Below are 61031 nucleotides of genomic sequence, written 5' to 3' on the forward strand. Positions count from 1 at the left end.
ATGCGCAGTAATCATGAGTAGAGTGCAGTACAACAGATGATTTGATCTCTTGGGTGGAGAGAGAGAGTGAGAAAGAAAGAGAAAAAGAAATACAGATAGAAATAGATATCAATGAAGATAGAGAGCCAGAAAGATTAATTATCCCATGTGTGTGTTCATGTATTTATATTTTTATTTCTAATTTTTTTAGGAGAGATAGAATAAAAAAGCAGAAGACTGTTGAAAAGGTGCAAGCATAAATTAAAAAAAAAAAAAAAAATATATATATATATATATATATATGTATGTATACATATATATACAGACATAGAGAGAGAGAGAGAGAGAGAGAGAGTAAGAAAATACAAGAGAAAGCAAAACATTCTGTAATTCATTCATTTTTTCCATCTTCAAGAGAACTTGTAAATACCCTTTTTTTTGCATTAGATATAAGTGCATATATATGTCAACATTACAAAATATGATATATGAAATTTATGGCTATACCATTGATAAGGTAAGAAAGAAAAACCACAAAAAACATTTTGAATTTTTGAAAGTGCAGAAAATGGGGAGGAATGCTAAAACAAAATGCTGATATGGTACATTTTCCCCAGACATAGAAACTGGAATTATAAGATGAATTACACAAACTAAGAATTAAAACCTAACCAACCCTAGACATACACCCAGACAAATCCCACTACTAAGTCGCTGTCATGTAGAAAATGGAATAGGAAAAAAAAAATGTCAATAGCGAAGATAAAAAGAAGTGGGTGAACGGAGCCGCAGTTTGAACATTGAAAAAAAAAATCATATTTAATGATGAAGTTCAAATGATTTTGTGTAAATCATCTTTAAAGTTCTTTAGATCTATTTGGTACATAAAGCCATAGAAGATAAAGCCATAGTAGCCATTAGTCTGGAAGACATCATCCCAATTTCTACAGGGTATGGGGAGATAATGAGTCTTGCAGTATTCAGGGCACACTGCAGATGGGGTGCGTACACATGAGGTGTGATGGTAAGGTAGGTAGACCCCAATTCACACTTTGAAAACGAGAAAGCATTTTGTCGAACACACTCTGCACACTTCAGTGCATGACTTCCCTCCTAAGTGATGCCAAATGGGTTTGTAAGATAAAACTCCTCTCACATTCGCAAAATAAGACTGCATTTGTTTAAAGGACATATGTGACCGTGCACCTCAAAACGAACATAAAGTCGCACACACTGATTTTGCGTGAGGACTGAAAATAAGTGAAATGGGTCAACCTAGCCGAACTTGACTTTTTCATATTTTCTGAAAAAGCGGGTCTTCTTTTACATTATGCTAAAATTTGGTATCATAAAACGGGCAGGAAAGTGTGTTTTTTAGCAGTTTATCTGGAACATTTTTGGTAGAATAGTGTGATTAGGTGTGTCTTTAGAATCCCTTTTTCATTTCTGAAAAACCTTGTCCACACTCTTCACTTTCAACTCTAATAACTTTTGAAAGGATAGTGCTACTGCTTTGAAAGTTGGCATTAATTATGGACAGAATATGTTAATGAGGCATGCTTAATTTCAGTTTAATTTGATAATCCCTTCATTGTTGTTACTCGGGTGGTTTACTTCCTGTTTTTTGTCCCATTCATCGCACAGCCAGCACGGTTTGGTAAAGATTAAGCGCTTGAATAGACACTGTACTTCAGAGCCTCTTTTCTCTGCTCACACTTTTCCTGAGTTTGTGCTTTCTTTCCAATATTTAGCTAGGTTAGGAGAGTCCATTTGATTTGAGTAATACATCATTATAAAGCTTAAAGTCTGCTCTTTCAGAATCTGGTCTTACCTAAAAATTCATGTCTGGCGACTTTTTGTTTGTTTTGAGGTGCAGGGTCACATATAGTAAATTTGTTCCACGTGCAAAAGAAACTACAGGGATTGTTGCCTGGCCAGCATTGGTTAAACTTTGAGTTTGAGTTAAGTGTCTGAACATTTCTATCTGATTGGTTCTTGATTTTAGAGTGGTCCTTAAAGTTCCCCAAGCTCCCAGACCACTTTTGTGGGCTAGGGACTGGGGATACCCTGGAGAGGTTGCCTCATGATGTGGCCTTGTCTTCAAACTTTATACGAGATCACTCGCCACAATGAGGGAGACTCGGCGCCCTGCCCTCCTTTCATATTTCGAGTGTGAATCGGGTCGTTGTCTGGCTGGGATAGATGATTAGACATGTCTGATGTGCCAGAGGCATGGTCACACTTGACTGCTCACGCCTCTCACCAACAATACCAGATGATGTTCGCGAGAGCTGAGGATGATGCCAATGTTCCGTCCATATCAGCTATTCAAGCACACATTAACACATAGTATACAGCCTATTTCCAAGTATCATGAGTGATTCAATCAGGATTTTTCATGTAGATAAGTGCCCGTGTTATTTCTTTTATCGTCGATTGCTCCTCATTCTTCCATGGTTTTATTTCATTAGAGTTTGCTTGTTCCATGTCATTGGTTTTCCCATCAGCATTAGCACTGTTATATATATATTGCAAATATCATTTTTGCAGCCAAAAGACTTGATTCATTTATTTGTTTTTTATTAACTATTCCATAAGCATGAAGTACATTAGATGTAAAAACATCAGATTAACATACACAACTCAATGAAAATATCTGTAAGTTTCAAACTTGACTTAATTTAAAATAGAATAAAATATTATATTGTACAAAATTCTGCAATTCAGCCATCTCCATGGCTGCAAATGAATTTTTAGATAAACCATTACCAGTACCATTATCAATTAATGACTTGGTATCAAACTCAACATGATTTGTGACTTGTAAAATGAATTTGGTGCATAGATCAAAACAGTGGGCTGCTCTCAAAATCTACTTGAAGGGAATGTGTATGGAAAAAGTATTTATGAAAGAATTTGTCTACTTTTGAGCCAAAATGTCCCTATTTTTCAGTCAAAAAGGTTAGCAGGTCCGCAAATACTTTTGATGACAATTTACTTTCTATACTCTGATGTGAAATAGAGATTCTCTTTACATGTTAGGCAGAAAGTGTGCATTGGGTCACCTATAGTACAGAGGCCTTGGGTCAAGGTCGTGCACCCCCTCAAATGTGCAAATTTGCGTACGACGTTGCACGCATTGCGAGGGTCGCGCCAGACTCGAGAGATCAAGCCTAATTACCAGGTTTGCGGAGATTCTGCCACCTCCAATGTGCTATGCGATAGCTGCAAAAAGGTCAGGACATGGTAAACATGTGTGCAGTTTTTAATTGAGTTGCTCGTCTCTCAGGGAGAGCCATGTGACATGTTTTGCTGCACTGTTCATTTGGAATGGTGATAAATATTGCTATAGAATGGATTTCATGCTCAAAGTTTTTTTATTCTGCTTTCTTCTTCTTCTTGGCTATGTTATTATCATCGTTAATAATAATATTATTATTGTTATCATTAGAAATAGTAGTAGTAGTAGTAGTAGTAGTAGTAGTAGTAGTAGTAGTAATAGTAGTAGTAATATGATTATGATTATCATTATGATTATCATTATTATTGGTATTAATATTATTATTTTTATCATTATCATTATTATTATTATTACCGTATGACTACTACCACTACTACTTTTACTGCTTCTACTACTATTATTATCATCAACATCATCATTATGATTATTATCCTTCCAACAACAGAAAAAGTATCCTTGATCCAGATGGTTATGCAGATCACCGTCAAAATTTAATCATCTGTTTCTTGTGTAATGATTAACTTTTCCTGTAAGTCTCACCCAAATCTGTGCACAACTTTTTGCGGTATTTTGCAAACAGACAGACAGACAGACAGACAAACAAACCAATGCCAACAAAAAAGCATAACCTCCTTGGTGGAGGTGAGAGCTTGCTAAAGGTAAGCAGAGTCTTGATGGGGCACATAAACAGTTCTGACAGCAGCAGGCTTTTAATCTCTCACGTTCAAATGATTGGCCATTTTGCTTCACTGAGATCATGTGTTAAAGGGGAAGGCTAGTAACTGATCAGTGGGAATCAGTGGAAATGCTGGGAGATGATTGTTCCACTCCTTATGGGATTCATTCAAGAGTTCATTGTATATCTATTGTTGTGTGAAAATGATTTGCTTCAGAATGGTCTCATATTCAAGTAATGTGCAGTTTAATGCTTCCAGGTTAGCGTCCCTGGTCAGTGACGGAGCATTAATCTGCACATTACTTGAATATGAGGCCATTCTGAAGCAAATCATTTTCACACAAGAATAGATATACAATGAACTCTTGAATGAATCCCATAAGGATTGGAACAATCATCTCCCAGCATTTCCACTGATTCCCACTGATCAGATACTAGCCTTCCCCTTTAAAACTCTTTGGGCAGACAAGTGCAACAGTCATAGGGTTAAACTCTTGGCACCTACATGTAGTAGAAGGGAAGAAGGGTTTGGGGACTTTGTGATTCTCAGTGATACTCATTTGCATCAATTATGGTGAAATCTACACCACACTATGCTGGCTTGCATTTTGATGACCTGTAGTCGGCGGAAGAAGGGCTCTAATTCCCAGTGTGTGTTAACAACTGTTCAGCTGTACGGTCGCACAACTTGTGACTGCGAAATTACACTGCATGTAAATTTTGCACCATTCCACACACATTCGACTTTCTGTATTTGAAATTGGAACCCCAACAGACATTATTCCGTTTTCATTTATGCAGATTGGCAAAAGGAAGAAAATGCTTATTTTGGGTTTTGCATTAAAAGCAGTGACATGTGAATTGTGGGCTAGGCAGCATAATTCTTCATAAATTCATATCATTGTGACTCACGAGGGTCCAGTCTGAATTGTTATCAGAATTTGTCACTGTGAATTTTCTGGCAAATTGTTCCCCAAATAGATCCCCTGTCGAAGGAATTGCATGTCTAACACTAATTATCTTGTGTATGGAACCTACATGTAGCTATTCTGAACTATAAAGAAGAGGGTTTTTTTTGTGTGTGTTTTTTGTTGCTATTGTGGTGCACAGTGAAATACAAGTGCTGCCCCTGAAAACTCATTATTCTGCAATAAAGGGGACTTGGGAATTCCCCTTTCCCTCTTGTTCAGTGGTCAAGTTAGATTTAGAGTAGAAATTTCTGAAATGCAACCTGCCATTTGGAATTGCCAAGGGACTGGCCCGATTGCTGTTTCTTGACAGGCCAAGAGTGACAGGAAAGGTTGGTTCAAGAGCATCATGGGAATGTTCAAGGGGACAGTGGTCACAACCGCTGGAGTAAGAAGCCCCCCCCCCCCCTTAATGCGGCAGAGATGTCAGCCTTGGGGTCAATTACTCCGGTCATCTATGCGTCGGAGACAGACTCTCCGCAGTTTGTTTTTGCGACACTAGAGCCGAAGCGGTGCTTAAGTTTCGAGCATCAATTTTGAGTGTGTGTCTCTTCCCCCCCCCCCCCCCCCATGTGCTGTTCCCAAATGTCATTGATTTGCGAGGAAACCTCCAGATGGATTCTGGGGGTTTCATTATTGTTTGCGTGTCTAGATCCATGGTAATGAAACCTCAGCCAGTTTTTCTTGTCAGCTCTGTGTGGAAAAAAAAAATGCTGCCTCGGTCCTTCAATTCTTGTTACTGTTTTTCCCCTATGAGGTAGAATCATATTGATGTTTAAGTGAATTGATATTCGTTTCTATAATTTTTCCTCCTGTCATTTGTCAGCAAGATTGACAACTTCAAAGACAAGGGAAAAAAGGTATTATGATACTTCTCAAAGCATTAGTTTCACTGTGCAAATTGATACGTCAGTATCTGTGGAAGAAGGACATGTGTCTATCGAGTCCACCTGCGCACTATGGCTTTTTGCAGTGCTGTCTGGTAACACGGGGTATCAGCAGTCAGTCCTGAATGTCACATTGCCACGATGAGCGACTTAATTTGAGACAAATCGAGGAATGGGGACAGACGGATGCTGACCCAACTAACAAACCAGAGGACAATCAATATTGGTAGTGCTACCATACTGACCCCCTTCCCTCCCCCCCACCCCCGACTCAAAGAAGGTTAGCAGGCAAGAAAGGAAATGAGCTATCCAGTACTATCCTGTACTGCGAGATAGGTTGTCGTATGGCAATGACCGCCTTTCTCACAGCACAGGATATTGCAGAATGGTCAGAGACTTCTCAGGGAGCGTGTTCATGATGGGAGAACTGCTGATAATAAATGGAGAGTTAATCACCATCCATTTATAGCCCATTGGCTATGATGATATGATGAGGTTGCGAAGGCAACTATAAATGCTATGAACGTGCATTTGGTAACACACTGTCTATTACGTTGTCACGTTTCGTTAATCTGCTAACTATAAATCGTTCACTTTTCATTTCCATTGCAGTTAGAGGAAATAGAGGTAGAAACATTATATCTATATGTGTGCATTGTGTGTATATGTAGATACACAGGCTTTATCACATCATCATTATTATACAGAAGATGAGAAATTCTGGTCATATCCAGTAAGGGCAAGGCTTGTCCAATGTTACAGTGATGATTAAGACATTTTTATCAGATCTATACATTAGTCCTCTTGTATTGTAATATTTACCCCCTTATGACGCTCCATAGGCTGTATTATACTGTATGAAAAAAAAAACCAGAAAACAAAACAGAGATTAATATTCACACCCAAGCGTGCGCACACACACACACACACACACATGTACACAGAGTCTTCCATGGGTATACACAATACTTGCAAATGCACCTATCCAAAATTTATATTTGTAGCAAGTAAACCCATTTAGGAAATTAACTGCGCTTGCTTGCACTTTTATGGAAGTAATCAGTGCTGGTTATTTATTTACGTGGATGGGGAGATCAATTTTTAGGATTTTGTGGTTTATCTTGGTGCCGTAATCTATTCTTGTGTTCAGTGATCGTGCTTTTTATATCAGGGTCTGAGTGTATTTTAACAATTGTATCTTATTTAAAATTTACCATACATGTTCTTTTAATATGGGCTTCGATGATAAGTTCTTATGCATTTCATTTTAGCATTGATGTTGTTTTTTTTTTTTTTTTCTTTTCTGAGCACTGTGTCAAATTATTTCATTACGCTTTCATTTTCTTTGAATTTCAAAGACATCTTCGAATTGGATGAATGTAAAAAGAGTCTTTGAAAAGTTCTGCTCTACCAGAAAACTAAATTTTGCAAGTCTTGGTTTCTCTGCCGTACATAGTGCCAGTCTTAACCACACACTGCGTTATTTTAAAGCTACAGTGAGCTGAATTCTGTTCGGTACTCCACCACTGCTGTTCTGCAGATAGAAATTAGCTCTGATGAGAGTAATACACACCGGAAGCCCTTTAATCTCATTTATGAGAGCGTACATGCTGACATTCAAGGTCACTTTTTTCAAAATAAGGAACTCACTCTTACATGCTGAACAACGTGTAGTCTAAATATCCCCCTTTTTTTGGGGGGGGGGGAGGGCTTAATTATTACATGCGTATAATTTGCTGCACAGTTCAAAACAGGGCCACAATGTTCCAGTCTCACTCCCTTTTATGTCATGATTCTCATTGCATTGGTAGGATGATATTAGCTTGCTTCATTATGCCGAAAGTTAATTGTTCAAATTCCATTCCAGCACAATGAGTCACACAGACCTTTGTTATGGATTAATTCAATTTGTTGATAGACTGTCAAGGGCAGTGGAATTTGTCTCATTACACCCAGCCTACAATTTCAGGTGGACTAGCTGTATACGCAAAACCAGCTAAGTTACCTGTAACATTTTGTTTTTGTTTTTATTTTTTGTTTTTGCTGTTTATCTATGCCGTTTGGTTTATTTGGTACAGGAAGGGGTAAATTTGTAAAATATGATGCGCATGATTCATGCGTTAGAAGTTGTATCTTTATTTACTTATAAGCCTCTACCATGTAGCACCTGTAGGGTCTCTTTTATTTGTCTGTCTGTCTGTCTGTCTGTCCATTTATCTGTTAAAATATGCCTGACTGTCACATTTCACATTGAATATATGTACATGTATAAATAATTGTTTTTACAGATACTTTTTGAAAATGAATATTTGTATATATGTACAGTATGTATTTTTGTATATATGTATATATATATATATATATATATATATATATATATATATATATATATATATAAATAATTACACTTAATATTTATATAATTATAATATATATATATATACATATATATAATTACACTTAATATTTATATAATCATATATATGTGTATATATATATATGTATATATAGTTATACTTATGTATATTTTTGCATTTACAGATACTTTTTAAAAATGAATATTTGTGTATATGTACAGTTTGTATTCATATATATATATATATATATATATACATTAAAAAAATTTTGGTTACCTTCAAGGCAATCTGAAGTAGATCTGAAAACAGTGTTTAAAACACACACATATCTATGTATGCACACGCATAAGGGAATAAATATGCACACACACAGACACACAGACACACACTCACACACATACTCCTTATAAAAGGTGTGTGCTTATGGCGTCCTTGTGGTTTATCAGAAAGGATATGAAGAGCAATACTTGACCGCAAACTTGAGCAAACCGTGGCTTTTGAAACAAGAGATGTGATGCCATGGCACGCTGTATGTGTCCTCGCTCGAATGATAATCTTCCTCCTCAAAAAATGTCGGGGGGGGGGGGATGGGGGATGGAGAGGGGGGCAATCAATACTTTGCTTAAGTTCCTTGATTGGGGAAACAAAATATCAGGCAACCACCTGCTCTTCTATCTTTGATGGCTCTCTAGAGTATACCCCCTTGGCTTGCCTTGCCTTCTTTCCCCCCGTGGGCCATTTGGAAGGTTATCAGAGTTTGGGTCCACCTCGAGTAGCGGGGTGGTTGGCGTTATCACAGCATTTTCTCGTCTGTGTGGGTTTCTCCTTTCTTATCGCGACACTTTGCTGTCTTCCGATTTTATATCCTGATTGGGTGCCTGCCCGCTGACACACAATCTGCCTGAAAGTGCTCAATGATTTATAAGCTCGGGAGCAGGACATGATGTGAATATTTCTGTCAAGCTCCAGCCCAAGGGAAGATTGGGGGGGGGGGGGGGGGGGTGGATGGGGATGTGGGGGGGGGGGGCTGTTCCTGTATCATACTGAGCCCCAGAAAAAGAGGAGTAAATGAAACTGCCATTTGCACCTTCATGACTCTGTGTTACTCTGTCCTTCTCTAGGGAATCATCAACTTTTTTGGCTTTTTTGTTCCAATTTGCATCACATAAGAAGACAGTTGGATCTTATTAGACTGCATGCATGCATTATCTTTACTCTTCACTTTGAATATGTGGAATTCCTCTTAACCTACCCTCTGAATGAAGATTCGATTGTCGCTTCCATTTAAATGTAAAGATTGATGGTGATAATGATAGATAGAAATGATGATGATTGTGATTAGAAAAAGAAGAGGACAAATGATATTAGTAGTAATGATAGTGAAAACGATAGCTGTGGTACTTATAATTTTGATTATCATTGTGATATGAATACCGTGGTAAGTACTGATACTAACACTTAAGATTATGATGATAGCAATAATTGTTTTCATCATTACAATTTTATCATTATGACAATGACAGAAATTATCATAACTATACCAGCTCTTGTGATGCAAGTACTGCTATTCTCACACCAATGTGTGTTGGGTAGATAATTTAGGATAGAGAGGAATTAAGAATTAAAAACATACATGTTAGAGATACATTTCGCATAGTTTTTCTGCAGTAGTGTGTTAGTCCGTGATGATAATGAAATTCACTGAGATGATTCAATATAGATATGGTGATGCCTCATTGGATGCCACATTGGTAGTTTTTGATGGATGTACTCCACATTCAAGTTTGTTATCAACTACAGACATGTTGATTTTTTTTTTCTACTGCAACACTGTATTCAGTCTGTAATACAGAATGTAATTGCAGATACACATGTGTGGTCTATTTTGAGCATGTGTCATTCCTGGTGGAAAAATTCTGATCCAAACTTTTCATATTTGTTTTTAGTTCATAGTAATAGCAGTCCATATGATTTGTAAGGCTCCAAATTCACTTGAAATCACAAGGCGCAACTAGTGCAAAAGATGAAATCACATACCATACTGGAAATAGACAAAATGCAATATTATACAAATATGCCAGGCCTGAGAGGTTCTGGTTGACACTATATGCACAAGGTGACTTCAATAGCACTATTTTCTAAGGGGCCCAGCCCCTAAGAAAGTGGTGCTTTTGAAGTCACCGAAGGCACATAGTTTAACCGGTGCCTCGAATAGTGCCCTGGTATACAGACTGACAGCAAATTAAGTGGGATTTAATCACTGTAAAGTTCATTTCTTCTATGCACTGAATTACACAGTCCAAGTGTATGCTTGGTCTGTGATGTGTGATACCATTCATTTGTGTGTGGAAACCTAAGCTGTCTTCTCTCGAAGTGAAGACCCTGCTATACCCATTCATTTGTATGTGAGATCTCTCTACTTACCCCAGCCCAGGAATGGCAATAAACATATTACTGTAAAAGTGGTTTCTTTTGGCGTGGTTTTATTTTCGCGCTTTGAGGTTGGACCGCAAATTTAACATCACGCGAAAATGTTTTGAACTCACCGCTTGTTACAACGCACATGGACACACGAACATTCCGCGCATTGAGTGTATTGATGGTCAACATACACAAAGCGATACCACGCAATGTAGGTACAAGCATATCATAACGTACTCGAGAGACGGAATTTCAGATAAGCCCGCATTTAATTTTGATTTCTATTGAATAAATAAAAGAATAATTGGATTGTAGTTTGGGTTTTCATGTGCAAAATAAAGTAGTTTGTGCCGACTGTGAATTCGCAGATTTTGCCGACCGTGAATTTAAACACATGCGAAAAAGTCAGCACTGATGGAAACCGCAAAAGTATCTGTGCGCCAAAGAAACCACTTTTACAGAAACCCGTTGAAGACAAGTCCCGAGTATACTCGTGCAGGTGTCTATGGGAAATGCGTGTTGTAGAAAAATCAGTCTGTCCTCAATGGCTTAATAATGCTGCCAGAGCTCTGTCACTGAGGATCCTAAGATCTTGATGAGCACAATGAAGTGAACGAACAATATAAATCATTCTTTCTGATGCAGAAAATGGAGATCAGTGTAATTTTAAAGTTTTGAGCCATTACCATTCTATCTGCCAATTAATATATCCATACCTAAGAATAAGGTGTTAACAATTTAGTTATCTTGTGGTCTTGTGTTCCAGTTGCATCAATCCATTGTACATGCCATCAAATGAATGCATTAGAAGTCTGAAGCTTTGCTCCGTGTTGATAAATATATATATATATATATGAATACATTCATATATATTTATATCCCCGATGATATATATATATATATATATGAATACATTCATATATATTTATATCCCCGATGAAGGAATGCCAAACACCTGCTTTGTTTGTTGTTGTTATTCATCACTCACTCCCCTTTATGTAATCAGTTTAGGAGATGAGGGGATGTGTTTTATGGACCAAAGAAGCACCGCCGAAGCATCTTAATTCATCTCTGCTCTTCACCGTGCCACGACTCAACATTCCTCCAAACAAAGTGTCCCCTTGCTAATGTAATTAACGTTGGAAGACAAACTCAGTGATGGATGGCAGCGATGATAGCATTGGAGGGTAGATCAGAGCTGTGATAGTCTGTTAGTCAGGACCTCAGTGTTTATTTTGGGTTTTCCTCCCCTCCTCTCCCCCCTTTTCCTTTGCAGAAAATAGTCTTTATTTTAGTTTAAGATGGATGAACTGAACTGGCCAACTGGTATACTGTAAAACCATAAAAGTTCATGTGCATTTTAATTTTTGCAAAGTTTGCGAGAGCCAAGATTTGCAAAATTAAAATGCATGCAAAAATTCTTTTCTACACTATATGCATTGAATGCCAATGGCAATTCACAAAAAAATTCATGCCGCAAATAAGGCTGTTGGCTCCAATTCACAAAAATATCATGCCACAAAAATATCTTGCTGTACAGTGTCTTGCAGCTAAAGGGACACATAAACAAAGTTGCATTTGTTTGACAACACAATGCAGTTTCCACCTCTCAAAGAAATGATAGCACAACATTTGATTCATAAGCCCACCAAGACCATGGAAAATTTTGCAAATTGAATTGGTACATGTGAATGTATTTGTATATCTTTCACCGAAGTTTTTTCCTTTTTTGAATTTAAGTTCATTAATTCTTTGCAGAATCTAAAAGAAAATACAGCTATTCACAAATCTGAGAAGAGAAAGAGGAATTTATCTTCTGAAATGTGCTTCCTGCTGATTTTATAGTCATTTATATATTTCACAATTGACAAGCCTGTTTAAAATGTTGTGACACATGAAACCAGTTTTTAGCAACAGCTAACTTATGTAATGGAGTTTTTGATGCTACCTTATGAAATGCTAGCAATGAATAGTAAAACTCACTGAAAGAAAGAAAAAAAAAAAGCACCGAATCATAGATGTATGGCTTCTGAGACCTGATTGTAAATGCATTATTTTCTGTTTACAGCAGAACAGCTTTTGGCATTATAGAAATCATACTCTTTGCGCTAAAAAACAAATGAATAAAAAGCAGACTATGTAGCAAAATATTCAACGTTTTGTTTTGCTGCCAGATCTTTTGATGCTTGCCACTGCCGCTGATATTTATAGCTGTGAGCTGGTGAAATCTGTCAGAAATTGTATGGCTCAGAGAAGTGGCTCTACTTTGATAGATGGCATGTTTTGTTTGCTTGTGTGTGGATTTCAGCCAACTCTTTAAGTGGTCACTTCCGTACTAGCTGCGGTGAAGTGGTCACAGTACAAATAGTCAAGCGTAAATTTATATTCTAAAATTATGATTTGAAGCATTCCTCCAAGCACTTAGCAATGGGATATCCTTGTAAAATGTTGGTCATATATTTATTTTCACCATTTCTCTTTCATATTTTTATACTTATAGCTTTAGGGAATTAGAGATGGCTATTAGATTTTAAAAGATAACAAATATTCTTTTGACTAATCCTTAATTCAGCAATGAACATCTGGCCCATTGTGGTGTTTTGAAAGCTGCATCATTGGACTAAATCTGCCTGAGATAAATGCACCTGTCTTGATGCACTGCATGTGATCTTTCGTTTGTACCATGATTGCGTGCAGTCTGGTACTTTCAAGGTTGCAGACATCTCAAGGTTACTGTAATCATTCACTTTGCTAGGCAGTTCAATTCAGTTTGTTTCTGCAACCTTTTCATAATACAAAAATCAAAAGAAGTCTTTATAAAGAACAAATGTACCTACACCTGTAAATGCATAATATATAAACAGAATATGCAATTATGGTTTCAGAGATGTACACAAAAAATTTATAGCATGTAGTAGATAATAGCTGATCATTTTTTGTCCCCGCCGAGTTCGAGCAGGGGACTATGAAACGGGCTCCGTACGTGTGTGTGTCTGTGTGTCCGTCTGTCCGTCCGTCTGTGCGTCCGTGTGTGATCAAAATGTTCAATTTGCTACTTCTCTGTCATTTATGAGCCAATTTTGATTCTGTTTGCTTTATATGATACCACTACATGGGAGCTTTGAAACTTCTACACAGAATTTCAGTTGTGACCTTTGACCTTGACCTTTGACCTATATTGTACATTTTGCTTCAAAATGCTACTCCTTCGCCATTTCTAACCCGATTTTGATTCTGTTTGCTTTATATGATAGCACTACATGGGAGCTTTGAAAGTTCTACACAGAATTTCAGTTGTGACCTTTGACCTTGACCTTTGACCTATATTGTACATTTTGCTTCAAAATGCTACTCCTTCGCCATTTCCAACCCGATTTTGATTCCGGTTGCTTTATGTGATAGCACTAGGTGAGTGCTTCAAAATTTTTACACAGAATTTTGACCTTTGACTTCTTTGACCTTTGACCTTGATTTTTGACCTATATTGTACATTTTGCTACAAAATGCTACTCCTTCGCCATTTGTAACCTGATTTCAATTCCGTTTGCTTTAAGTGATGGCACTAGGTGAGGGCTGCAAAACTGCTTCACAGAATTTTGACCTTTGACTTCTTTGACCTCTGACCTTGATTTTTGACCTGTATTGTACATTTTGCTACCAAATGTTACTCCTTCGCCATTTCTAACCCGATTTCGATTCCATTTGCTTTATGTGATGGCACTAGGTGAGGGCTTCAAAACTTCTACACAGAATTTTGACCTTTGACTTCTTTGACCTTTGACCTTGATTTTTGACCTATATTGTACATTGGCTACAAAATGCTACTCCTTCACCATTTCTAACCCGATTTCGATTCTGTTTGCTTTATGTGATGGCATTAGGTGAGGGCTTCAAAACTTCCACACAGAATTTTGACCTTTGACTTCTTTGACCTTTGACCTTGATTTTTGACCTATATTGTACATTTTGCTACAAAATGCTACTCCTTCGCCATTTGTAACCCGATTTCAATTCCATTTGCTTTAAGTGATGGCACTAGGTGAGGGCTTCGAAATTTCTACACAGAATTTTGACCTTTGACTTTTTTGACCTCTGACCTTGATTTTTGACCTGTATTGTACATTTTGCTACCAAATGCTACTCCGCCATTTCTAACCCGATTTCGATTCCGTTTGCTTTATGTGATGGCACTAGGTGAGGGCTTCAAAACTTCTACACAGAATTTTGACCTTTGACTTCTTTGACCTATGACCTTTGACCTTGATTTTTTACCTATATTGTACATTGGCTACAAAATGCTACTCCTTCGCCATTTCTAACCCGATTTCGATTCCGTTTGCTTTATGTGATGGCACTAGGTGAGGGCTTCAAAACTTCTACATAGAATTTTGACCTTTGACTTCTTTGACCTTTGACCTTGATTTTTGACCTATATTGTACATTTTGCTACAAAATGCTACTCCTTCGCCATTTGTAACCCGATTTCAATTCCATTTGCTTTAAGTGATGGCACTAGGTGAGGGCTTCGAAATTTCTACACAGAATTTTGACCTTTGACTTTTTTGACCTCTGACCTTGATTTTTGACCTGTATTGTACATTTTGCTACCAAATGCTACTCCGCCATTTCTAACCCGATTTCGATTCCGTTTGCTTTATGTGATGGCACTAGGTGAGGGCTTCAAAACTTCTACACAGAATTTTGACCTTTGACTTCTTTGACCTATGACCTTTGACCTTGATTTTTTACCTATATTGTACATTGGCTACAAAATGCTACTCCTTCGCCATTTCTAACCCGATTTCGATTCCGTTTGCTTTATGTGATGGCACTAGGTGAGGGCTTCAAAACTTCTACATAGAATTTTGACCTTTGACTTCTTTGACCTTTGACCTTGATCTTTTTACCTATATTGTACATTTTGCTACTAAATGCTACTTCCGGCGGGGACATATATTACGCACCGCGTAATTTCTACTTTTCCTTGTTTAATCTAAGAAAGGATACAAAAGATCAATTTAGTTTGCTATACCGACAGTTTGTTAATCTGAAAATCAAGTAACGTTTGTTATTTGAAGGTTCGTTAATTCGAAAATGACTTGAAGGCATAATTTACCATGTGCAGAATGAACATAAACCCAGCATTAGTGCTTTGAAATAGTTCTAAAATGTGAGTTTGTGATAGAAACAACCACTGTAAAGATTTGAATCCATATAATTGATGTTAAGTATTGTTAAATATACAGAATGTGAACAAAAGTTATAATAAACATGTTTCCAGGCTAAACCATCTACAGTTACAGATTAATGAGAAAAATACTGGTATCTCCTTATATTTTAGGCTTTATTGCACAAATTTTATATGGTAGGATGTTTTGTGATTCAACAGATCTACACATATGCATCGAATGTGATATCTTGAACATTTTTTGAATCACTGCTCCCAAAGGTAAACAGGACTTTTAAGGTTCGTCATTCTAAAGGTGTGTTAGTACACTTTTAGTACATTTTCAGATTTTTCTCTCCCTTTCTTTGTGTCACTTTTTATATAAAATGAAAGGGCTTGTGATTGGTCACCTGTAATCTGGGGTAGACATGAAAACTTCCACAAGCACATACTGCACAAGGGGGAATTTTTGCTGTATGGAAATGTTCATGCATTTTGCACGACATGACATCAGGGCAAATATGAAATCAAGTAAATTTGTTGCTTGTATACTGTATAAGCCGGATATTTCACGAGGTTTTCATTTTTTTTGTGAATTTCGCGAGTCAGCTGCTATTCGCAAAATCAAAAACACGAAAATGTTGACTCTAATGCCAATATGAAAGTGACGTACGCGTATACAATTCTCCGTTCATAGTGCAGGACTCCACGATCGCGAATTTAACCACTCGCGAAATTGTCGGGATGTCCCGATTCGCAAACATTTAGACTCGCGAAATATATGCCGTATACAGTACGTAATTGTGAATGTAATCCCAGATACTGTTCAGCCATGGCACACGAAAAAGAAAGAAAGAAAGAAAGAAAGAAGAAATAGCAGTGGAAAGTGCACATAGGATACAGGAGCACTGAGTATAGCTGGCAGTGTTTTGAAGGCATCCTGCCTCGTTAAATTGTTGAAACATATCATATGCTAGCACTCAGATATCAAAGGCAATAACAAAGAAGAAAACGAAACAGCCTTTATCTCAAAGATTATCTGAAGGGACTTTTATTTTGCGGAATAGGAATCATGGCAGTCTTTTGTATGGCCTAAAGCTTTGAGAAAGGTGAACACAACTGAGTCAAAATTGTTATGATTACCAATTCTTTTTAAAAATTTATTTCATTTTACAGGATTTGAACCAGACACTCTAACAAAAAAAAATAGTATGTGGATAAGCATCTGACAAGGAAGCAAGAGAAAGAAGTGTGAGAAGGGAAAAAAAACCCCACATGATGGAGAACTCCCATTTGTGTTGAATAATAAATGATTTCCTAGTTTCATCACCCCACTGGCACCCATGGCTTACCCTGCTAATGGCACCCTACAGAGCTGTAAATGTTTGGGGTGATGCCCAGCCGAGATTTTATGTGGGGGAAAAATATAAATACCAAAAAGAATAGGAGGAGGGGCATGAATAAATGCCTTATTGTTAGAATAGGGATGAGGCAAATAAATCTTGGATGACCTGTCCGTCTTCATGCTTCTAAATGGCTTCCAAGCTGAGGACATAGCTCAAATTGTCAAGACCAGTGGACTTTTGTTGAGGCTACAAAGAAAGGCTGTATAATTTTGAAGGATGTGAAGTATTGGCCAGTGCATTTTATCCACTCCCCCATCCATCTACAAATCAGAAGAGATGTGTGGTTTTCCTTGTCATTGGCCTACCCGTAATGCATATCCGTGAATCCCTAGTTGCAGTGCTGATGCACCATTATGTCATTCCACATTGGGCATGGGGAGGTGATTATACACATGGAATCTTTTCCATTTTACTGTCACTACTATTAGCAAAGTAGTAGAGGAACTATGGAACTATGTCAGTAAAACACACACACACACACACACACACACAAAATAAAAATGAGACAAACATTGACAATTTCACAAGTTTATATCACTCTTTTGAAAGTCCTTCAATATTGTCTTCATTTGGCAAAATCAAGGAATGAGTAATGGTCCCACAAAAGTTAAAAACTGCTTCCATAACACCCTCTTGTTCTGAGGGTGTGGTGACAGAAATCCTGTATCTCAAATGATATTTTCTTAATCATTCTATCACAGATGGATCATAGATATATTGGGATGCTTCTGTTGTATGCACACAAAGATGCATGTATTACCCGCCAAGTGTACTGTATACTCCGAATATTTCGCGAGGTTTTTATTTTCACGAATTTCGCGAGTCAGCTGCTTTTCGCGAAATTTAAAACACGTGAAAATATTGACTCTAATGCCGATAATTGAATGTGACGTACACATATACATTTCACTGTTCAGTACAGGACTACACAATCGCGAATTTAACCACTCGCGAAATTGTCGGGAAGTCCCGTTTTGCGAAAAATTAGACTCGCGAAATATATGGCGTATACAGCATATGTTTTTTCTCTAAAAGTGGTATATATGGCACATTGTGACTTCTGTGCAATTGTTGCCTCAGTCACATCACCCTTGTGACTGAATTAAGGTTCCCATTGTCTGCTAGATGCCTTTTTGTCACATCAATTGCTGTGCATGAGTTCTCTTTATTTCAATAGGGCAGCTATTTAGAAAGTGACAACTGAACAATTAATGGCTCATGTACCTATTTTGACATCAGGCAGAAGTCACACAAGTAATGGCAGTGTTATTTGTAGAGTTGTTGTATGACTGATAATCCTTTATTTCCCATACTCTCAGTCTACCAAACATCATACACAACATTCTTTGCCAGCCCTCTCTTGTTGTATCCAAAAGAAAAAGTCTTGAAGAAGAGTTTTTGAAGAAATATCCTATCCTGTACGAAAGGAAGAATTATCTACTGCAGGGGAAATATTCAGGATGACATTTCAGCCATTTTAGTCAGAATTTGGAAAGATTGGCAGAGTCGGGATTCAGAACCTCTCTTTCTAATCTACATGGTCTACCCATCTCCATTTGCACTGGAACCTATTACAGCAGAGAGCCCATGATATTGTATAACATATACATATTATCAATCCAGAAGAACCATGATGGACATGTCTTGAAGCTGCAATGTCCCAAGAGGCCTTTCTTGGTGTTGTCGTGAGAGGTCCCCTCTCCCTTCCAAACACCTTCCTCAATATCACATCGCCTGCGCTGCGAGTTGGAGAGGACATCCTTCTGCTCTTGACAGGAGCAAAGTGCCGCTATCATCCAGGTGACTCTTTGGTTACCCTTTTGTGGGCAAATGAGGAGCTTGCCTGCGATGAGCAGAGCAGTACTTGATCCACTCTTGGTATGGTGGGCTCCTGTACAATGATCTTTCCTCCATTGAGTGTCTTTTCCCTTTTTGTAATTTTATTAAACGGATGCTAGAAAAAAAAAGAAGAAGAAATCACTGTCAAGGATCTATGCTGGAATGAGGAATCTTGCTGTACTTATAAATTCTCCAGACATCATTGTGCAATTTGATGGTATAGCTGATGTCAGCAACAAAACTAATATATGCTGGAAACATGCCATTTACAGACTGTACACACAGGGGCAGTAATAGTTTGACAGGATGAATTTTTCCATTTTGGTGCAGCTTAATTTCTCCACATACCAAATTCCAAAAGATCTTCATGTAAGAAAGACTAAAAATTATTTGCATCAACTTGTTAAAGTTGATATCATGTTGTTATAGCTCACATTCTCCCCAGATTCTAACCAGACTTCACACAGGACTAATAGTGAAGTAGTTTATTTAAGCTTTTGATACAGAATATCTAATGTATTTCATATTTGTGACATAATGAAAGAGCGCTTGATGTATCTCATTCGGAAAGGGGACGTGATATTCCCCTTATTAACCCATTGAGGACGGGGTGATTTTGCTACAACATGCATTTTCCATCTAGACACTTGCCCAAGTATACTTGGACTCATGTTCAACAGGTTTACATATTTCCACAACAAGCTAAGAAAATGTGTGCTTTTCATTAAAAAATATATCTAACTAGAGAAGCACTCTGAGAGCGCAGACCTCCGCCAAGCATGCAGCTCATTTCCATCACTGATCTTGTTCTTCCATATATGTGATTTCCACCCATACGTACTATAGCATGCTGAAAGTGTTTATAATACTAGTAGTGTGCTGAAAGTCTCGCGATTTCCCAATATAGAAGCCTTTGTTACGTCATAAACCCTCAGCTGCACAGCGCGCCTCACCCCAGTAGAAATTAGAGCACGCACTTTAGTGCGCGCATGCAAACCTCAAATACGCGCAGCCTAAACTCCCAAGTTCACTGACCCTCCCTGCCAAAATATCAAAAATCCTTCATAAATTCCCCCAAAATTCTCGGATCACTACCAAAAGCTAATCGTTTGTTACTCGTGTCATTCTCAGCCTTCCCTGCAAGTTTCATCCCAATTCGTTGCCTACTTTTTGAGTTATTTTGCGCACAGACAAACGAACAAACGAATGAATGAACGAACGAACGAACAAACGAACGAATGAACGAACGAACAAACCAACGGTAACGAAAACATAACCTCCTCCCTTGGCGGAGGTAACTATATATTTTATGGAGTTTTGTGTATCTCATTGTTCTGCTGCAATGACATCATGAACTGTCGTAATCTTCTCCAGCTCTCTGTGGTAACACCAATCATAAATTTTGAACAGGTTGTCTATATTTCCTCAAGCATCACCTATATGTTGTACTAATATTGCTGCATTCACTCAATGCACATATGAATTTAGGTGTCATTCCACTTTAAAGGGATGGTACAGTTTTGATTTAGATAAGGCTGCAGGTTTCCAACTTTTGTGTGTTGTGTGTGTTTGTGAGAAAATGAGAAACCTCTTATGAAATATGAAAGTACATGTGTAATTCTTAGAGGAATTCAAAGTTTATGTGATGAAAATTAGTCTTGAAATGGCTGAGATATCCAAGCAAAGTGATCCTGATAAAATGTAACAGGCCACAACTTTTCTGAGGATCCCTATGTTTTACTTTGTTTTTGTATATTCATTCATTTAATTTATTTGTTTCCATATCCAAATGATATAAGATAATTACAAAATAGCATAATTGATTTTTACAAACATGTGAAAAGGTGAAATGTCATGAATCACTGATAAAAATGCAAACAAATGCAAAGAATGATAATCTCAGTCATTTCAACACCAATTTTCATCAAATAAACTTTCAATTTCCCCATAGAATTGTATGTTCTTTAACATTTCATAGAGTGATTTCTAAATATCTTGCAAAATGTTAAAAGCTGAATCTTAACCTCAAGCAATCCTATACCATCCCTTTAACATCTTGTGTCAAAAGTAGGGCAGCTGGGGCAGTGACTGTATACAGGGTGAACACCCTTGCCGTTCTCAGTGGCCCGATCCTCGTGAATTATTTTTCACAAGTTTCGCTGAGCCCGGATCTGCTCTCCAGTGCGTCATTCCCCTTTACATGGCAGGGAGATGAGGTGGTACCAGCATCCACTGACAATACAGCATATCCCCAACGAATATCAACATCCCAAGAGGCTGGCAATGTATGTGTTTCCCAAAATGAGGATGGCACCAATTTAATCCCTGTATTTGGTTTCAAAGTAATTAAGACCATCCACCTCATTGTGACCCCTCCTTAATCCACTCCCCCCCCCCCATTTGTTTTTCCCCCTTTCATACACACTCCTGAGTAGGTTGATGTATCGAGATCCAGTGTTTTGAATGATGAACAGGTGTATAAAATATTTAGCAACCTGGAGTGGTATGAGGGTCATTTGAGGCTACCCCTTATTCACTGTGCAGAGTTTTTGTCATTATCTTATGAGGAATAAAGCCCTGTACGAGAGGAGGGTTCCATCACCATGGCTAAATTGGGACAACCTAGGAGAATTACCTTAAATTACAGCATATTTCATCAACAGTAAAGAAAAATCTCCCTCTGTAGGTTGTGAAGCTCCTTGGTTGATTGTTTGGTCAGTCATTAGTGTTGATATACATGGCACAGTAAATCTTGCATGCAGCATTCTGCAAATTAGAGTAGAAGTTCATCTGTTGTGGAAATTCAACTGATATTGGTGTTGAACTTTTGATCTCAAGACAAATTTTCAGCTGTCAACACTACAGCCTTCTTCAGCGGAATGACCCATCTTCACCTTGATCAAGTGATGGTCAATAAGTGAAAATTTGGGAGGTAAAATATCTTGTATTGAGATCAAAAGTTGAACACCAATTTCATTCTGCAAATTGTTTGGCAAACCAGCTGCTATATTATGTGATGGTGATGAAAATGCAGGAAAAATAAAATACCAAGCTGCTCTCAAATATTCCTTCACACATGTAGATTCTTTGATCATTCAGTATTTTGTCTTCATTACCTATGACTAAATTTTGTCGTAAATCAATTCGTCCCTCTTTCTGATATCGGAGAGTTACAGCAAAGTATTTACAAGTGCTCTTCTCTTTTATTGATGCTCATAATTGCTATCATTTTCACATCATGCTGTGATGGTTTGGGGTGACCATAGAGCGAGGATTCTTTTTGCACTTTGCTGATGTACAAATGGATATCTATGCCATCCATCTTTACACATTTCATGTCATGTCATGCCATTTGATTTAATTTGATTTGATATGATTTTATTCATTCATATTTCTCAAAAGAAGCTACAGCAAAATTACAAATGCAATGCAAGTGAATACTCCATTTGATCACATTTGTTAATACAAGTAAACAAAATAGTCAATAGCACAATAATTTTGAAGTAGCAAGGGAAATAAAGAAATAAGTATGATGGTGCCTACACAAAAGTAAGCTTGCTCGTTTGCAGGTCCCATTAAATCTGAGGTGATGTAAGATTGCGGAGATCATACAGAAAAGTAATGACCAGAAAACAGAACTCAAGAAATATCTGAAGTTGAAGAATAAACATGAAAAGAGTGATAACCACACTAGTATAATTCTGTGAAAGTAATAACATGTCCAGCATGTAAGTATGATAAGCATTTGAGTTAATGCAGTGCTTTGGATGTTGAACAACAGAAATCATTGATTAAAGAGAATGTGATTACAAGACATACCATAAAGGTATACAGTCTGATGTATAGCTCGCTTGGAAGAATATTTATGATTTCAGCAGTGGTGAAATTGATTGTGATCTTCCCTGGACCATTAACAGTACTGGGAAGATACATTGAATTGTACACCTGCCACCTTGTAAACATTTTGTGTTAATACTGTTATAATTCTTCTGCCTCTACATTAGTGTTGTTTATTCTTTCCTTTGGTGCAGCAAGGGGGATGGGGTGTAAGCCGTGCATTTTTTAATCGGAAAGTCAGGCAGGGGCAGTGGAGTGAGACTGATGACATTATCGTGTCATTTTGCCCTCGTTAGCTAGTTGGGTAATCATTGGAACAGAGTCATTTGGTTGATGAACGAATGTTTTTACCCGGTGATGCTAATGGATGGGGGGGGGGGGGGGGGAGGAGGGGGTATCAAGTCAGAGTGACAACTCTGCAAGCAATTAAATCTATTACCGCGCCGTGATGGGAGAGTGGGTAATCGGACATTTAATTTGCGCATTGTTATTGATACCGTCGTGCCAGATTCTCATTGCCTTGTCTGACTTTTTTTTTTGCACGCTTCAGAAGAGATGTTCAAATTCGGTCTTTGATAGAACTGATAAATCAAGCGCATGGTCATACGAGAGGAAGTACCACTTCATGATTGATCGCAGAATTGTCTTTTACGTTTGAAAGAATGGATCATGTAATGACAGAATGTGACAAAGTATTAAAAAAAAAACATATATTTTTCTTTTAGTGCAACGAGGGGGAGGGGGTGAGCACCATGAAGTTTTTAATCGGAACTTATTTACCTCGATGTACGATCAATTTGCCAATCAGTTGCAAATTGAGTGGTTATTGATAAAAAATAAAGAAATACAAAAAATGGATTCAATTCATGTTTTCTATTGTTGTGAACACTTTCTTTCTCCATAATACAAATGTCGGCATGTAATATTAGAAGTGAAGTTCGGAGGACTACAGTTCTTTGTATGTAAAGACCATTGTACTTTCTAATCTGGGTACAGGTATTAGTCTTTATTATTCATGGCGGGATATGTACCTTCTGCACACGGTGCATTGAAATTACCCCCCGCCCTCTCTCCTGTGCATGCCACCATTGTACAGGCACCTGGACAATCAATTTACCTCTTGATTAAGTTCTCAAATTTTCTCCGGTGGAGAATGGCATGTTTTGCCAATTTGATGGATGTTCTGACTTCCCTGGCTAAGAAGCTCAGGGAAAAAAAAAACCCACAACAACAACAACAACAACAAAAATCAATGTTACCACCATACTTTGGACAGTAATAAATTTCTTGAACATTACACTTCAACTAAAAAAAGAAATGGTATATGCTTTACACTAGTTGTAGAGGATATGATTTGTATGTTTGTCCACTGCTTGTGCACATCTATGATGTTTGTAAAGTGTTCATGAAACAAAGATACATTGTTTGTCTCGAGACAATCTTGTTGTTTCAATGACGAATGGGCTGAAATGATTAATTTAGATCTAAATTGAGAAACCAGAGAGAATCTTGTTTCCATTACAAAAGAAAAGAACGAAAATTTAGTCCTTTCTCTTTAGTATGAGTATGAACGCAAAAATTTAGAAACATGGTTGTACTGCACAAAGTCAAAGATCTTGCATCCAATCAAGTTATTTCATTGTTTCAAAGTTTCCATTTTCATTTGAAAAGTACTCCTATGAGTCAACAGCTCGATCTTGCTTCATTTCTCCTCTATGTAGAAATGTCTAAAGGATGTGATGTTGGGAACTTAGAAGGCTGTTTTTCACATTTCCTTTTCTGTAATTTCTTAAAGGCATCCCGAGGTCATTGTACGCAGAGTTAATGGCAGCTTGCCTGGGGGCGGGGGCTCACTTGAGTATGATTACGTACATTATTCCCTGGAGAGATTATGATCATTCATAATGTATGCACACACAGTAATATATCATGCAGGACTGGGATGGGGGATAATAGCCCCCCCCCCCCCTTCATCCGGTCTAAAAGCAGCTACAACTAACAAACAAAAAACGTAGATGCTAAACAACACATATGGGAAGGCAAGATAATGGATGAAAGGAAAGATAGATAGATAGACGGACTGAGATAAAGAGATACATAGATAGACAAAGACATACAGGAAGAAAGTAATATATGCATGTTAATATGTAAATGGAAAAAAAAAAAAGAAAGAAACTAATTTTAAGAATATCTGGTTAGTTGTCATTGTACCTCAGGTATAACATCTAGTTCTTTATTTTTATCATATAACATGGAGCGTTCATCCACTTCATATGTACAACTGTAGCTATATTTTCAGAATAATAAAGCCCACTGAATTATGATTGTCCTCATAATACTGTAAAACCATAAATTTTCGCCGCATGAAATTTTTCACAAATTGGAACGTACAGCCTTTTTTTTTTTTTTTTTCCGGTATGACGTTTTTGTGAATTGCCACTGGCATTCAATGCAGGATAGTGTAGGCAATTTAATTTCACGAATCTTGGCTCCTCGCAAATTTTGTGAAAATTTCATGCTGTGCACTAACACACACACACACACACACACACACACACACACACACACACACACACACACACACACACACACACACACAAATATGGTTTTACAGTTTGTATTCAAACTGTTGATGTATGGCATGCTGCAATGTTTTTGTGTATGAGTTTTTAGTGTGATAGTGTCAGTAGAAACCCTGGTAGGTTTGCCCATGTTGGGTCTATCACAGTATGACCAGGCTTGATCCTCACTCATGTGGTAGTATGATGTTAGCAGTCATTTAGATTAGACCACTTTGAGGTGAAAAGTGGTACATTCTTTTTTCTTTTTTTTTCTAAATTGCTGTTATTGCCAACAGTTTCAACTGCCAACTTTGCTTGTCTAAAGTCTTGTCCCTTTTCCTCTTTTTAAGCTTAGTCGAAGTTGAAAAAATGGAATGGTAAATGTTACCAATGATGTGGGAAAGGTAAAAATCGACCCTCACAGGTTATGAAACAGTTCCATAATAGTCTAGAGTAAAAAGATTTTGTTATTCTGATTCTCAATAAACATGACTCCCCGTCTTTTGACATTGCACTTGACTGAAAAGTGCAGTCACGTCTGAAATTCAAGAAGGAGTCTGTGGAATTTGGAGTCTAGGGGATCCTCTCTTTTTTTCTGTCGTTGCTGTTAGAGACTCTTTGTAGGCACACCCCCCCTAGGGATCCGCATTTGACCAAGCAGATGGCAGTCTGCGTGCACTTTCCCATCGCTCCTGGAGAGCGCCACCGAGCACTCATCATTTCAACGGCGCGATGCGATACGAGATGCGAAGTATACCATCAAGTGTTCTTGTTTTCGGCTTAGAGTTTTTTTTTTTTTCTGATGGCACATACAATAGCATCATTTGATTGGCCAGTCAATCAAATATTTGTTGATACATTCTGATTTCTTCCTTCTCTGACTTGTTGCCTATGTTATTTGATACCCTGTCAAAGCTATTCTAAGAATATCATTTTTTTGTTCAAAAGGGCAAAATGAAAGCAGCCTCAAACCTTATTCTGATAAGAAAAAAAGGAGGAATGAAGGAAGTTGTGCATTACACTACAAAGAATGCAATGTGGTACAGCTATGGGAAACAAATAAAATGTAACATATTCTTGAAAACATGTTGTCATATTTGTGTTCATGTACAGTATGTCCCCAAAAAAATTACACTCGGATTTTGATGTTGATAACTACCAATATGATTGAACCATCTTAATGCTACTTCAGGGTCATAAGATATAACATCTTAGCTATAGTTTGCAGAAAACCCCATTCAATTTGGTTAAGTGGTCACCAGTGTGGATCTTTGTAAATTTTATCATGGGTCTGATTCTTCCAAGTTAAAGGGTGTGTACAGTTCTGGTCGAGGTGAAGATTTAGCTTTTAACATTTTGTGAGATATTCAGAAACCACTCTATGAGATGTCAAGGAGCATGCAGTTCTAAAGGGTATCAAAAGTTTATTCGATGAAAATCGGTTTTGAAATGGCTGAGATATCCAAAAACAAAGTGAAACAAAGAGATACTAATAAAGTTGGGGCATGTCGCCTTTTATTATTAGCGCTTTTTTGGATATCTCAGCCATTTGAAAACCAATTTTCATCAAATAAACATTGAATCCTTCTTAAAATTACATGCTCTTTCATATTTCATAAGAGGCTTTTCATTAAATCACTTAGGAATGTTCAAAACATGAAACCCTACCTCAACCAGTACTGTACAGTCCCTTTAACACTTGGATGGTCTTTGAACTGCACAATGTGTGAACACAATGGACAGAACTTTGAGGGAAGGGATTCCTGACATACTCTACAAAACTCCTCATTTTTCTTTGACCACTGAAGCAAATCGGATTGGGTTTTCTGTAGGGTGTGGGTAGTTAGTTATTATACAAATATCGACTGCTACAGAAGGAGATGGTAAAACTATTTGCACCAAGGTGATTTTTCAACAGTGCTATGTCCCGAGACGAAGTATAGGGACATGGCACTGTTGAGAAATCACTGAGGGCAAATAGTTTTACCATGGCCCGAAAGAAAGCAGTCGATATTTGTTTTATATCCCTCTTGAGCATTTTACCAGAGTGATGACATGGTTCCCTTTTTGGAAATGTGCAGGCTTGACGTTAAATCTAGGCCGTGGCAGTGCAGCAGCAGTGCGTGCAGCGCGTAGCATAGCGAACGACACCGCTGTGCTGTATGTATAGGCCACCGTGTATTAAACCGTTGTTGATTCCTACGCACAAGCTACACTACAGCGTGCAGAACTCTGAAAGATCGAAGAGGTCCAGGACTAGAAGTAGGCCTTAAGCGGCTTTGTTACCCAGATCATCTTCAAAATTGGTTTAGTTAATTAAAATAATTCCTTAACCGTACCTGATATGTTGTACTTCTGCTGCAATTCATGAAATTCCTCCGTTACATGAAGCAGTCACTTTGTCAATTGAGCTGAACTGCATTGATCACACTACACACACACGCCATCGCACCACAGATTTCTGTAATGCCGTCGGCACCGCGCTAGCTAGCTAGCCACCTCTGTCGCTAGCTAGTATCGCTACTACGCGCACTGCATACATTCTAATGTGAGAAATTTAGATATCGATCACACGATCACAATTGCGTGCAGATCGTGGATTCCCAAAAGTACTATATCACGCTAGCTAGTAAGTCATTGCACCGCATCCAGCTGTTCGTAGCTAGCTAGTAAAACTACACCATTTTCGTGCTCTGTACAATCATATGGCAAGAAACTTTACATGAGGGATATAAATTTTCATACCCTGAAATTGTATTTGGATTGATTCACTATTACAGTATGTGTGTATGATTGTGTATCTGTTCTTAGAGTTTATGATGCACCAGAATCTAGTTTGTCCGCCAATGGGTTGATAAAAGGTGTATATTCAAAGGCCTTGGTAGATGTTGGCATTAAAAATCAAAAGAATGAAGAAAGAGAATTATAGCAGAGTTACTGTTTTTGTCTGGAGTAACATCCATAGAGAAGAACAGAATGACAGTGAAGACACTGTCTGTCATCCAGTAATGAATGGTTGGGAAGAAAGAATCTTGATACTTTGAAGTGATCAGTATGAGTTTACCTTTGATAAGAATTGTATAAGGTGGTCATTTGAAAATAAATTGGCTGCTGAGAACAAGAAGGGCTTTATTGCAATGGGGGGGGGGGGAGGATATTAAGTTATTGGTATCATGTTGTAGAGCTGATCTCCTCTATATGTGCATTATGGTGTCAGTTTTAGATTATTTTCATTTTCAATAAATTGTTAAAAATCAAAACTTCAAAGAGGGTATTTCATCCTGAATTTGGACCAATGTTATAAATCTACCCACTTTTGATTATATAAAATTTTCATTTCATGAAAATTGATTGTCTTTCTTTATTTATGCTCAAATTTTAGAATACAATGTAGTTCTCAGCAGACGGAATGTTACATTTAATTTCATTGTTCAAGTTTCATTATGTAGATATCCATACTTCTAACATTTTTCTGTTCCATTTCTAATCTTTACCACTACAGAAAGCTATTTACGAAGACATCAAGGATTACATGCTACAGATATGACACTTGCTTGACCAACCTCTGACCAACTGTTTGAAATCAGCCCAATTCTTGTCCAGTTCTTAAACAAGGATGCTGCAGCTGTCGCCAGCCTGGATTTCTTGGAATCTATAATCGGATATATATCACAATAGCGGATATCAATCTAAGACCCTTTTGGATGTGTCTCATTGCTGCAGCATTTCTTAAGTGAAATTTTTGTAGCCTATTTGCTTCCACAGTGAAAGTTGCACGTGCGACAGCTTGAAAGACGGTAGTAGAGATAACCAGCTTTGAAAATTCATGGACAACTTGTGGTGGATCAAGCAACCAATGTAAATCATCTCATAAGTCTCAAAAACCTCGATCTGGATATATTTCAGAGGTGCTTAAAGGGGCAAACCTCATCTTTTTTTAACATTGGTGGAATAACATCCCTCCTGTGGAAGAGATTCTACTCGCCATTTGCTGGAGGATTTGCTTTGCGAGTTCATTGTAGGATTACGATTCAAGGTTGGCCGCTGGGAATCGGGAGCGATAGAGTTTTGAGGTAAGTCCATGCATCTCCCAGCTTACAACAACAAATCAAGCAAACGATGATGACAGGAAATCAATAGCTCCCTTCATCTTATGTAATTCTCTTAATCCATAGCACACTACACCAAATTCCCTCTCTTCATACCTCATTTTACATGCACACAAATGGTAAAAACTCACCAGTGCATTCTAATTATGGGACTTTTTAAAATTATGCTGTGTATATGATGTCGTAACCAGTCTAAAATGAATATCTTTGCATTAAAAGATGAAGTAAAAGTAAATATGTTTGCTTTACACACACAACACAAAATATGTTTCCATTGTTGGAGAGTATGTAGTGAGCATATAAGTGGACAAGGAGCAAAAAAAAAAAAAGAATTATTATTTGGCTTGTCTCCTCCCCTTCCCCCCCCCCCATAAAAGAAAAATTGTGAGAGAAAAAAGAAAGTGGTAGAGTGAACTGAAAGCTAAGAGTTGGTACATTGCACGTAATTTCTTTTCAAGTCTATTCAGCTTTTCTGTAGATTCAATGAATACTCTGTTTCTTGCTCAGCAATATTTTGTCCTTTCCAACCACCAAGGAAACACAAGAAAAAATCAGTCAGCAATGATGAATTATCTCCGCCGGAGGTTCTCTGACCCCAACGCCATGACCGGCCTGCCGGACGGCTACTTCCAGAACATCGGGCGCGAGGAGGGCCCCAAGGAACGCACGGCCATCAGTAACGCCAGCAGCCCCACCATGCCCCGCCGGGACACGAGCCTGGGGTTCCTCAGCACACTCTCGGGCACGGGACCGCGGCAGGACAAGGGCAAGTTTAAGACCCTCCTGGTCATTGATGACCCCCACACAGACTGGTAAGTGACCCCTGTCCTTCTCTAAATCCAATAAAAGTCCTTACTGTCTGATAGAGAAACTAGGATTACAACATCAGATAACGGGTGATGCTGCTGTAATCATTACAAGCATCCCATCATCTTTATTCTGTACTTTGTGCATGTGTCTTTGTGTATGTATGTGAAGTGTGTGTGTTTGTGTGTGTGTTTAAGAGTAAGAAATTGAGAGGGGGAGGAGAATGTGTGTGTGTGTGTGTGTATTTTTACAGGTCTTGCTTTTTATGCCTCAGGCACGAAGTGCGCCGGAGGCATTATTATGCCTTTTATTTGGGCAAAACAAGCCTAGCAGGTTTGAGCTTATGATATGATTCCTGATTTATTCTATGATGTGTTTTGTTAGACCAAAAATGCTGTATTGAATTGAGCAGTTTCTAGGTTTACTACAGTGCATGTTCATCTGTGTGTGTGTGTGTCGGGGGGGGGGGGGGTAGGCCCATTTCTCCTTGTCTTACTTCCATTACTAGCTTCTGGACACACCAAACATAGCAAGCTCCTGTTTGACAGGCAAGGTACTGTATGAGACTACAACTTGGTCAGTAGATTAGTGGAAAACTTTCACAAGCAGTTTGTTTCTTTAAATAGGTTAAAGATGCAACAATTTTCTTGGAAAGATTCTGTGTCTGTGAAATTGTGAAAAATGTAAGTGCTATTAATATCATTTTTATCAAAGGCATTTACTCCACTGCAGAAATATGGATGACAAACACACAAACAGATACATGAATATCTAATTTGAACAGTGTTATTCCTCTCACATGGCGGTAATTTCATATCTTCCTAAGATTTGTAATCATTCTAAGATTTGTCATCCATAATGTGTTCAAAGATAACCCACCCATCATCCTATTTACATCCTTAACATAATATAGTAGTATCAAACATTAAAATGCATCAAATGCCTTTTGCACCAGATAACAGAGCACCTCACATCAAATAATAGTAATAATGATTAAAAAAAAAAAGAGAGCACTTTACATTTGCAAACAACAGTATCCACTTACAGGATTATGTAAGAGTTCAATACATTTAGCAGGCAATTAATCTTTTTTTATGTGTCACTCAACTTTTTTCAGTCAACCCAGGCGAGCTAAGATGTGGCTTCTACAACGCTTAGCTCTGCTACTTTACTGCCAAAATGTGAAGTCTGTAAAAATGGCTGTATAAATCTGACTTGTGCATTAATAGGACAGGCATTATGCAAGCGGCGATGTTGTTCTTTTGAGGCAAGACGCACACATTCTCCCAAGAGTAATTGGTAATGGATTTATACTTCAGTCTGAATCCACAAACCTTTCAATAAATGATGATCTTGTCATAAGGTGTAGTGGATTGATGCCATTTTATTACCCATGCATTTCCAGAGCTCTTCTGTGGCAGCTCCCGAAGCTAATCACTTTACTGGAGCACAAAAAAATCCTTTGAAAAGAGGGGGAAAAGAGGGACTTTTTTCTGATCGGATGCATTCTACTGGTCAAGATTGATTCTTTTTTTTTTTTTTTGTAGCTGACAAATGTCGTCGTATTTTTCATCGAGGATGCAAGAATTGAAGCCAGCAGCTGTGAATACACTGGTGATGCTGGGAAAATTTGATCTTGGGTTCTTTATGTACACCACGAAAAGATAAAACCTGCATTAGTGACCACCTTATTGAGTGTCCACCTGTTACTGATGGTGGAGGTAGAGATCATTTTAACTCTGCTGCCACCATTGGCAGCCTACCATATAATGCTATTGACATTTGTGAAATTTTATTGTTATGAGAGGATTATTTTCTAGATATTTACTGCCAAAGGTGTCATGAATTCTCTTTGAAACATGCCTGTGAGAATCATTGCATTATTAAGCACATTAAAAGGAATTTAAGCTATTTTTCCCCAGGCAAAAATAATTATAATGGGAGATACCCTTAGAACAATGAGAGGCTTACAGCAACCACAAACCAGGGGCCCGTTGCATAAAAGTTACTATTATGATAACTGTGCCATCCAATGGTAGCTACCATGGTAACAATACTCAACAGCCAATCAAAATCAAGAATTCCATGGAAGTTACCATTGGATGGCAAAGTTACCATAATAGTAACTTTTATGCAACGGGCCCCAGATTGTGAAACTCTGCAGTGGACATTGTTAAGCCTAATAACCACCAACATAGAAACCAATCTTTCAAAGAATCATCTTGAACATTTTGGAGGTTCTATATATTTGTTTACTGTTTTATTTTTATGATTATCCACTCCTTTAATCTACAGTATAGAATGAAATATGACAAATGTGAAAAGTAAGATAAAAATAAATTGTGACGTGAAATGAATTGACCACCTTTGTGTGTGCATTATCAAAACTTTTGTAACTATTTCAGATGTGTTGGACATTCTAAATTTGACTGACCTATCCACTACTGTATACGCCGTTATTTTTGCGAGGGTTTAATTTTCGCGAATTTTGCGAATTGCAGTTGGATCGCGAATTTAACAACACGCGAAATTGTCTCCATGCGCTTTGTTGATAGAGCATTAACGTAAGCGTCGGCGTCAATTCGCGAAAACAACACCTCGCGAAAATGTCTATGACCTCGTCATTCGCGAAAATATCTGTACGTGAAAATAACGGCGTATACAGTATCTGTGGAAGCTTTGCAACATTATTATATGTGACCTTGCATCACAAAACAAACAAAAAGTCGCCAGACATGGATTTTTAGTTAAGGGCAGATTCTGAAAGAGCAGACTCTAGGCTTTAAAATGATGTATAGCTCAACTGAAATGGACTCTCCTAACTTATCTAGATATTGGAAAGAAAGCACACACCCTGGAAAAGTGTGAACCCAGAAAAAGGCTCTATAGTTCAGGGTCTATCTGTCTATTCAAGCGTTTAATCTTTACCAAACCATGCTGGCTGTGCGATGAATGGGACAAAAAATAGGATGTAAACCACTGGAGCAACAACAATGAAGGGATTATCAGACTAAGTTGAAATTGAGCATGCTTTATCAACACATTCTGTTCATGATCAATGCCAACTTTCAAAGCATTAGCGTCATCCCTTTAAAAGATATCAGACTTGAAAGTGAAGAGTGTGCAAAGGATTATCAAGAAATGAAAAGGGGCCTCTATAAAGACATACCTGATCTCACCACTCTCAAAAAAGGGTTGTGGAAAACATGGGTGTATGCAAGGGGGGGTCGGGAGGGTCGTACGACCCCCCCAAATTTTCAAAAGGTCCACTTTTTGTGACAGACATTTATGTTTTTCGAGGGCTTTTTACCCTGTATACAACAGGGGAAAAAAGTGACCAGGTGGTGTTCTAGCAAATTGTCAAAAACGTCGTAAATTTCGTAACTTAGTTTTAATCTGCCATAACTTATTTCTTAGGCTTAAGCCGCGCTGCCATGTTTATTGATTTTCCTGTCTCCCATCAGCAACTCATCGAACTAGTTGCCTAGACTATATACACACTTACAGCCGGCCTTATTACTCGCGCCTTACCCTATGACAACCGCGGCCGTTTGAATTATGGCCTAACCTATATTGTCCTGTAAGGAGGATGTTATAATTCATACTCATGCTTTCAACTCCTGTCCTTTTGGATTGAGATTGAAGTGCATATTCTACTTTCTTACTACGTTTGGAGGCAAAGTTAGGCAGGATTGACTAGCTCTGGGAGTATCGTCAACTCTGGAATACTTGTATTAAATGGTCCGTAAAACTTTTTACTATATACTCTAGGATTTAATAGGAAGGTGTAGCTAGTCAGCAACTTTTTTTAAATGCAGTTTTCAACTTACCGATTGACAAACTTGTAAGTGACCAACTCAGGTTTTATCACCAGTTTTAACATAAATGAGTTTTTCTAAGTATGCCGAAAAAGTCACTTTTGTATGCACCAAATGGCCCCATTTTAAGATATAAAATTCAAAACTCCCCACCGTGGGAGGGGGGACACCCCCCTCCCACACCCTCCCCCGCTTGGTCGCTCCGCTCCCTCGCAAAGGTAAAGGTTCAAAAATCGTGATTACGACCCCCAAGAAAAAATCCTGGCTACACCCCTGGACCGACTCAGGTTTTATCACCAGTTTTAACATAAATGGGTTCTTTTCTAAGTATGCCGAAAAAGTCACTTTTGTATGCACCAAATGGCCCCATTTTAAGATATAAAATTCAAAAACTCCCCCCCCCCCCCCCCTTGGTCGGTCCGCTCCCTCGCAAAAGGTCCAAAAATTGTGATTACGACCCCCCCAGAAAAAATCCTGGATACACCCCTGGAAAAACAGCTGAAAATGCACTTTCCAGTTCATTTTATGATACCAAATTTAGGAATGATGTAGAAGAATGGTAGCTCTTTCAGAAGATTTGAAAAAATTAATATTGACTTAGTTGACCCATTTTACCTTTTGTAAGTCCTCACGTAAAATCAAGGAGTGTGACTTTTTGTTCGTTTTGTGGTGCACTGTCACATATGCATTTTTCAGAGAAGTGATGCCTCAGTGTGCCAGGATTCAGCTGATATTATTCAGATGAATGTAAGCTGTTTCAGCTGATCTCTATTGTGAATACCAGAGCTTGTCTGTCAAGTGTATGTCAGGATCGTAGTTTCCAACAATGATGAGAAGACTATCTTTGAGCCGACAAAAGCTCACCTTCCTGACTCATATTGTACATGCCAGTCAGTATGAAACGAGCAAAATTCATTGCTGACCGGAGCATGTGTACAATGTGTGGATTGCTATACCACTTTTGAATAATGTGATGAGTGCCTATGGATGTCGTACATCTTGTCTATCATTACTCAAATTTTACAATCACTAAATCAATACTTGGATCACCTAATTATGTGGGATGAGCTAAATGCAACACACACACACACACACACGAATGTATGAACTTCTTCATTTTCAAATGTACATTTATGTCAACTATGTGAATGTTACTGCTTAGAATTCTGTACCTCCGACTACTGAAGTTTAGTATGTTGTTGATGTTGAGAGACAAGCTAACTTGACCCTTACTTTGCTGTCAAATAGACCGAAACCGCTCCTCCCCTCCCCCACCATGTCTCACTCTCCGTAAGGGGATACGGGGACGCAGACGAAAATTTCTCCCGGAATCGAATCCCTATCAATTATACTGGACTAACAGTTGTGAAGCGTCTGTGTAAGGTGATAGCGCGTTACAGGAAATTTTTTGCTCTGACGCATTACCTGACACTGATATGACAGGAATACGGGAACAGGCCTCGGGTACATTAGCAGCATTAACACAGCTCGGACAGAGTAATCCGATCCGCACGCCTGTTTTTCCTTTTCCCAAGGGAGCTGCACGTATAATTTGATTTTAGGTCTTGGACCTTTCGGAAGTTGACGCGGTTGTTAAAACAAGTGAAGAGATAGGGCCACATCCAACCGATGAGCCCAAATTTGATCTTCCACTTGACGAGACTGGGCTTGAGCTTGCCGTATTTGTCTCGCCAGAATGGGAAGTATTGAATTGAAAAATCTCTCTCGTAAAAAAAAATAAGGACAAAGGACAAAGAAGAAATGATTCATTGTGTGTTATGCTCAATAGGCATGTAAACTGTGTTGTTTCACTTCAATTCTAAAATGTGAAAAATTTGAAAATATCTCTCTCGTAAAAAAAGGAGAAAAGACGAAAAAACAAATCATTTATTATGTGTCATGCTCAATAGCCATGTAAAACTGTGTTGTTTCACTTCAATTTTTAACATTTGAGGGGGAATTACTTGGCTCCAGCTTCAATGGGTGGTCCTTGTACACAGGCTACATTTTTATTGTTGCTGCTCCTTATTTGACTCAAGCTTTAATAATGTTATCATTCATTATTAAACCTCTCTTCCATTAGAAAGAGAAATTTGTTTAATTTGAAGAATGTGTCTTAGGTTTCTAACAAGCATGTTGATTACTCCAACATTTTGGCTAAATGAAAGCAAGAGATTATTAAGCAGAGGGGAGCAGAGGGGTTCCTTTTTTTATATGTTTCTTAATATTGCAGATTGGCAGTTCTGATCTCACAAATTTCATTTCAACAGAGGGAGACAAATTGAAGAAAACTCATACTTCAACATTTTGGTTATAGCAAGGTAATGAATTTTTCTGCGCTGTCACAAATCATTAAGTTGATGTTTCAATTGGCAACCCCAGCACTGATGGTATGAAAACAAATAAAATAAGTTGAACACGAAGGAGTATATGAAGAGTTTGATTACAAAATGAACTAAGTGCCATTTCTAAACATTTCATAGTAAGCCCATCATCAGATATAGGAAAATCAAACCTTTCCAGTAATACCTCACTTGTAACATAACAAGGAATGCTCTAGAAGTTATGATTAAGAATATCCTGTATTTTCTTATTCTTTTTTTTTTTTCAGCAGCTTTAATCAAAAATGTCTCAACTTAACAAGAATAGAGTTAGCTCATTTTGCAATAAAACTTTTCATATTGATTTTGTTTGTCTTAGGTGTCTAGTATGATTATGATCTCCACAATCTACACGTATGATTTAAGAAACCATATCATTTCATTTGCAGGTGCAATCATAAAAATCAGTCAGCATCTATTTATATGCCCTTTGCCCTCAAACCCATGTTGATAAGAAAACAAAAGCAAATCAAAACATAAGAAATACCAAGCTTCCTAGTGGCTTGGTTTACTGGGTATCTATTGTACATGTGCTGGCTGATTCTTGGCATGGAATATATACCAGGTTGGGTATAGATTTGGAGAATCTTCAGCCATGTACGACAACCTGTCATCAACTCTTAATATATCATCTACCTCTCTCTCTCTCTCTCTCTTTCTCTCACATGCTGGGCTATGAACTGTTTATGCACTGATAGTTAGGAGTGAGTGTAGCGGAATTTGTCTAAGTTGCACTGCCTGATCGCTTAAATGTCAGACCCGGCAACTAATAGTGATTAAAATGTGTACAAGACTGTAAGTTGTACATACCTTGTTGCATTTGTGACTATGATCTTGTAACCTCTACAGTAAATTTTGACTGCCTTTTCTGCTGTATCATTGATATTTTTGTTTTTCACCACTGCTTTCAGCTATTATTTCACACATTCTAAAATTTATTCAGTATCCTCGGTTGAAAAGCAAGCACACAGCCAAAAATATTATAGTTCCCAACCAAGTCAGACAACCGACTTCTAAAAATTTATGAGCCATACCAAGAAAATTACCATAGGATTGTACTCTTTTTTTTTTGTCTACATAGGATAGAACTTTTTCAATACTGAGAGAAATCGCCATTTCTTCAAGGTCTGAGTGGATGCCACTGGCATTGCCATCGACAACTCCTGCAAGGATGAGGTCACAAGAATATTCAATACATATATGCACAAGACCCATCATACATTGATTTTCCCCCTGGCATCCTGCATGCACGATACCGAGACTTCAAGTTATGATGGGTGCAACGTAAAATATATTATTTGAACAGAATGCACTACTGACATCCTCAGCCTTGTAGACCTGATCACCTAGGCTAGATTTTAATTTGGTAAACTGAAACATAAAGAAAAACTTTGTTCACAATATGAAAAAACATAAAAAATACTTTGTTTGCAATAGTTTTGGGACATTTTATAAAACAAATAACCCACTTCTTTTTGTGATGGTGAGACCAAAGCTTAATTCTTCAGTGATCCAGATGTGCATACTACTTCCCTTGGCACTAGTACCTAAAAACAAATACTGCATCCAGATCATCTGCAGTTTATCTTAATGTCCAATCATCCTCATCGTCACTGGTGATATCTTGACTGCCAGTATGGCCGTCAACATTTTCATCTTTGACATTAATATAGCTATCATAGAATAAGCATTATGTGTTTGTTATTTGGAAATGCAACATGTATGTTTGAACCATACTAACTCAGGTCTTAAAAGAAGAGGATGCATAGCATTCTTCTTAAAAATAATGTGTACTTTTTAAGAATTATTTTTTCAATCAAGTTAACAATGTGCGTGGCCACAATCTCTGAGGAAGAGGCATAATGTTTGGAATTACTGTATTTCTTTTATGGTGGTCTGTCATCATTTTGCTTTACCATTTATACATTGCCTTGATACTCAGATGAGAATCTTAGTGTTTAGAATGTGAATGTGGTATTTAAAGTGAGCTAGCGATACAATTTATACCAGAGATGCAATATTTTTTTTTTTGTCATCATAATGATGTATCAGCATTCTCTCCTTCTATCTTGTGTATGTGTTGCAGGGCAAAGTACTTCAAGGGCAAACTGATTCATGGTGAATTTGAAATCAAGGTGGAACAGGTAAGCACTGACAAATACCAGGTTTTTCATTATTTTCAACAAAGATTTTTATTCAAATTCATGATTTTCTTCCGTCGAGATGTTTTCATTGCAACTGATTGACAAATTGCCCTACATCGACGTAAATTTACGTCGATGTAGGGCAATTTGTCAATCAGTTGCAAAGATTTTTATGTTTTTTATTCTCTATTTGTCTTTATCAGAGATTTATTATCACCTTTTATGCAAGCTTTGTATATTCCTGTCTCAGCAAAGAGAACCATGAGTCAGTACTGCATGTTAGACATTTGATAAAGTTACTTCAGTATCAAACCTCACCCATTGATCTCTCTGTGTTCACACCACAGATTGGCAGATTAATATCATATGAGATATACTAAACATAGAGACACACGTTAGGAGAGTTGCAGTGTAGTCAAGAAGTTTGCAGTTTCAGATATGGGTTTGTTTCTGACATCTTGAGAGTGAAGCATGAAATTTCAAAATGGTTTAGTTCAAGAATCGTACAGAAAAAAACAAACAAACTAGAAAGGGTTGAAATAAATCATGTAGAAGTCCATGAATTTTGTAAAGCAGATTTCTCATGAAGGAGTCTCTCATACAAGGGATGATGGTCAGGCCATTAACTTCATCTGTAGATAAAATCCTTACATTCACTCTCAAGAAAAAACCAGGGCTCTGTTTCATAAAAGATGGTATGATGGCAACTCTTGCTGGAATGGTAACTTCCAATAGCAACATCCAATCAGGAAGCTGGATTCTTGTCGTTACCATGACAATTGCCATTCCAGCAAGAGTTGTCATCGTATCAACCTTTTATGAACTGGGGCCCAGGAATGTTGTGATTAGTGACCTTGTGAATGTATATCTGCAGTAATGTGGAAGGAAAGGCTCTGTGTGCATGTCTACTGACATGTGTGCCTAAAGTAGCAATTGATGAGTGAGCACATGTGCTAAAGGTATCAACTGGTGAGCAAGGTGTCAAGGTGATAATTATAATGGCAGTTACTGCACGCACAACAATAAGAGGAAATGCATATTGTAATTGTCGTGGTATTATCTGAAGTGCACCCAAACCAGCATCACTTAGACTTTTGAGCTCTTATTGCTCTCTGGCACTACATTTCAAACTTCAACTAGTGCTGTGAAATGACTTTGTCCACAAATGTGTTCCCTGTCCTCACAAGGCTTCGCAGACAATTACTGGAGGCTCCTAGTCCTGGCAGCAACGAATAAACATGCCCCCCCCCCATTTTGCTCAGAACCTCTCTCCCATCCAATCCAATCCAATTCCCAGGTCCCTTGTTTTGCTCCTACACAGCAATTACAGAGCACATCGTCTGAAGGCGGATACATTTACCATGGGCATCGACTTAATTCACCTGCCCTCCATCTTTTAACCCCCTCTCCTATGTTCACAGCACAGAGGCAACTGCTCCCCTCCTCCCTCTCCCTCCTCAACCCCCCCCCCCATCATCCCCTTTCCTCCAGATATCTTCTCTGCTCGTAGCCATGAGATTGCGAAACTGATTGAATTTGGGCAATGCTTCGACTGATGTGTATTCACCAACACCCCATCATACTGCCTCATTTTGTACTGTGTGCTAACCCCTATGCCTTTGCCGCCCACCCCCTCCCCTTTCCCAATGGTGCCCCTTCTTTCACCTTGGTCGTCCTCCCCCTTTTTCTTAAAGGGAAACACCAACCTGTGATCATGGAACTGTAACCCTTTATAGGTGCTTTGAGCTCCGATTGGCACAGCAAACCCCATAACATTACACCTTCCAAAGTCCCTGGCAAAGAAAGGTTTAATAGGAAAAGTAAGTTATAGAACAAACAAAAAAAAAACCAGTAAGGGCATCATTAAAAAAAAAATCAACAAATTATGAAATAATTATGGAATATCATAGTTAAACATGGTATTGCAATATTGTAACATCCCTGACAATCATCCATTCATATTTGAAAAGGGGTTGATGTCATAGTCTTACAACTCTCATCAGTTTATATATTCATATGTCATAAAACCATTCATTTCTCAATAGTTCATTCACTATAGCCTCCTTCCATTCAAAAGTCAAGACAATGAAATTGTCACACAAGTTGCTGAGCAGGATTTATTTCTTTATCCAATGATTCATGTCAAAAGGGAATTTAGTAATGACTTTGTATGCAAGCGATTGGGAGATTTTTGACCTGGTCATAATTTGCATAAACCACTATGACTGATATCACCGGCAAGGGCAAACTTGTCCTATTTTGGAATTCTATGGTTTTCTCATATTTTATGGCTCAGCTTTGTTGAAACTCTCACTGTTCTGTTGGTTTGATTTTCCTTGACAAGTCAATTATAATTCAAACTGACCAAAGAGTTGATTTTCACTTTGATTACATCAACATCAGTGTACGTCTATCCTCCTACCGGAAAAATAATGTTGTCCGTCCCAGATTCCTGCTACCACCACGAGTGTTTACACGGGAGTGATTCATCATCCAGAAGATGAGCATGTTATCTCCTCCGATCGTCGGGGGAGCTAATTCAATCACATGAAATAGTCTGCCTGCCCGCTTTCCAGACTCCGAAGCCAACCACCGTTTGAGAGATGCCGTACTTGAGTTGGCCCTTTTTCAGCTGTCGTTTGTCACGTCTTGGCTACGTTTGCAAAAAAAATTCAATCAATTCCCTTTGAGGCAGTTCAACTCTGATCCATGTGTCACTTTCAAGCAATTTTGCATACATGACCCTGCATCACAAAATTTACAAAAGATCACCAAACATGGATCTTTAGTAAAGGGCAGATTATGAAAGAGCAGACTTTAAGCTTTAAAATGATACATTACTCAATTCAAATGGACTCTCCTAACCAATCTGAATATTGGAAAGAAGGCACACACTCTGGAAAAGTGTGAACTGAGAAAAGAGGCTCGGAGGGTCTATTCAAGTGTTTAATCTTACCAAGCCTTGCTAGCTGTGAAATGAATGGGACAAAAAAAAAAACCACCCAAAAACCCCCAGAACAGGATGTCAAACACCATAGCAACAGCAATGAAGTGGTTATCAGATTAAGCTGATATTCAGCATGCTCTATTAACACATTCTGTCCATTACTAATGCTAACTCTTAAAGCAGCAGCATCATCCTTTCAAAAGTTAGTAGAATTGAAAGTGAAGAGTGTAAGGGATTTGAAAGAATTGAAAAGGGGCATTTAAAGACATAGCTAATCACACTATTCTACAAAAAAGTGTTCTAGAAAAACTGCTAAAAACACAACTTCCAATTCATTTTATGATCCCAACCTGTGAAATGATGTAGAGGAAGAATTGCTCGTTTAGAAAATATGAAAAAAAAATCAAGATCCACTAGTTTGACCCGTTTTACATATTTTGAGTCCGCACTTAAAATCACAGTGTGCAACTTTTTGTTGGTTTTGTGATTCACGGTCACATATTGATGGAGTCCCGGGTTTGTTAGTACACTCGTAGACATCACACTTGATTAAATGCCAATCACACTGCCGAGATCAGATTAATTCTACACGTGGGTGTGTCTTTTACTTAACCGCATCTATCTCTTTTCCATTTAGGGTCCACTTATAGCAGAAAAAAACAAAGGCGGGGTTACTATTCTGATGCAAATGCTTAGACAATTATCTTTGCCTTTGAAGTAGACCACGCACTAGCATAAATAAGAACAGCTTTGTAATGTTTAAAATGCTCTGTGAGCAAGTTAAGGGTTTGAGCAAGAGGATTTTTGTTTCTGATATGATAAAGAGTTGTCTTGCATGGCTAATGCACTGAACTTAAAGGACAAGTTCACCTTCATAAACATAAGGATTGAGAAAATGCAACAATATTAGTAGAACACATCAGTGAAAGTTTGAGGAAAATTGGACAATCGATGCAAAAGTTATGAATTTTTTAAATTTTTGTGTTGGAACCGCTGGATGAGGAGACTACTACAGCTTGTGAGTCATATGCGGACAACAGTATAAAGAAAATATAAAAGAAAATTCAACATATTTTCACTTTTTTTCGCATAACAAAAGAGCAATTGACTTGCCTCTTTCTAAAGGCAGGGGGAATAATATTACCCATAATGTTTATCGGTAACGAGTCAGGGGAATGTGTACTTTTTTCAAAAGATGGAATTTTGTGAAATTCTCTTTATATTTTCCTTATATTGTTGTACGCATGTGACATCTAAGTTATTCACACACTGCAGTAGTCTTCTCATCCAGCGGGTACTGCACAAAAACTTCAAAAATTCATAACTTTTGAACGGATTGTCTGATTTTCCTCAAACTTTCAATGATGTGTTCTACTAATATTGCTACATTCTCTCAATCCTTATGTTTATGAAGGTGAACTTGTCCTTTAAGTATTTTTACTAATTGAGTTATCTGAGTTATCTTATCTGAGTTATGATAGTCTAAGAGAAGACAGAGCAAAATATTTTCATGATTTCTGCTATCTAATGCAGATGTGTAGTGATTTTTTTTGTTTGCTTCATTTTTTAAAATTAATTTTACATACTCAATTGTTTTGTAAGATTTGAAGGACATGGTAGTTAGTTCTCTGCTTTGATGTATTGCTGGGTGCATGTTTGCTGTTTCTGCACTTTGATTGTTATGATAAGTCAACTGTACACATATCCACTTAAGTGACTATTTACCAATACAACTGAGTATTGGACAGTTGTACACAAATTTACTCGACTGAGTATTGGTTACTTGTAAAGTAGCTTCTCTGGTGAATATTTGAAGAGTTTCATCAAAAAATGAGTAACTTCCATTTTTGTCGATTTAGATATTTGCGATTATACCTTTGAAAGACAAAGAAAATAATAAGAAAATATGGAATATCATTAACAATAACTGCAAGAATATTCCTTGTTATGTAACAAGTAAGGTGTAAATGGAAAGGTTGTATTTTGCTATATCTTGATTATGAACTTACTATATAATGTTTAAAAATGGCATTTATTCCATTTTGTGATGAAATTCTTCAATTGTATTCTCAGTTTGTAGTAGTTGTGTTCTATATCATGTAAAGTGAATCTTAAGGAAAATAATGAAAGACCTCTCTCTCTGCCTTTTTCTATGGGAGTCGGGCATAGGGTGGGAGGGATGACAGGGGGAACACGGATATGAATCCATTGTAGTTACCGCTCCTAAGATATTCCAATCTTGCATTCCAGTCCGATCCATTACTCCAGATATAGTTGTGAAAAGGAAATGAATCACAACAAAGTGCCTGCGAGCCGAGAGCGGTTGATATTTCACACGCCGATCGGGCTTCTGTTTTGATGGCATTTAGGGATCATTGGACCCCTAGCTTGCCCGTCCGAACCTATTGTTTATTCAACGGCAGTTCGGGACGTGGAATGTTTACTGTGCTTAGCACGATGAAAATTCAACAGCCTCTTTGATTACAGACTGAGTTTTGCAAGGAAGGTTCCAAACCAAGATCTGCCAGGGATATACTTACACTGTAGACCATTAACACATCAACATGAAATTGGAGATGATGAGTATGTTAATGTGAATTCTAGATTTTCGTGCCTACTGTTGAGAATCTGCAGGTCAGTTCTGAGGTAGCCAAGCAATAAATTCATCGGCACAACAAAAAATGTGAAAATTAAATTTTCAAAATCAAATTTAGATTACAAAGTAGTGATATGAATTTCACAAAACACTGGGGATGTCATTAAGTTTAAGACATTTGCATGTGAAAAAACAAAAACAAAAACTGTTGTTGCAACTGATTGACAAATAGAACCAACACTTGCTGTCGGGCATAAGCTTGGTGGTCTAGTGGAGATAACGCCTGTCTGGAGATCAGGAGGTCATAAGTTCGAATCCTGCTCGAGTACGTACGCCCATGATTTCTTTTGTCATGGCTACTGCTAAAACACTGATCAATTTAGTGCTTATTTACAAGTGTATGTCACTGTAGGGCAATTTGTCAATCAGTTGCAATGAAAACATCTCAATGGAAGAATTTCATGAATTTGAATAAAAACTTGTTGAATGGAAGGTGTCCATATTATGTTTTAGATAGTGCTTTAGCATTTTTACGTGGAGAATAATATTGAGCACAGAAAAAAAGGAAAGTGAATCCCTACCCATTCAAATCTGAGGTGAAAGGTCTTGCAAAAGATCATTGGTGGAATTGAAAATTGCCTTTTGCAGATTTTGCAGCTCAGTTCATTAATTTGTCTTCTTGCTCTTTTTTTTTTGGGGGGGGGTGGAGCCTTATGAATCAAAAGTGCATGTATTCAATAATCGTTACTATGAATTGAAGTCAAAGTGCAAGTTTGTAAGGTTTTGTGTGTTTTGAGAATCAAGTGTTATACCCCACCATCATCCTGTCAGGCTTTTAATGCTTATTGCTGTGTTTGGTTCTCGTCCAATAGTGTGAATTCTCCGAGCTGAACCTGGCCGCATACAGTGACGCTGGCGTGACCATTGACATGCGGGGCATCAGGCAGGGTCAGCGAGTTGTAAGGTAATTATGGCGAGAAAAAAAAATGCATCTTTTCTGACAACACTTTGTGAGTGAATTCATAAGAAGTTGAGGCTTGGTAGATTAGCCCTTACACTTTTAATCTTGTTATCCTGGTTTGAAACCTGTGGAAGGAGTGTTCGTGCCCCAAGGTAAGACACTTTATTACCAAGGACTTCATAGGGGACTTGAAGCCATTTTTTTTTTTTTTTTTGAGCACAATAATTGTTTTAAAGACTGATGAAAGCCTACAAAAGCAAGCTTAAACAACAGCAAACTCTGAGACGATGAAGCATTTTGAGAAAAGTGGAATGGAGTTGTGACATTTTCTGGCAGAAAAAAAAAGAAGTAAAATCAGGTGTATAAATATGATTCTGCAAAGAAATGTCAAATGTAATTATGAATCAAGCAATGATCAGGTCTAAGTTGGCATATTTTGAGATTCACATTAGGATTTCAAGAGAACAGCCTCTACTCACAAAGTGCCACCTTCTCCAATATCCATTAGCAGAATGAGTTAATGTGCTGTCGGGTGGCAAAATGGAGGTTAATGAAATTACCAAGGCACATTAATGGAATGATAAGCACGAGTACACAACTGCTATATTATCTGAGTTTGCGACCTAATTGGGCCACACTCTGAATGTCCCATTATCAGTAATGAACATTGTGGGTACAGGCTTCATCTGTGGAGAGGGGTTCTCCCTCATTTACATATTGACCAGTAGAGGGCAGCATTTAGAGGTAGACATGTAACATTAACTGCAACTCCTGAATTGATAGACATTCTCTAACTGTGATCATCACTTAAATAGTGACGTTGTTTATGAGATGAAAAGAAAACAGTAGTGACGAAAAAAAGAAAACAAGTAAAATTTTTTACTTGCAATCTTTCTTTTCTTTCAGCAGACAATGAGTGGGACGGCAATGCTGTAATAGAACAGTGGCAGGGTGTAATCAAAATTTTTTGTAGAGCAAACTAATAAGGGGACAGTATCTCTCAGAGGTGGTCCCCGTCAAGTGTGTAGTGGGCAAGAGAGGGCAGCATTTCATTTTGGAGACCATGCAGCATTAATAACCACTGCTGAAGTGCAAAATTTCTTCCAAAGACTCTGCGGTGGCTCTCACTATCAGAGGCCTGTTTAATCAATGAAATAAAAGAACAAGGTAACATTCTGGAAGAAATCATTACATAACATTGAAAAATATAAGGAAGATGTCACAAAAAGGGTGCAAACAGTAGTTTTGTTGTAATGTAAAATGAATTGAAATTGAAAACTTTTGCGAAATTCACCATTGACAGGTAATTATACAACTGCGGATCTTTTATTTGACAAGCATAAATGACATAACAGTAGGTTTCCAATGCTTCCCTCTTTCATATCTATTTCCTCTTTTTTTCCCTGCTTTATATCTCTCATAATACCTTCTCTTCTTCCTTTTTCCAATTTGCCATTCAGGTTGCTCTATGGCTTATTTCTCTCTCCATATCACTGACCTCTTTGCTTTTATCTTGTTCTGTTTCTATTTTTCTAACCTTTAACGATATCTTTGTTCAACTCCACTGCTTTTGGCTTTTCACAGCCTATTTTTGTAATTTTTGCTGTGCTTTCTTTTTCTTTTTCATCTGTTTTCCTTCCTTTGTCACCCTCTCTTTAATTCTGTCTTTCTATCTTCTTTTCCCTGCTTTTCTTTGTTTCATCCAACGTAGCCTTTCATGTGATAGATATTCACTTTCTACCTTCTTGTATTTCCTTTATCTGCCATTTTCTCAGTCATGCCTTTATCTCTATGCTCTATTTTAACATCACTCTATCAACTACCCTATCCTTTTTTTTTTTTTTCATTTCACTATGGTCGGACCTCTCTCTCTCTCTCAATCTCTCTTTTTCTCACTGCTGGTCTATATATATCTATATATATCTATATATATATATATATATATATATATATATATATATATATATATATCTGACTTCTTTTCTGCTATTATCTATCTCTCCCCCTCCTTCTCTGCTCGCCCTTGTCCCTTCTATCTACCCCCTCTATCTCCCTCTCTATCTATCCATCTATCTATCTATCTATATTCCCCTATCTATAACCTATCTCTCTATTTATCTATTCCTCCCACTTACTCCATCTATCTCCCTCTCTCTGTCCATCAAACCATCTCTCCAATAAGTCATGCCATATGCTTCTTTCCATCCAGGACCTTCAAGCCCGATTTTGTCTTGGTACGCCAGCATGCTCGCAGTATGGAGGTCCAGGAGGACTGGCGGAATCTGGTGATTGGCTTCCAGTACGGCAACGTGCCCAGCGTCAACTCCTGGCACGTCGTCTACAACTTTATGGACAAGCCCTGGGTGGTTAGCTTTCAATTTGATGACTTATCAGATCACACATTCTTTTAAAACCCATTGAGGACAGGCTGATCTTGCTACAACACGCATTTCCCGTAGACACTTGCCCGAGTATATTCGGGACTCGTCCTCAACGGGTTAACTCTTTATGTGCCATGGTGTAAACCCCCTGTGTGCCACATTATTCTGAAACACCAATGTAACCATGCTTCGGAGAAACAATCCGCTTTTCAAATCTCCGTAAGTTAAAGTAGATTTTTGTTACCCTGGAAATGTAATGAGCAAAGTTGTCGAGGAAATGCCAAACTTTGCTTTGATGTAATTGTATGACAAATCTATGATCGTTTTTCTTTCAAATGATCAGTAGCCATATCATTGTAGAGACATTACTTTTGCACGCAAAACAGTGCCAGAAACTTAGAATATACTCGCAAATCCAGTAGGGAGCATCGCCTGATAGCCAATTACCACATAACATCAAGCTACCTGTGGCAGGAATGGAATCACGAGAAACGCGTTCATCGTACTGTGGCATTTGGCGATTTATCGGTCCGTTTGGGCGGCTTTGTGTTTTTGAGCAAAATATGCGAAGTTGGCACGCCGTCGACTGAGTTGGAGGTGCAAACGTAGCACATAAAGAGTTAAGGAACAGTTTTTAGTTTCTTTTCATTTGTTTTCTTCTCTTTTGTTTGGGGGGCGAGATAGGAGGGAAAGGGATTCTGTCAAAAATTGTCCATGTAGGATTTGTACATTAAGCCCAGATTTAGTTACAGTTATTTTCAAATGCAGTTTATTTCATGAAGATTTGTTTCAGTGACATCCAATGGATATCATATAATGCTTATGGCATCTCACTAAAGCCTGTGGCAATTTGTATGAAAGGGTGTGTACACTTCTGGTTGAGGTGAGAATTTAGCTTTTAACGTTTTGCGAGATATTCAGAAACCACTCTATGAGATGTCAAAGAGCATGCAATTCTAAGGGGTATCAAAAGTTTATTTGATGAAAATCGGTTTTGAAATGGTTGAGATATCCAAAAACAAGGTGAAACAAAGAGATCCTAATAAAAGGCATGGCTTGTCGCCTTTTATTATTATCACTTTTTTTGGATGTCTCAGCCATATGAAAACCAATTTTCATCAAATAAACATTGAATCCTTCTTAAAATTACATGCTCTTTCATATGTCATAAGAGGTTTCTCATTATCTCACTTCAGAATGTTCAAAACATGAATCCCCACCTCAACCAGTACTGTACAGTCCCTTTAAAGTTGAATTCTTGGCATTTCAGGCATTTTGCATTTTACTCTTTGTGATTCCTTGCCACTCTTTTCTGGATCTGAGTTTAGCTACGTCAGTATCTGTAAGTGACAATGAATATATGTGCCTTCTGAAGTCATCTCCCCTGCTCTGTAAAGTAAAAACATGTATTTATGTTCAAGTTTGTGCCATTCTTTCAAATGTAAAGTTATTTTTGGAAGGTTTTTTTTTTTTGTGTAGCATTTTATGTACTTTGTGAAAAATCCAGAAATCAAATCAAATCAAATCTTTAATTCTTTGGTCAGCCTGTCAAAATCTCTGAAAGCAATCTTCAGCATTATTTTTTTTTTCAATTTTTGATAAGCTATGATATCATGAAAGTTCTGAAATATTTTCAACTGGCATCTTCAGTGTAATGAATAAACGGGCCATTTTAGCTCTTTCAGTAGTTTGAATTGAATTGGTCTTTCTCAATGCAGATGAAAATTGTACTTGTGACGTCTTGTCTTTACATCACATACTACATCTACTGCACTGAATCTCTTTTCATTTCTCCCCAGTTTTCACAGCTCAACAAGCTTCAGGAAAAGCATGGGCGAGAGAAGTTACCCCTCATCGACCAAGCTTTCTTTCCCAACCATCGCGAAATGGTGAGTGTGCGGAACAGTCCTTAAACAGTCAATGTCTCTTGAAGATGCCAAACAGGTATCAAACATTGTGAGACTTGATCATTGGATGTATGATTTCTGATGATCATTGACTGGTGGTGTGCAAATATGTGTGAGAAAAATACTGACACATTATTCTCATGGTCAGACATCTGGGTATTTTGCGTGTCACGGGGTCATGGATAGCGGTGGAGTGAAAACAAACCATAGTCGTATAGTCGCGTGAGCCTGGAGTGGTAACGCTGTACGTGTTTTCTGCCGGGGCGCCCCGTGAGCATAGCGCGCTAGCGCAAGCTGGTACTGTAGCTGTGCGGGCGGCAGGATTAGGCCCTAGGCCTACTCTAAATTAGGCCCTACCCCAAGCTTACTACAGTACTAACGTTAGGCCTATAGACCTACCTGAAGTTTCTATGAGGTACTAAGTAAGCGTAGATATCGGGACAGGGTCTACTCGAAGAGGTTCTACTGCACATCTGGCCATTTTGTCGGGTCGTTGATCCAGAGTCCTGCCGCGATTTCATACGGGCACAGGTCCAGTCCGGCTGCCTTCAACTTGGCAAAATACCGGGACCGATCGATCGACAGGATCCAGATTTTTAGAATATTGCTGGCAAGACATGATGCATGTATCTCATGAATGATGGCACAAATGACAAAATGAATAATGAAAAACAGTCCCCATGTCTGCGTAGAGTTGCACATAAATTCTACGCGTCGCACATGCACAGCATGAAGTATGCGCATTATGCAGGCTCAGCGCTTGCATAGCGCATGCAAGCATTTTGTTTTCACTCCAGTCAACAGGAAGTGAGGTGTAGCTGACCGCAAGAATATATACTGTCTGTTGAGAGTGACAGCAACTTTAACAGACTCTCTCAGTTTAAATTTCTTCTGACTCTTGACAGGTCAGTTTGCAAGTTAGAGGGTATATGTGTGAGAGAAATGAATGACCAGTTATACTTTCCCTTGAGTATGTGATGGGCATGATGACCATCAGAGGACCTCCTGTCTAAGTTTTTCTTTCAGTAAGCTTCTTTATGATCCTGAACTGATGTTGTCTAAGTGAGAGAGTGTAAATCTATGAGAAAAGTGTGTAAACTATCAGAGAATATGATACAAAATGTGCAGATATTGAGTGGTAATCTTGTAACCAAATTTTATTAATCTTTTGTTTGTTTTTTTGGGGGGTGCCACATACTTAGGTGTTGATATTTCAAATTAGCAGTACTGTTAACGTGATTTGTGGCACAATAATTTTTGCTCATTTTGCACTACTTTTGGCCAAATGCGAATTCTATATCGTGCAAAAATATCTTCAAAACTTTTTCTGCACATTTAAAATGGGTCGACTTGTGTGCTTCAGCAGTGATGTCTCCCTGGTATGAGTGTGTGTGTGTGTGCCCCAGTAATATGAGAAAGATTCATTTGAGCGCATGTGTGTATGCACTAGTTTCTGTGCAGGTAGTACATTCAAGTGGATCGGGTCGTACAACAATTTTCATGCATTTTTTGTGTGTGAACTGGATTAAAAAATACAACAACAACAATTAATAAAGCAATTGTGCAGTGTGAATTCAAGAACCTGTAGAATATGTTTTTGAGCCACAAAGCATGAAAAATTAATCGGCCAAAAATGTTGACATTAACAGTATTAGCTCAGAAGGATTGACCAAGATATACTGGTGACATCTAATATACCATCAGAATGACCACACAATATCTCTCAAAAGGGTGACAGAACTCTGTGGTGGAACTGAGGTATGCTCAGACTTTCAACTTCGCATCAGTCATCAGCAAAATCCTTACGGGATTTGAACCAGGAACCTGCCTGGTCTCGAGCAGATGGCGCTGGCCTCTGAGCCAATGTGCCTCTTTCCTGTGGTGTGCTTGTGATGAAAGAATGGCAATGCTCTCTGGAAATTGACATGATTATGAGTTTCTCTCCGAGGAGATACTCTGATTATCAGCAGTTTGTCCATTGGCACTGATGAGGGATAACAATTATGATAGTGGAGGTGACTGATTATGTCATTGAATGAGAATTAATATTTATGCCCCGAGGGACTAAGACATTCTGTTAAACATGAAAGATAAGCAATGATGACTTAGCCATTGTGTAGACTACTAGGGTTTCTTCCAGGGTTTACCTTAAAAGTGATGAATATATACAAATATTAATCAGTCCATTGGTGCAGATGGTGAAGTTTACAACGTCATTAAGAGAAGCACAGTTGGAATTCGGAAGGCAATGATGAATTGGTGGGCTCGTCTGATATGAGAGCTTCATTCTTTTTAGAAGTGGACTGGGGATGACAGGTTTTGTGGACGTCGGCCTCCGATGACAATTTGTAGCAGTGCTGGCTGCAAATCTGCACAAATATTTATGGAGGCGTGTCTGGTGATATCAGCTGGAGGAGTGATTCATACTGTGAGCTGGGCTGAGTGACATGTGCAAGCTCCTCCTTCCCTTACAATCCCCATATCATATTATCAGTGTATGTATATGCAACATGCAGTATCTCATGTTATTTCCCATCATTCTCAACTACATCTAACAAAATAAACTGAAATTTCTCTTTGAACATTATTTCATTGCATATCAAGGAATTAGCAGTTGGAAGTCTCTCAGAATTTATACTTCACTGTTTGGATAATCAATATACTGTGAAACATGATATTTTTGCGGCATGAAATTTTCGCAACTTGGAGCCGACGGCCTTTTTCGCGGCATGAAATATTTGCGAGTTGCCTCTAACATTCAGTGGGTATAGCGTAGACAAGAACTTTCACGTGCATTTTAATATCGCAAATCTTGGCTCTTGCGAAATTCGCGAAGTTAAGATGCACACGAACATTCCTCATTTTACAGTATTTTGAATATGAATCGCAAAGTAAAAATTGATTGAACTGTGCATTCTAAGTGCCACCCATGAGTATCTGCATTGCAGAATCTCTTGCAAGTATTCATATGGAGGCAAAGCCTCATGGTTTGGGTCATTTTTTCTTTCTAGCTCATTGATGACATATCAAGTGCTCCTAACCTTTTGGATTCACACAAAAGAGCTGTTCTGTTGCACAATCACTCAGAAATGTTTAATAAAAACTTAGATATAAGTTTCTTTGTAGCTTAACTTTCCTGAGATCTAGCAATATGATCTTTGCTCAATTTCTGCCTTAACCTTTGATATGCAATCTCTGGAATGATTATGATCTAATGCATTAGCTTTCATTTCCTGGCAAGTTGATGACAGTGTGATGATTATAAGTACCCTATCCTCAAGTGCCTACATGCATGGTGACAATACCATAGTCTCCAAGCACTGAGTACAGCTTTTTGCCCGTGAAGAAGCATTTGAAATGAGGCCATGTGATAGGCAATGACAAAAATATTACTGACATACTGTATTTGTGCAGTATATTTCGTAGTGTTTTCATTTCTTACAAATTTTGTGAGTCAAGCGATGTTTGCAAAATTAACAGCGATAGACACAGACAGAGGGAGACTGACCAGAAAAGAATATAATTTATTTCAGTAGTAAATTAACAACTTGTAACATTATGGACTGTTGTAACACAAATGTACTGTATACCACATCCAAGGTCGGAAATCACTATATTTTCTCCTGAAAAGGGATCATATAGATTTCTCATTCAAACACAAGAGTTCTCAATCATGAATTCAGTCACTTGCAGAATTGGCTGGTAAGTCTCAATTTGCAAAACAGTATGCTCGCAAAATATATGACCTAGACATTTCATCAGCCTTGTGTAGTCTCCTGATATATTGTAACAACAACTTTACAAGGATGCAGTATCTTTCACAATTTTTGTCTGTTATATCGAATGATTTTAAACTAAATAATCATTACTACATGTAGTCTAAGTAATATGAAGCATATCTCTTAATATCTCATGATAGGTCTGTCATTGTTTTTGTCTGTGGCTGATGCTGTAAAGCAAAATATTTTTAGGGCATGAAATCGTCACGAATTGGAGCCGACAGCTTTTTTCCCAGCATAAAATTTTTGTGAATTGCCACCGGCATTCAATGCATATAGTGTAGACAAGAACTTTCCCATTCATTTTGATCTTGTGAAACATTTCTGGTTTTACAGAATTTTTTTTTTCTGTATCCCTATCCTGAGTGGTGATCTTATAATTATGACTTAATTAAGTTTCCCCAAGCTTCATTATGTGGATTGAGCAGATGAAGATAGCTGTGTTAAACACTTGGTGAAAGTCTGACAGAATATTAGATAATCAGTTAAAAAAGAAATGTTTTATTTTTTATATATATATTTTTTTAATTTTAATTTTTTTTTTTTTTGGGGGGGTTGTTTTGTTCTGTTTTGGTTGATTTTCGATGGTATCACTTCACCAATTTGTGGGATCACAGTAGTAGAATGAAACAAAGAAAATGTACATATGTAAGTTAAATTTTACAAAATATCCCTTTTTTAGGACATTAAACAAGCACTTGCCACAGCTCCTGTAACAGGTATGGAAAATGATATTTAATGCAGCATTTGTCAGTTTACAGAGAGGTTTAGTGTTGTGTTGTTTTCATTGAAGAAATAAAGATTTGCAAAATTCCTGTTATATGTTCTATTCAATCTATCTATCATTCTGTTATGTTGACATGACAATGTGTTGCCATTATAAAGAGGACAGTACATGCAATTAACCAAATCTGTGAAATTCATAATTTTTTCAGGTGAAGCTACCCCTTTAAAATAAATGAAAATTTAGGTTGCCCTTGTCAGTCAGGTCTTTTTCCCTCCAAGACACCCATTCAGATACCGCACTTCACTCCAGGTTGATGATTAACCCACATCTGTGAATCATTGTCGAGAAAGCCAGTCAATGAAATATGCTAGTTGTAAGTCGTATGACTGGAGGATGAGACAATGTACGTGAAGGGGATAGGATGATGTCTTGCTTCTTTTTTTTTTTTTTTGGTGTGCGTGTGTGTGTGTGTGTGTGTGTGTGTGTGTGTGTGTGTGTGTGTGTGTGTGTGTGTGTGTGTGACTGGGATACCAGCTCCATAATGGTAAAAAAAGAAAGAAATTAAAGTAAAAAATGGGTGGGATGGGATAGATGAGAATTGCACGGGGTAGGAGATGAGATGTGCATGAGGAAGCTTTGAGACATTTCTGGTTGATTGATGGGACTTAGCGTCATAAATCCAGGGTACATTATTAAGGTGTCTGGCCATCCCCAGGGACCTAAGTTTGGCTAGCAGTGAAACATTCACTAGAAATTGCTCTCTTTTTTTTCCTTTGTCATCTTAAATATGCAATTATTACTGTCTCTGTTGCATGACAGTCAGCTGATTTTGAAAATGCATCCATCACTGATGCACCTGAAAAAGGTTGGTAGAAGGGAAAGAGGAATTAATGACTAACATACAGTAGACCAGTTTTGGTGTAAAGCTCCCTATGTGAGGTACAGTGACTGAGAACACTACTTTGAGTTACCGATTTTGATGTCAAGCACATTTTTGTACACCTTGAACATCCCAAGCTCAAGACTGATTTCCATGGGTATGTCTGACTACAATTAAGGATCTATTGAAAATTTGGCACAACAGTACTATAGTTCCATGGCTCATGAATGGACATGCAACATACACAGTATTAAATCTGCATTCATTTTCCATGAATTTCATCATGAAGTGTTTATACTTCTTCAAAAATTATCACTGAATAAAATTGTTGATTTAAAGACTGTAACATTTGAGTCTTGCTTTGGCATAAAGTTATTTTCTGTTCAGGTGATAGTATAAAAAACAACAACTTTTAATTTTGGTCATTATACCATAAACAACTATACCAAGGATAACCAAATACTGATATTGCATTTGTCGGTTGCCTTTAAGGTTATACCCATACACTACATGGTTGATAATGTGCAGACATGCATGTCACCAGACTTTAAAAAAAAAATGCAGCACACAAAAGCATGAATCATACACAGACAGACAGACTGAAAGAGAGAGAGAGAGAGAGAGACACACACACACACACACACACACATACACACACACACACACACACACACACACACACACACACACACACACACAGGAACACACAATTGTGAATAAGTTCTCACACAAACTGGTATATTTGAGGTTGCAGTTTCTGTTTCCTTATGAGAGGACAGCTCATTTGCTAATCTAAATAATACTTCAAGCTGCCCAAAAAGATTGTTTACTTTATACAGTTAATGTGCATGATAACACTATTATGAAACCATCAAAAACAAAAATTGCAGTGAGCACACCGACAAACACTTTCAATAAAGGAAGGCATGCTATAAGCAAGTGTTTTCATTAGATTACATTTCTCTTTATTGAAAAAAAAAAGAGAGGAAAAAATGTCTCATTACAGGCACACTTAAGGTTAGTGCGAAAGACTTCTCTTACATTATGACATATAGGAGTACATTGTGCAGACTGGAGAAAAAACAATAACAACAAATGGATTAAGGAAAGTAAAGGAAATTGCCACTTTTTTTTTCAAGATGTCATCATTGAGGGTAAGTATGAAAAACTAGTGTTCTATTCCTAACAAACTTCCGGTAGTACAAGTGTCAAGAAAACATGATGGCATTTCTTACTGTTGCATGTACTCAAAGGACAACTTCACCTAAATAAATGTCATCATGGATTGACTGAATACAGCAATATTACTAGAAGACATCAATGAAATTTGAGGAAAATCATACTGTCCCTTCAAAAGTTATGATTTTTTAAAGTTTTAGTGCCGCTATTGCTGGATGAGAAGACTACAACAGTTTGTGACGTTACTGCAAGGCAATGATATCAGGAAAATATAAAGAAAATTCCACAAAATATCTTCTTCTTCTTTTTTTTTTTAATGGGAAGTACACATTCCCTCAACTTACCTCACATGTTAATGGTAATATTGTTGCAAAAAAGTTTTTTACTACTTCATGAATTTGTGCTCTGTTGGCACCTTCTGCCATCTCTAAATGGTGTTTCAAGGTGAAAGTTATGGCAGAAGTGTTCCTTCTATTAGAGCAACTGTGGCAGCTAGTACTTCATGGAATCATAATCCTTCCGGTAAAGTGATGTTAAATTCTGATGGCGGTGCTCCAAGCTAGATGCCAGGATGCTTGTTATTGCTTGAGGGATGTTTTACTCTTTAGGAACTGCACTTGCCTTCTTAACATTCAATTGAATTGTTTGCCAAATTTCCACAAATTGCTCAAACACATCAGGACTTCACGTGAATGATTAATGAACAATGAAGGAGCATAAGTTGTACCGAATGTTCTGATGTAAGCCACTTATCTTTTAATGTATAGTTGCAAGATTGTGGATGCTTATTGGCAATGGATGGAGAATCGTTTGGCAACATAAAATTAGTGTTAATGAGCAGATTTATCTGATATTATTGAGGAAGTCACATATGAACTTGACACCTTGTTAACTGAGCCAACTGTAAATGACACGTAATGCATTAATGAGCTACTGGACAGTGCACATTCACATTTGATGTTCTGACATTTTTATATAATGCTTTATTGTGGTATACAAAACTCCAATAGTTAAGTTCAGGCTATGATTCGTAACCTCATGGATAAGCTAACTGCAAGGATAAGCTCTATGGGGTGCCAAGTGTGGCACGCTCGATTTCATGATGAAATGACTGATTTTGTAACAAAATCGACCATGTGACATTTGGCGCCCCATAGAGCTTATCCTCAAAGTTAAGGATCACTGTCTGAATGTAACTAATGTGACATTTCTCTTAAAATACTGTAAAAGTGGATATTTTTATGTTGGTAAGTTTTCGCACTCTGCTGAATAAGATGAATTTTGTGTGTTTTTAATTCTGTGGAATCAAGGCATTACGTGGTGGTGCATATAACATGAAAAAGTATTTGCTTGCTTTTATTTTCACATTAGTTTCTGGTCATGTAAAACGAACAAAAGTTTTCCACACCGCAAAAATTTCCACTTTTACAGTAGTCAAATTGTAAACACATCAACAGGTATTGTAAAAATTGAACAGAACCACTCATGCAAGAAGTGTGAGTGGAAACGGGTCTATACAAAATCACGTTTCAATATACATCATATGATAAAAAAGAAATTACATCACACAAACTGATTCATACATATGTACACTTTAGATCTTTTACATTTCATTTATCTTAAAAAATTATCACACAATCAAGGCAAGTTTGATCTTTCAGAAAATATCACCGTACAGAGATAATTGAAGTCCATTACCAAAGAATTTGGGCCTCGATTATTAATCCCAGGAAAATAAGAATATAAAAAGAAAAAATAGTTAGACTTCTATCCATCTATGCTCAATTGTTCAGTTGCTCCGTGGAAATGGCAGCTGACACTGATGTTAATCTTCAACAAACCCATGAATTATTGAGAAAAAAATTTTCTTCTTCGAACAGCGACAAAATAGTAATGAAATCATCATCTTGTTTTATCACCTATGACAAGAAGATATAAAACATCTTTTTCAATCTAACATATCATATAGGCATAAGAGAGATACATTCCAACAAAAAATTCATGTGATTTCAAAAATTGGATGGTGCTCAGCACAGATTGATACTGTCTGGATCCAATACTGATAGATGTACAGTGGTAGCCATCTTGGTTTTGCGCCATATTACATAACATTTCCTTTATGTGACATCACTATCACCCTTTGTATGTTTGTGTATGCAATGTGTATGTGTGTGTGTGTGTGTGTGTCTGTGTGTATTTAAGTTTGTCTATATGAGTGTTTAAGTTTGTCTATATGTATGGGTGTGTGCATGCGTGTTTGCTTGTGTATCAAGGTCTCTTCAAGCACTCCACAAACTCTTTGGACTGGTGCCAGCTGCATCCTTTCGACGTCATCACACACGCCGTGTGGTGGTTGGTGCAGGCACTGTGCCACGCGTCCCACTCGCAGCTCATCCTGGGCGCGTCCTCCTTCGTGCCTTCGCCGCAGGGATGCCTCAGCCCACACGTGTCAACCTGTGTGTGTGTGTAGATAAAAGGAGGAAAGTGAAAGGTGGAAATTTGCTCAAATGGGTGCTGTAACCATGAAGAAAGTTATATCACAGACGATGACTACCAAGGCTGATAAATTCATCATCACAACCTCATCATCCTTGATGAATTTGAGTGGTAGGAATGCTCACATCCGGTATCATCCATTAAGAGTATTGTCCTTGACTAGTTAGTCATCCTGTTTTTGCGAGGCAATGTCAAAAAAAAAAAAAAAAAAAATCATCTAAAATTAACAAAATGACGATACCAAATAATTGAAAAAAAGAAACAATTAAAAACACAGGAAGGTGATCAGTTTCATTGCATGTGCACTAATGGTACCACCACCAGAGGTTGGATTAAAAAGAAAGAAATAAAAAATGAATGAATCATGCTGACTTGCTGAGAGGATAGAATCAGTTATAGGGATATTTGACCTCGGCTCACACAACCTTGTTCTAGGCGAAGAGATTCCTGAACAGCGACAAAATGCATTTTCTTGTGCATTTCAGTGCCAAAGGAAAAATGTTGCTTCATTTTGGTGCTCAACAAATTCCATGAGACCTCAAGAGTAGATTTTTTTTTTCTGAGTGTTAGTGTTATTTTGACAGTCAAACCTAGACCTATCCTGTCTAGTGTGTTCTACGTGGCATGTAACACAAAGATTACACATTTAGTTAAGTGATTGTTCACATATGTAAATTATATCACGTGGTTCAGGTTTGTCATGTCTTCATGAGATTTACATACTATATGTAAATTTTATATCTAACAAGACATTTACAGACATATTTTTGTAAAAAAATAATTATGATAAAGAGTGAATTCAATGGTATATTAGTCATCATTACATTGAAGATTAGTGTTGTAATCAGGGTAGCACAGTAACCCAAATTAGAGAGAATAACATTATGAAGTACAAACCAGCCTGCTCTGAAAATACTCCAACCATTAAAACATGACTCATTGCATTTCAACCCCCTAGTTTTGCCCCCCACGAAGGCAACAGGATTTCAACCCGATGAAAAGCTTCAGTGTTTCCCCAGAACTAACATTCACATTCACCCACACATACCATTACATAGCAGTCTTGATACTGTGCATGAATATTACTCCACATGGTCTATGTGTTTGTTTTTGTTTTCAGTGTCTGTCGATTTGAGAAATATTTTCGCCAATTTGAGCAATGTCTCTACCATCTTCTCAATGACACATTGCGAGTCGCAGCTACCACACTTTACAATTCTTTTGAGAATGCGAGAGGGGGATATATTTACTATCTCCTTGCTCCTTAAAGATCTACAGTGTCATTCCACATGCCAGAGCAGACGAGACGCGGGCGTAAATTTTGTCTGGTGCGCCTGCCGCGGTGTCTGTGTCACCAGGAGGAATGGAACTGCAGATGTGCGCTTATCAAAAGTTGGCCATGTTAGATCAATCGATGGCCATTATTTGATTAGGTGGGTGCAGAGAAAGCCACTCTCTGACCTAGGGATGACTTGCTGAATTATTTCGCTTCAAAGTTCTGATATTTCTCTTTTCTTCCACCCTGTCTTCCAATCCAGAACTCTTTTAACCATATCTCCAGTCATGATGAGAAGCTAGACTCCTATATGCAGAGCCTATTGCTTTCAAGCACATTCTCGAAATTCAGGCTGTGTAAACTTCTTGTAGTTAGCCCAACAATGATTACCTTTTGTTCCTTCTTCTTTTCTCAATCTGTTTGGTTTAAGGTAGGTGTTGAAACTTACTTGACACAAGCAGTTCTCAGCATACCAGTAGCGCAGGCCCCGTCTCTGCTTCGACGTTACTGTCTTCCACTGGGGGTGCCAGTCGCAAAAGTTGAAGTTCAACCCTCTTTTACCAAATGTTCCTGTTAACAATAACAATCACAGTAAAAAGAACACACAAACAATGTTATTTTAGTTCAGGAGAAATGAATTTGGCTTTGGGATTCAATGTTTACTTCAAAAGGTGCAAGACAAGAATCTAGCTTACATCCAAGTTTTCCTTGAGGAGAAGTAGTTAGGCAGTGCAGAAGAATAGACCAGTTCAAGATATGTTTTCAAGGTTTGTGTAAATCTACTTTGTAACTAAGGTTTTTCTTTGAACCAGAAAGCTAGTCCAAGTCTTGCCTGACCTAGCAACAAGTAATGCACATGCAAGGGTTCCAAGTGTTGAAATGTATCTAATAGGAATAGGGGAAGTGCATAGGTTGTTAGTATGTCTGTAGGAGAGAATACGATCTTAAAGGCATAGTTTACCATTTGCAGATGAAACAAAAACCCAGCTTTAGTACTTCAAAATAGTTCTAAAATGTGAGTTAGGGATAGAAAAAACCAGTGTAAAAATTTGAATCAGTATGATTAATGTTAAGTGTTGTTAAATATACAAAATTTGAACAATAATTATAATAGAAATGTTTCTAGACTAAATTGTCTACAGTTATGGTTTATTGAGAAAAATAGGGATATCTCCTTATATTTTAGGATTTATAGCAAAATTTTTACACGGTATGATGTTTTGTGATACAACTGATCTACACATATATGCATCAAAAGTGATATCTCGAACATTTTTCAAATCACTGCTCCCAATGGTAAACTG

The 61031-nt window shown here is 37.8% G+C and overlaps 1 protein-coding gene across 1 annotated transcript; it reads left to right on the top strand.

The window, feature by feature from the left end:
• Positions 1–29179: 29179 nt before the first annotated feature.
• LOC139716648 (synapsin-1-like) lies at positions 29180–60304 on the top strand. The gene is made up of 7 exons (XM_071628176.1): positions 29180–29412; positions 29984–30260; positions 38541–38598; positions 45014–45105; positions 47312–47468; positions 49283–49372; positions 60158–60304. Exons 2-7 carry the CDS (start codon positions 30010–30012, stop codon positions 60302–60304), a joined length of 795 nt encoding a protein of 264 aa, XP_071484277.1. The 5' UTR covers positions 29180–29412; positions 29984–30009.
• Positions 60305–61031: the final 727 nt, after the last annotated feature.

Source organism: Diadema antillarum, unplaced genomic scaffold (assembly GCF_040938485.1).
Source record: "Diadema antillarum isolate AM-2024a unplaced genomic scaffold, OU_Dant_1.0 scf00000068, whole genome shotgun sequence".
NCBI lineage: Eukaryota > Metazoa > Echinodermata > Echinoidea > Diadematoida > Diadematidae > Diadema > Diadema antillarum.

Coding starts and splice junctions, on each gene's coding strand:
- LOC139716648 (XM_071628176.1), top strand. CDS start 30,010: ATGATGAATTATCTCCGCCGGAGGTTCTCTGACCCCAACGCCATGACC. Junction 30,261..38,540: donor GATGACCCCCACACAGACTG/GTAAGTGACCCC, acceptor TATGTGTTGCAG/GGCAAAGTACTTCAAGGGCA. Junction 38,599..45,013: donor TTGAAATCAAGGTGGAACAG/GTAAGCACTGAC, acceptor CTCGTCCAATAG/TGTGAATTCTCCGAGCTGAA.